Source organism: Mustela nigripes, chromosome 6 (assembly GCF_022355385.1).
Source record: "Mustela nigripes isolate SB6536 chromosome 6, MUSNIG.SB6536, whole genome shotgun sequence".
In the NCBI taxonomy this organism is placed as follows: Eukaryota; Metazoa; Chordata; class Mammalia; order Carnivora; family Mustelidae; genus Mustela; species Mustela nigripes.
The window spans coordinates 12,235,770-12,307,858 of record NC_081562.1 but is presented as its reverse complement, the minus strand read 5'-3'; the positions used below and the strand labels follow the sequence as shown (position 1 = coordinate 12,307,858).

The following is a 72,089-nucleotide window of genomic DNA, read 5'->3' as shown; positions in this document are numbered from 1 at the left end:
GCTAATGATGCATTGCGTGTTAATAAAAAATAAAAAACTTAATAAAAAAGAAGAAGAAAAGAAAAGACAGGTTCTTGTGAGGTGCATGTTCTTAAAATGTGACTTCACTGACTCTCATACATCATGAGGTCAACAAGTTCACAAAACTTCTCCAGTGACTCAAATCCTAAAAGGAATGTCCTATGGAAGTAACAAAATCCTCACCTCTTTGCAGAGGAGGTACTGAGGCACAGAGAAGTCAACGACATTCCCTTGAGTGCACAGCCAGCCCAGCAGTGGAGCAAAGATCCAACCAAGGGCTTTCATGCTTCGAGTGACATAATACCAAAATTCTCCTGCTAGAAAAGGACAGCGGTCACTGAGAGTGGTATTTGTTAAGCACAGAGGTAGAAAAGAAAAAAAGAAATAGTAGTAAGAACTTGCTTATAAAAAGATGAATTTTGTAAAGGATCCAGTTGTTAAAGAAAATCCTTGGTGCTTTGTGTTCACAGGTGCTAGGTAGGAAAAGAGAGGGTTCTTTGGGCCTCCAAGGTCATAAACCATTGTTTATGTCCCATGATTCCTGTTTTGAATGAGTGAACATGCCCTCCATCATTTTGCCAGAAGTGGGAGAGCCCTGTCAGCATCACCCCTTGGAGACATCTTTCCAGAACCCCCCCCCCCCACCAGCCCATACTAGCAGCTCCATCCTAGCAGGTGCCTACCTGTTCTCTCCTTAGTGCACTGTCCGTTGCAGGGACAGGGGCTGTGATGTAGAAGCCAAGGGTAAAGGCTCCAGCATCAGAGGACCCACGTTCAGAAGACCCCGGGCCGTGATTTTGTTTTGTTCATCACTGAATCCTCAGCACCTAGAATAGTTCCTGGCACTGATCAGAGGTCAATTTGTAGAATATCTGTTCAACACAAACCCTGCCCAAAAACATGGTAGATGCCTGAGTAATATTCCATTGTATATATGGACCACAACTTCTTTATCCATTTGTCTGTTGAAGGGCATCTCGGCTCCATCCAGTTTGGCTATTGTGGACATTGCTGCTATGAACACTGGGGTGCACACGCCTCTTCTTTTCACTACATCTGTGTCTTTGGGGTAAATACCCAATAAAGCAATTGCTGGGTGGCAGGGTATCTCTATTCTTAACATCTCCAGGAACTTCCACACTGTCTTCCAGAGCGTCTACCAGCTCGCATTCCCACCAACAGTGTAAGAGGCTTCCCCTTTCTCTCCATCCTCACCGATATTTGTTTATGCTGAGTGAAATAAGTCAAGCAGAAAAAGTCAATTATCATATGGTTTCACTTCTATGTGGAACATAAGGAATAACATGGAAGATATTAGGAGAAGGAAAGGAAAAATGAAGGGGGGAGGGGAAATCAGAGGGGGAGACGAACCACGAGAGACTATGGACTCTGGGAAACACACTAAGGGTTTTAGAGGGGAGGGGTGTGGGGGGTGGTTATTAAGGAGGGCACGGATTGCATGGACCACAAGTTGTTACACGCAAACAATGAATCATGGATCCCTACATCAAAAACCAATGATGTACCTATATGACTTATATGTTGACTACCATAACATTATAATTTTTTTTAATTGAAAAAGAAAAAAACCATGGTAGAGGTAGAAGGATTCAGGAGTTGGCGGAGTTGAGTTCCCTATGAGGAAGGAACAGATTGTCAAACTGTGAAATGCAGAGATCCCTGACCCAAAACGCCTAGGCTCTGGGTCAGACGAAACTGCATCTGAACCCTTGCGGGGCTCTGGTCTGGTAGTGGGCCACCATGCTGGCCTTCACCCCTGGGAACCTGCTTGCTCACCTGAGAAGTGAGAGTTCTCAGCCCACAGGTAGTGGAATAATGAGGAAAGAAGTCACCTGCTAGGCTCGGCAGCCCAGCAGGTGCTCAGGAAAGGCATCTGTCCCCCAGCTCTCTGCTGAGCCCTCTCCTGCCAGTGTCTACCCCATGCGCCTGACCCGGCAATGCCTGCCTGCACCAGCAGAGCCCCACATCCATCTGCAGACCTCGCCTCCGCTCTGCCACAGGAGAGTCGCGCTGTTTCCATTACACTCTTAGCAGGAGGAGGGAGGGGGTTAAGCTCCTGTTTTTGTTTCTACAATGCAAAATTTGTCAACTTGGCGCAGTTGACAGACTGCCTCTGTGTCACTGCGCTGGTTCTTTTAATTGCCTTCCCTGCGTGCGAGCAACTGTATACGTGTGTGCACGTGTTCCCTGCGAAGGGCTTGTTTGCTTGCTTGCTTGCTTGCTTGCACAGAAAAGGAGCTGACTCCAGAACATGGGCCTATCCCCTGAGCATCTGACCATGACTCCAACCTCCAAGAGACAATGGTGGGTGGAGGATCCCCTCCCTAGGAGTCAGGAAACTGGGATTCGGGTCCACACTCTGCCCCTTACATTATAGCAGTATCAACAATATCAATAATAATAACATGAGAATATAATAATAAATAATAGGGGTCTCTCTGGTTCAAGTTCAATTTCAGCCCCAAGATATTCCACATTTCAAGGTAGGTGCTGGACCTCCTGTCCAGGATGTATGAAGGAGGTCACCTGTTCCACAGTGTTTCACCGTCTGCCACCTCTGTTGTAGTAAACATTGGAGCAGCCTTGGAAGGGTTTGGATATTGAGGGGTTTTTATTTGGACAGTTGTCCGAGAATGGAAGTGAGGGCACCAGGATGGCTTCAAAGAGGGCAGTGGGAGAGCCTTTGCTGGGTCTGGATGGTCTGTATACCATAGTCTGCTGTGTTACACGTGCCTGAAGAATCTAGGGGCAGAGGCTGTAGCTCTTCATGTGAGGCAGAGAGGCAAGAAGAGGGAGATGTGTTATGTCAGGATCTAGAGACACAGCCACAAAGTGAGGGCAAAGCAGGGCCAGATGTGGGCCATGGGGAGAGAGCCTGCCCGGAGCCTGCTCAAGGTGACCCCAAGAGCAAAATGGACCACCAGATTCCCAGGTACAGAATAAGGAAATCTAAGTGAGCAGTGGGTCCTCTTGTGACCATGGTGCGGCTGAGACCATCTAAACCAGGAGAGTGACAAAACAGATAAGACCTGAGTCTCCCATGAGCACACCAAGCCACGGAATGAGCCGGCCTTGGCCCCTCCCACCTCGGGACCTCTTATAGTGGAATGTACCACATTTGCCTTATTGCTTGAGCCCTTTGAGTCTTCTGTTTTCTGAATCCAAGCCAATATGAGTAATTTTCCCTAAGGTATGCAAATAGCCAGTGGAAGACTTAAAATCTGATGACAGATCTATCTGTGGGTTCTGTGCTGTCACTGGTCCCTGTGCCAAGATGTTATGAACAGTGAGCTGAAGTTGCAGACAAGCCAGCGCAGGTCACACCAGAGACATGGCTGCGTGGGAAACTGAGGAAACAAGACACAACGAGGCTTTAGGATAGCAGAAGCAGGAGCTCTGAGAACACATCAGGCTATAATAAGGACTCAGTAAAAGTATATTCTAAGAAGCTGCCGTGGGCCAGGTAGGACTGGGGATACAGGAAATTGAAAAGCAATGTGGTAACCTGGGTTGTCTCCAGGGACAGAAAGAGGACGTTGATGGAAAATGGGTGAACTCCCAATGGTCTGGATTTCGGCTAATAGTAACGTTACTAAGGTCAGTAATGTACATTTGACAAATATCCCGTGGCAATGTCAGGGGTGAGTGATGGGAGGAATTGAGTGATGGGTGCACAGGAACTCTCTGTACTACCTTTACAACTTTTCTGTAAATGTAAAATTATCCTAAAATTAAAAGGGTATTTTTTAGAAGTTTAGTGAATAAATGATGAACATATAAGAAATCTAGGTCGATGGTCAAGTGTTCTACCTAGCTCTTATTAGAGTCATGTAAGTAACCCTGTACCTACAACTGACCCTTCATACATTTTTCTCATCCCCTCAATAAGCCTCTGAGGTGTGCATCACACAGTGCTTGGCACATAGATTTTCAATAAATATCTGTTGACTGAATGAATTAATCCTCTTTGTACATAAGGAATCCAAAGCTCCCAGAGACCAAGTCCCTGCACCTGAATTTATTTGATTCCAAGGCCCAAGCCCCTTGGACTCTACCACCTACCTGGCTTTGGGGTTAGAGCCGTGTCAGAGCTGGGGTGGGGGGAGGGATTCCTGGGCTCCTCTCTGCCCCTGCTCCAGGCTCCCGATATTCAACATCCTGGTTGGTGCTTGGAAAACGTAAAAGCAAGGCGGTACAGGCTCTCCATGCCCCTGAAATCAGCACCATAAATCTCAATTCTAAAATTTAATAATATTTGCTTTCGCATTTATGGCATCATTATTATAGAGTCGTGTGCTTGGGCTGGAGGTGGCTGCAGGAAATGATTTCACTTGATGGACTTACTTAGGTCACCCACCAGGCTGTGATCTGGCCTCCCCAATGGAGGGACGACAAAAGCTAGAGGAGGGGGACAAGCTGGCCAAAATGATTCAGAATGACATGGGGGAGGCTCCCAATTAATAGTGTACAGGGGGATGGAGGCACTTTTTTAATACATCATAGATGCTTCCTAAAGTTTTCTATTGCCCCAGTGTTTAGGTGCCCACCTGCCTGGGTGGTGATAATTCTAATAGAAGAAACGAAAAGAAATGGGGGAGATGGGGGAGAAAAGTGAAATTGTCTAGTCCCTTCCCCACCACCCACTCCTCCTCCAGGCCTGCCAGTTTCAAACATGAAAATCCCATCTGTCCTTCAGAGTCCAAGTCAGATTCCAACCCATCTCTCCCTCCTTCCCTCTCTTTCTCTCTCTCTCTCACACACACACATTCCCAGTGACAGTTCATTTCTCACTACTCTAATCTCTGGTCAAACCCTGCACCTGTACCTCAATCACAATGCTTGCCAGAGTCCATTTGGATTGGGGACCCAACTCATTCATTCATTTGGGCAACAAATATTTATTGAGCACATACTACGTGTTATGTTCTGAAGGTGTCCTATTGACCAAAACAGCCATGAACCCTGCCCTCATAGAAACAACTCTCTAGTTGCTCCTTTATGAGTCTGTTCACACTCCCCTCCAATGAATTAGAGGTTTCTGAAAGTAGGAACCTATGCCTTTCTTATCTCTGATCCCCAGGGTTTCCTCCAACCCCTGGCACATGTTGGTAGCATAATACGTGCTTGCTGAATAGATGATCAAATCAATCCATCAATCAATAATAAGTACCAGACTGTTAGTCTCTGACTTAAAACCTTCAAGTCACATCCCCTCCCAATTGTCTGCATCAGGACTGGCAAACTATATGCCATGGGCCCAATCTGGCCCCACCACCTGTTTTTGTAAATAAAGTTTTCTTGGAACCCAGCCATACCCACTTTTCTAATATATTGTCGATGACTGCTCTCATACTACAATAGCAACAATGAGTCACTGAGACAGACACGATGTGACTCATACAGTCAAAAATACTTACTATCTGGTCCTTTACAAAGAAGATTTGCTGACCCCTATATACAGGATAAAACCCAATTCTTAAGAGTGGCCTCAGGGCTTTGTCTGGCACACATCTGTCCATGCCTTCAGTGTTCTGGCCACACAAAACTGTCCATAGTTCCTTGACAGGCCCAGCCCACTAGGGCCTCAGGGACTCTCCACCGGCTCTTTGCTCTGCTCAGAACAGTCTTATCTCCAAACCTTTCCACCCAGCTCACTCCAAGACTTCACAGAAAATCTGCTCAAGCATCTCTTCTGGGTTGTCTGCCTCATCTTCCTCCCCCTCTTCCATCCCAATTCAGGGGTTCTCCGATGCTCTCAACACACCTCTCTTTCTCCCTATTGTGGCCGCTTTCACTCTGTACGGGAATTCTGTCTCTTCTAGCTTTCCTCCCCAACTAGTTCTAGTTTCTTGCAGGCAAGGACGCGGTTGTTCTGGTGATGTCTTCTTCATTGCTGTCTTCCAGTGGCTACCTCGGGACCCACACAGGCTAAATTCTCAATGAATGAATTGAATAGAACCGGGCAGTCCTCCATCACTTCTCTCATGCCCACGTGCTCCCCTCCCCGAGTGCCCAGACTCCTGCTGACTAACAGAGAACAGAAGGACAAGAGTTCAAAGAGAAAATTCCAGTTATAGAAACGGGATGAGCCAAGTCTGGTACCCGTGCATGGGAGCAGAGAGCGGTGGGGAGTCTATGTGTGGTTGTAACACAGTAGAGCCTAGGAATAGGCAAGAGCAGAAACCCTGAAATCATGTTCCAATTGGCTGCCTCAACCAGCCGGGGGTGCTCGCGATGGCAGCTCAGAGACAGAGGACCCTCCAGATGCTGGCTAAAGGCCGGGAGGGCACCGAGGCTGGCACAGGGGGCCACTGAGGTTGCATAATTGCTCTCTGCCTCCAGTGTGGCTTCATTTGGAAAGCAAGGTGGTGTGATGTGGCAGCAGAAATGGAAGGGCGCCCAGTGGGCGTGGATGTGGAACACTATGGAGGGAAAGGTGAGGTGGGGAAAAGACCAACAACTCTTCCGGGAGCACCAGCTCAGCCCGTGTTCCCTATTACCATGACACCACAGTATCAGCTACCTCTTACAGGCGTAAGCCACCACCTTATCCCTCACCAGCTGCCCACTTCCTCCACCCTTCCACCCCGTCCCTGCTCACCACACCACAGTCCTGACCTTCATGGCTTAAGCAAGAGTGAGATGAACGCCAGGCAAATGGGAGGGAAAAACTTCAGAAGGCTGCAAGAAATGGAGGCCACTTAGACTGACCTGCAGAAATGGGGGCCTCTTCGACGAACCTGCAGTTAGCTGAGATTGGAGTGAGCACAGTCACACTCTGTCTTAAATCCTCAAGAGCTAGGAGCCCAGGAGGTATTTGTCTGATAAACTCTCTGGTGCTGACTCCCCTTGGATTCCTTCCTTCCTACAGTTCAAGTTTTGTTCCTGCCCAAAGAGTTAGGGGGCTTTCAATTTGGATTTTGAATTCTGTTTTGGATTCAAATAGGCTTTGGTTGAGAATGACTACATGGTCCAGTACCAGGATGGCCCTCCGGGGAGCACTGGCCTTTGAGGGATCCTGGAATAAATGGGAATGAGAGAGATGTCCTGGGTCTCAGGATCTTGGGAGATTTTCTCTTATGTTAATACCTAGTGGCAGGATGGGAGCAAGGCTACGGATGTTTCTCAGGGAACCAAGATGGACCAAAGATTTATATGTCATTTAAAATAAAACTTGTTAGGGGCTCCTGGGTGGCTCAGCCAGTAAGCACCTGACTCTTGATTTGGGCTCAGGTCATGGTCTCGTAGTTATGAGATCAAGCCCAACGTTGGAGCTGTGCTGTGTGAAACCTGCTTAAGATTCTCTCTCTCTCTCTCTTTCTGCCCTTCCCCAAAACTCACACACATGCAGATTCTCTCTCTAAAAAAATAAAAATAAAAAATAAAGTAAAACTTTTTTAAAGTCTCCTTTCATTGCAGACATTTCACAGATTTCATGCAGTTCCAGCCCCTTCCCCTACCTCCATTCCCGGAACCAAGCTTCATCCCATAAATGATGAGGGGTTAATCAGGTAGGAATGACCTGATGACCTCCTTTAGGGTTCTTATTGTTTGGGGGGATTCTCACTCTATTATGTGGTCAGTGTGAGCTCTGAAGACTTTCCCTGTGATGGAACAATCATTCAACTTCTTGACGTAGAAGAGACTGCTTGGGTCCAACCCCAAGAGATCAGAGGGTCCCTGCATTTTGTAATTTCTGCATATGCTATAGGACTATGGTTCTCATTGTATGGTCTCCACGTCGGCTGTAACAGGACCTCCTGGGGTGCTTACGAAAGATGTTTGAAATGCCTTCAAAACGAACGGAATAGGGATCAGGGATGGTGTGGACCCTCTGTTTTTTCACATGTTCCCAGATGAGTCTGAGAACCACAAAAAATAACACGCAAAGATAAATGGAAATGCATATTCACCCTGGAGAATATTGGATGGAAATTCCAAAGTCAACGTAGCCCTGATTACCCATCCCTTCAACAGGGGCACTGAGTCTCCTCACTCCCTTTTGATTCTCTAGCACCCCAAAGGAAACCACCCTGAGCCCTCACCTACAAGGAGCTGCAGTAGCCTTCTGACCGATCTCCCTGCTTTGTTCCTCACCCCTGAGGTCTGCTCTTCACAGAGAGGAGAGCCTGTTTTGCAAAATAAGTGACATCACATCACTTCCCTGCTGTCTACCTTCCAACAGCTTCCTGGCACACTTAACATCAAACCCCACATCCTTACTGTAAGACGTACGATGTGACCTGCCTCCACCTTCTCTCCAGAAGTTTCCCTCTATACTCCTGCTGTGCCCCAAGCACAATAACCCCTGCTGTTTCTTGAACACATAGGCCACAGACTGACCTCAGGCTCTTCACATCTACTGGCCTCTCTCCTGGAAAGGTCTTCCCTCTAATATAGACTTGGCTCACTCCCAACTTCCTTCAGGCCAGATATCACCTCCTCCACAAGGCCTCCTCAGTCCCCCCCTAGAGTAACAGCACCCCATCACTTTGTATCCCTCTGCCTTCCTCAATATTTCCACATAGTGCCTGATATTTATGTTACATGGTTATTTGTTTATCATTTATTGTCTCTCTTCTCCACAGTTAAAGAATCTCCATAAGGATGGTATGTCAGTCAGTATAAGCTAGGTTCTGCCACATTAACAAACAACCCCCAAAGCTCAATGCCTCAGAAGCACAAGTTCCTTACACCCTGCCCAACCATGGGTCAGCTGTGGGCTCTACTCCTATGACACCACCCTCCCTCTAAGACCTAGGCTGAAGGAGAGCCACTATCTGGAATATTACAGGCAACTTGCCGGAGGGAAAAGAGAAAGGGGCAATTATGGTACACATAATTCCATTCAGATTCCATTGGCCATTCCTGAATTCCATGAGATGGGAAAGTATAATCCTTCTCTAGAAAGGAAAGTGGAATTTGGTGAACAGGAAACAGTCTGCCAGAGACTAGGAACTTTGTTTTATTAGTTTCCCTATCACTAGTGCCTAAAACAGTGCCCCCACTTGATTAGGTGCTTGATTACTATTTGTTGAATGGGAAATGGGGTGGAACCCAAGGTTGGATGGCAGCTTGACTTAAATCTAAGACCATGTGTGCCGAAACTGGCCATGTGTACCCAGCTCAGATAGGCTTGGTGGTATATGACACATCCATAGACCCAGCCACAGGAGCTAGAAAGATGGTGGCAGAGCTGGCCATAGCCTCGGGTGACCTGAGCCAGAGGCAGCATAGAGACCCCTACTCCAGGTGCCCTCCCAATGAAGGAGTACTCCTGTCCGCCCCACAGTATCCCTCAGGGAAGTGGGAATAGGACTCTGGACTTTGGTGTGGAAGACGCCAGGGTGCAGATCATCAGTGTGTACATTCAAGGACCAGGGGCTCAGAGCTTAGATGCCCAGGCCAGGTTGGGTCTCTCTGGAGACCTGGTCAGGAGAAACCGGTAGGCCGAGACATCAGAACTTAGAAGACAGAAAAGCAGCCACAAAAGTGCTTCTTCTAGGAAGAAAGGATTTTTCTGAAGCCCAGAGAGGAGCAATGACTTGCCCCAGGTCGCACAGCTAATAAATGGCTGTCAGAATTTGAACTCAGGATCTTCCTTTCTCAGCTCCCTGCAAATAGCACCCTGGGAACAGCTATGATGGTCATAACAGTAACAATAAGTAACCCTTCCTGTACCCTTTCTATGTGCCAGGCATGATCATTAGTACTTTTTATGAATTTCCCACATAATTTCCATAACAATTTCATGAGCTAAGTATTATTCATACCTATTTTCTAAATGAAGAAACTGGGGGGATCCTGGGTGGCTCAGTTGGTTAAGCATCTGCCTTTGGCTCAGGTTGTGATCTCAGGGTCGTGGGATCAAGCCCCACATCGGGCTCCCTGCTCAGCAGAAAGTCTGCTTCTCCTTCTCTCTCTGGCCCTCCTCTCCACTTGTTTGTTCTCTCTCTCTCTCTCATTCTCTCAATAAATAAATAAATAAATAAACAAATAAGGAAACTGAGACCCAGATATTGATCCCAAATCACAAGCTGCTAAGTGGCAGAGCTAGGATCTGAGCCCAGGTCTCTCTGACCCCATATTCCATGCTCTTACTTATTATATACAAACATGACATGATACTGACCACCAGCTGTGCCCACTAGAGATCTAGGGGGAGAAACGAAAGGAAGCCAAAATGAGCGTTGAAGACCCAGGCCTGGAAAACTAAAAATATCTGGAGGCAAGGGACAAGCCCTAGAAACTTAAACCAAGGACTAGAGCAAGGCCAGTGACAGGGCCAAGGGACTGAGGGCTAGAAGGAGAGGATTTGGATAACTGAGTAACCACTGTGGTATTTATGTAGTGCTTTCTGTGTGCGTGGCAATCCAGACTCCCACTGTGTCCTAACTCATTTAATCCTCACAACACCCTGTGAGGTGGGAACGCTATTACTCCATTTCAGTAATGACACTGAGACACAGAGAAGTTAACCAACTTGACCAAGGTCACACAGCAAGTCAGTGACAGTTGGGATTTGAACTCTGGTCTGGCCCCACTTCTCACACTGCACTGCAGGGATCAGGGACATAGTGGGCATAAAGCTGCATGGACAGAGTCAGCTGCTCACCAGGGCCCGTGTCCAGCAGGTCAGGGCACAGCAGTGTGCTGCTTCATTAGCTAGTTCAGTCCTCCAAGAAGTGTGCTAGTGTGCTAGCTTACCTTGAGCTGGGGCCCACTTTTCCTTGTAAGGTCCTCTCATTGGTCCCCGCTCTGACCTTCATGAGTCAGGGGTCAAGTCCACCCGCCCATGAAGATTGCTGTCCTCTTCATTTCCAGTACTCCTCACTGACCTCAGCATGCACTCGAGTCCCACCCCTTCTCCTCCCCATGCCCCCATGAAAACTGGAATGCCAGCTTCCCTTAAAATCCAACTGGTCCTGCTTCCTCAGATACCACTTCCCAGCATGCACACCCTCCAAAGAGACACCCAGGCTGGTCAGCATCTTCTAAACACACAGCCTGATTTTTCACAGAACTACTGCCTGATTTCCACAAGTCTAGAGCTTATTTTCCCAGCTCCTCCAAAGAATGCCCCTGGGCATATGCTGTCGGGTTCTTTCCAGCCCTCATAAAATGTAATATTTGCATAGGTACAAAGGAAGTGCTGTCCAGCTGAGTCTCCCCTCCCAGCTGGCAGGTGGCCAGCCTCCAGAGCCAGTGGCAGCTCTTCCCACAACCTTGTTCGGGGCTCCCCAACCTTTCTTTTCAGAATCCTTGCCCTCCACCATCCCCAGGAAGGGGTCTGGCACAGAGCATCGCCTGTCAGAGTGAGTTCTGCAGGATGGCATATTTGATGGGGGATGAAGTGAGAAAGGGTCCATGGTCAAGTGAGATGGAGAAACCGTGTAAGACAAAGCAATACCAATTTCTTTGCTGTCGGGTTCCTCAGGACTTTGTATGCACTCCAGTGCATCAGAAATCTACTTATAGGCATCATTGGATTCAATAAATATTTATTGAGCGTCTATTATGTGCCAAGGATTATTTAGATGCTAGGAACACACCAGTCAATAAGATAAACCAAAAAATAAATTCTTTGTTGGAGACAGACCACAAATAAGAAACACAGGAAGTAAGCAACATACATACAGAGGATGTGAGAAATTAAGTAGTAAATGCCATAGATTTGGATTTTTTTTTTAAGCAAAATAAGAGGGAGGAGTGTTGCAGGGTTGAGATTTTAAATAAGGTGGTCAGAATATGTCTCACCGAGGAAGTGGTATTTGAGCAAAAACAAGAGAGATGTGGAATGAGTTAGCCAAACAGATATCTGCAGGACAAACCAGCCAAGGGGTATACCTGGAATGTTGGAGAATAAAAGAGGAATAGGTACCAGCATTCTCAGCACTACTGGCATCTGGGACCAGATCCTTCTCTGCTGCGGGAGGCTGAACTGTGCATGTCAAGATGTTTAGTGCCGCCCCTGGCCTCCATTCACCAGACACCAGGAGCACTCCTTCCCCCAGCTGGGACTACTAAAAATGTCTCCAGACATTGCCAAAGGTTTCCTGGGGGACAAACCCGCCCCCTGCCGCGTCCCCTGTTAGAACTGAGTCACTGAGGGTTGAAATCACTGCCTTTGCTTCATACTGGTCTCATCCCATGCAAACCTGCAAGTGGGCAGCTGGTTCTGAGGTTCCATGCACTGGACCAGAGCAAGCCCGGACACAGAGCATCCTCCTGCCGTCCCTGATCCCTCCAGGCATGCTCCTCCCCACAGTACCCTGAGCATCCATCCCTTGCCCACCCAGCAGACTTCTCTGTCCTTGGTCTCACTGTTCTCAGGGTAAGATCCCAGGAAGCTCCAGGGCTGTGGAGCACTGAGGCAGGTAACTGCTGGCTGGCCAGTACAGACTCGGTTCTGCCATTTCCCAGCTGCGTGACCCTGCAGAACAAGGATGCTGGTATTGACCTGGCTCTTCGGACCACGGCGAGGCTTGAGGGAGAAAACATCTGTGAACACATCCAGCAAGGTGCCTGACACAGAGTAGGCTCTGGCACGCTGGTTTCTGTCTCAACACCTGGCATTCATTTTCTGTGGCTGCCCTAACAAAGGACCACAAATGTGGTTGGCTTAAAACGGCAGGAATGCTCCCTCCGCAGGTGCTGGGAGAATCCACTCTTGCCTTCTCGGGTTTCCGATGATGCCTGAGCTCCTTGGCTGGTGGCTGCATCACTCCCGTCTCTGCCCAGCTCACCGCATGGCCCTCTTCCCCATATCCTTGGAGTCTCAGTATCCTCGCTTCTTAGAAGGAGTCCTGGGATTTAGGGCCTACCCGAAATTCAGGATAATTACAACCTGAAATCTTTAACTGACTGCATATGCAACTACCCTATTCCCAGACAAGACCCTATTCAGAGGTTTCGAGGGAACATGAATTCGGGGGAAGTGAGGGGAACGCTATTCAACTCAGTATATATCTCTTGGTGGAGAAACGGAGGCCAGAATCTCTGCCCTATACCCTGCAGGTCTCTGGCTGACAGTCTGAGCTTCTGTTGCCTCTCCTGCTGGCAAGACCTTCCTGGTACCTAGGCCCAAAGGGTCCGGGGAATACTCAAGGGCCTATCTGCGGCGGGAAAAAGGAGCTCCCTCCCTGACATTGCCTATCCTGGGTTAGCCCAAAGGATCTCTCGGGACTGTGAGGGGCACGGTAGAAGCCCACATGGAAGAAGGCAAAGTGGGTGAAGGGGAAGTGTGCCCGTTTTAACCCTTTCCTTGCCGGGGGCATCGGTCCTAAACCATGACCTCCCGTCCTCATCAAACCTGAGGCCACAGCGCCCCCTGGCGGTCGGAGCCAGTAAGCGCCGGGCTCCTCTGTGCTCGCGCAGCCGTGCGCGGCGGAGGTGGCTGTAAATGAATTTAGCATCAGCACAGTTATTTAAATTGTTTTAATTAATCACAGATTGAGCAGTAAATGAACCACTAAGTGGAGAGAGAGAGCGGAACGAGCGAGAAAGAGGTGAGGGGAGGAAGGCAGCCCTCCGTGCTGGCCTAGAGAACCTCACAGACCTTGGGCGGGGGCGGGGGCGGGGCCGGGAGCTGGAGGCGAAGATCTCAGAGCCCCTCTTCCCCCGCTGCCCACCTGCCTTCTTGCCCTCCTGCCCTCCTGCACTCTGGTCTCTTCGCCCGCCCCAACCCCCAGTTCCTAGTCCCCAGCCCCCAGCCCCAGCGCCCAGCGCCCAGCCCCCAGCCCCAGGCGGGACGGGAGGGGAGGGGTGGGCGCGCTGCTCCCCTTCGAAAAGGATGGGAGCTGGGCTAGAGGGGCGAGCCCAGGGAAGGGGGGAGTAACACTTAGCAAGAATTTAAGCGCTTGCGCTGTGCTCAGCACTTTTACACCCAGTATTGTGTCTGAAACAGGCGAGGTGTAACACCAGGCACCCTGCCCCCGCCGTGCCAGCCTGCGTAGCGCCTGGCTCTGGCTTCTCCATCTGCCAGGCGGAATTGAGGAAGACAATGCCTGAGAGCTCCCAGATCGGCGAGTCTTTTCTCCTGAGCAAGACGTTTCCGGGGTGCTCCTGGCTTCCCCATCTGTACACCAGGTTCAGCACCTTTCGCTGAATTCCATACGGAGTCAGCTCGCGGCAGCCTGCAAGCCTGTTTTCCTACAGTCCGTGAGCCGCGAGTGTGTGCCCGTGTGTGTTGTGTTTTCATATGGTTGGAAAAAAATCAAAAGAATAATATTTCATGACACGTGAAAATTATATGAAATCTCAATTCCATAAATAAAGTGCTCTTGGAACCCAGCCACGCTCATTTTAAGGACTGTCTGTGGCTGCTGGCAGGACCAGCAGTAGCTAAGTAGTTACAACAGAGACGGTATAGCCCTGGAAGCCTGGGATATTGACTATCTGACTATTTACATAAAGAGTTTGCCAACGCAAGGTTTAACACATCATCATTTGTAAGATGCACAATTTTTATGTGCCGCCAACAAGGGAAAATTCTATCAAACCAAACTGCATCACAATACCTTTATAGCACCTGGATTTTTTTAATGTTATATTTATTTAACATTATTTTAGACTAGACACAGATTTTTGTATCACACTTGTGAATACATTAAAAGAAACATGTGCCCAAAATAAGTTAGTTGAGGTCCTCCTAAACGTCTTCACATCCAGAGACCCACCCTTCAGAGTCACTTTATGACTCAGAATCACTTTTGTTCTGGGTTTGCACACACGCTTGTCCTCAGTGTCTAGGTGTAATGCAGCATTTCTTGAAAGAAGGCTTCACTGTGGTCTGGGAACTTTCTTCCCAGCTGCCGACACTTGATCGCGAAGTTTTCATTCCCATGCACAGGCTGTGACATCGATGTTCAATGCTGACATTGATTGCTGCCTGGTTGGAGGCAATTTCAAGAAACATCCCGATTTCAGAAATGTTGGACTGTTGAGGGAGGATAGCAGAGAGTGAATCACAAACTTTTTCTAAGGAAAAGATTTTATTCATTTATTTGAGAGAAAGGGAGCATAAGCAGGGTGAGAGGCAGAGGGAGAAGCAGACTCCCCCCGGAGCAGGGAGCCCGATGCTACCTGGGCTGGATCCTAGGATCTTGGGATGGTGACCTGAGCCCAAGGCAGATGCTAAGCCAACTGAGCCAGCCAGGGGTCCTGAATCATAAACTTTTTCAAAACTGTAACCATTGTTGACTGGCTGGAATACAAAAGGAAACAAAACAGATCCAAGTTCTGTCTTCAAGGAGCTGCAGTCTAATGGGTTCAGAAGACAATAGACAAAAAAATACAGTTTATATCAGTGGTGGTGAGTGCTCTAAAGTAAAATAGTGGAATGGGAGGAGAAGGAGGAGGAAGAAGAGGTAGAAGCGGGAGGAAAAGACTAAGGTTGTATCAAGGAAGGCCTCCTGGAGGAGGTGATAATTGAGCAGAGACCTCATAGAGAGAAGAACTAAGCCACAGAGGCATGGGGAAGAAACTTCCAGGGGGAGGGACAGGAATTTGGGGAAGGGGGGTAGAAAATGAGGTCAGAGAGGTGGTCTGGAGCCAGATAAAGCATGAAAAGAATTCTGGATTTTGTTTCAAATTTGCTAGAAAACAACTTGGGGGGGGGGCGGGGTTTGAGCAGAGGAGTGCCATGATCTGACATGTATTTTTAAAGGGTGGCTCTGGCTTCTCTCTGGTGTAGACTGGAGGGACTGGGCAAGAGCAGAAGCAGGGAGACCAGTTCTGAGTTAAGAAGCCAAGCGTGGGTGTGGCAGAAACAGTGGGAAGTGGTCAGAATTTGAATCGGTTATGAAAGTAGAGCCGACATGCGACATAATCGCTGATGACCAGGAGGAGGGATAACAGGATGACCCCAAACCCAAGGGTTTGGTGAGAGGGACTGGAGGGGCAAAGTCACCATCTTCGAAGACGGAGATGCCTTCTCTCAGGAATCCCTCTGGGACTCGCTCAGTTTGAAATGTCCATGAGTGAGCATGAGAAGACCCAAGGAGGCAGGCTCTGCATGGACAGCTCTGCATTCCAAAGGAAACAACGAGACTGGAGACAGCGACCCTGAGCCTGGACGGGGTTAACCCAGGAGCAGGTAGCAGCAGAGTGGAGCAGAGGCTCTTCCAGAGTCCGAGCTCTGGGACCTCCAACATAAAGAGGTCAGAAGGAAGAGAAGAGACCTGCCAAGACTAAAGGAGCCACCAGTGGATAAGCTGGCCACCATCACTCACAAGTCCTGGGGAGAATGAAAATGTAGGACCCTTGCTCGAAATTATTAAGGCTATCAAGTTGGCAGCAGCAGGTGAATGAAGCTTGGGGCTCCATGAGCATCAGTGGCTCTGCAGACATGCAGGTCCCCCATCCACGAAGCTGACCCTGCAGGTGACGATGGACACCAGGGGACTGTGGAGTCCCAGAAGCCAGGAGATAAAAAGTATTTCAAGGAGGGGCGCCTGGGTGGCTCAGTGGGTTAAAGCCTCTGCTTTCAGCTCAGGTTCACGTTCCCAGGGTCTTAGGATCGAGCCCACGTCAGGCTCTGTGCTTAGCATGGAGACTGCTTCCCCCTCTCTCTCTGCCTGCTTCTCTGCCTACTTGTGATCTCTGTCTGTCAAATAAATGAATAAAATATTTTTTTAAAAAAAAGTTATTTCAAGGAGACAAGAAGGGGGTTAAGGAAGTGAGGACTGAGGACCAACTGGCGGGGGGAGGGCGGGGGTGGAGGTAAGGTGCAGGCTTCTGGCGGGCTTGGATGAGAGCAACTCCTAGGGGCTGGGGTTGGGACAGAAGCCTGACCAGGTGGGTCTGGGCAGAAAGAGAGCGAGGAAGCAGAGTTGGTAGGTAGGGACACCGTTAGGGGAGTTTTGCTATGAAGAGGAGCAGAAATGTGGAGCAATATCCAGAAGCCACTATGGAAGGAAGGCAGGTATGTTTTTATTATAATGATCACCTGTTTGCAGGGCAATGAATGAGTCTGTAGAGAACATGAAATCGATGAGGCAGGAGAGGGAGGAGGGGTGTCTGTGGCTCGGTGTCCTTGAGCAGCAAAGGGTGGGAAGCATTGACCTTGGGGGGGAAGAGGACAACTCCTTGCAGGTGGGAGGAAGGAGGCCGGCCTGGAGCGGGCGGAGCCACGTGGAAGCTCTTGCCGTCACACTCACTGTCTCCGTGAAGTGGGAAGCAAGGGCGCCCCTGAGATGGGGAACAAAAGGAGCTTTTCTGAGGTTGACCAGAGAGAAGCGAGTATGGAACAGGAAAGTGTGAGGGACTGAGCCCCGTTTTGTACTCCAGCCTTCTTTCAACCACTCTCTGCAGTAAAAAATACATTTTGCATCAAGACCTAGAATACACACATCCCACAAGATGCCCTTTAACCATGTTACATTCAGCAGGCTCTGACCTTTTCTGTTCTCTCTCCTCTCCTCTCTTTAATGCTGGTTGGACCCACTAAATTGGTTTCTTGACCCACAAATGAATCTTGACCTGTCTCAGGGCAGACTCTGGTCTGGGAAGCTCAGTTGCCTTGGACACACACACACACACACACACACACACACACACACACACACACCTTTGGGCTGCCTTGAGTTAGTGGCGCGGATGGAAAGAAGTACCTGGGCACAGGTGGGGAGCGGAGAGGAAGCTGGATTTCCCCAAGAGCAGGGTTTTCTGGAGCACTTTCTTGCCTACCACTCCGCGTGAGGAAGGCAAGCAGAACGGGGGTGGACGCCGGAGAGGGACCTTACTTTGGGTGGCAGGATCTAAGGAGGGAGTTAGAGACGAGAGGCGAGAGGCGGGAATAGGATAGCAGTGGGGAGGGAAGAGAGGTCTGGGTGTGGTTACTAGAATCATGGAGACAGGCAGCCACAGGGAGTGACAGGGAAAACAGGGGGTGTTGGTTAAAGCATGGAATTGGGGAGGGACAGTTGCCAGGTATTGGTGAAAACAGGGTGCAGGTGTAATTGTGGGGGTGACTGGCTGAAGAGAGAAGTCTAAGGAACCAAGAGGCTGGGTGATTTGGGGGGGACCCTCTCTGCAGACCAAATCCCCCCAGATTAGGCCCCCAGAAGTCCATGTTGGAGACATGGCAGACAGCTAGGGGCTAAAATTAAAGCTTCAGTCCCTGGGGCACACACTCGGGGTCTAGAAATGGCCGAAAGGAGGAAGGGGTGTCAGGAGGCTTTAAACGCCTAACCCGTGGCTTAGCCTAGATAACAAGGATGCGCACAGAGTCCCTGCGGTACACAGAGTGTGGGAGAAGGGGAAAGCTGACTTGGAAAGCTGCCAGGAACCTGGGGGCACTGGGGTGTGGGGAGATCCAGTGCTGGGAATGCTCAGGGCGGAGGCTGTTTCCGGGGAATCTTGCTGACAGTGCCGCTGACTTCTAGAGGGCACAACCGAGGGGTCTGGGCAGTGAGGTCCTTGAGGCATGAGGAGGGAGGACGATCCCCCTCGGAAGAGAGGAATATTTTCTCTCACATTATTTCGACTATGTGGTGATAATAAGAAGCAGGATGACTTTTATTGGTTTTCTTCTTATTTTTAAATTCCCTTTAGTCTTTCTTGCCTGAGCCAGGCCAACAGCTCCCTCTAACTCCCTTGGGTGTGCCGCTTGGGTTTGGAGAGTCCGAAGCTGTGTGAAATTGAGACAGATCCGGGATGCTGAGAGACAGATCCGGGATGCTGAGAGACAGATCCGGGATGCTGACAGCGTTAAGGGATGAGACTGTGCGGTGGGGGGCGGGGGGGGAGTTGGAGAGGCTGGCTCCCCCGTGAAGCCTCCTCTGCCAAGGGGCTTACAAACAGCCACTCCCTGAACCCTCACAACCACCCTGGGAGACGGGCTCCTAATTCACCCCCTATTGCACAAAAGGAAACTGAGGCACTGGGAGGTATGTGACAGGCCTAAGCGTCCACAGCTTCCAAATGGGAGAACTGAGGCTCCCGCAGAGGATGCTGGCTCCAGAGTCTGTCCTCCAACCCCCTGTGGGACTCTGCCTCCCACTGGGATCCACCATGATAATCAGGGGGTTCTTGCTTCTTGTTGTGGCCACTGTATGTGGGACCGTGGCCCCCTCCTTCATTGGTCCAGTGGCTACGTCCTCAAGCTCAGAGCCAGTACCTTCAGCTCTAGGACCTCGGTGTGCAGCCTCAGGAGTTTCCCTCCCTGTCTAATGAGGATGGAGAGGGACAGGTTCCCCAGACACAAGAGGTGACCGCTGGAGGTGGAATGGACACAGACGTGACCCCTGTTACTAGAGATGCTGAAATTCCTTGTTTAAATTTGAGGGAGCTTCCCTTGCATCAAAAAGTATCCCAGCTGAATTTCAAGGAGGGTCTGCTGGACCCAGGGTCTGGGGCAGAATAACCCAGAATATGGGGAAAGACAAGACTTGGAAGGTCGTGCCTCGAAGAAGTCTGGCAGCTAGGGCATAACTCCCAGGAAGACTTTCATAATCCCTGAATGGGGCGGAGGGATCATAAAGTAGGGCAGGTCCCCATATGGGATGGCTGGATGTAGAGCAAGGACCGGGGATGTGCCATCAGATCCCTTGCTGTAGGGCTGCCTGACGGAGGAGGTAAGCCCAGCCGCCCAAGGCTGGGACAGCCCAGACTGGAGCTTGATCCTCTAGAGGTGTTCTCTCAGACAGTGAACTTCTCTGTCAATTCCCTTCTCGCCCACATGGGGATGGTAAAGCTCCTGCCTCAAAGGGTGTCACCTAGACACATGAGGTCATTCTCGCGGGGTACTTAGCACACTTGATGTTAAGTAAGCAGCAACTCTGAATATTTTTCAGGCTCCCCTGCTCCCCTAGGCTTGGCCTGGCAACCACACTCTCCCACACGCCATTCCCCTTCATTCCTGCCCATCCAGCTTGTGCACATCCTTGGCACAAGCTAAGGCGTCATCGCCTCCAGGAAGCCCTCCCTGCTTTTCTCCCACTCCAGGCCTCAGGACATGTCTTCTCTGCTCTTCCCCCAATCAAGCTTTTGTAATCTGCCTCTTCAGCACCTGTTGTAGCATGTGGCACATTGTAGGTGCTCGAGAATTTTTCAAGGAATGAGAGGAGTGAAAAAAACAAGCTGAGGAATTAGGAGTTGGGTTTCAGAATCAAGGCAGAGGTGGGGTGCCTGGGTGGCACAGTCAGGTGGGCATCCAACTCTTGCTTTTGGCTTAGGTCATGATCTTGGGGTCTTGAGATCGAGGCCCCCCCCCCACATCCCACACTCAGTGAGGGATTCTCACTCTCCCTCTGCTCCGGTCTCATGTGCTAATTCTCTCACTCTACAATAAAATAAATAAATCTTTAGAAAGAGAGAGAGAGAAAGAAAGAAACAAGCCAGAGGTATACTTATGAAAACAGGAGACCAAGGAAATGGTGGGAAAGGCTCATCCTGAATGCTCTGGCTCCGTCTCCCACACATACCGTCTCCCTGTCACATACCATATCCTGTTCTTGACACTAAGGATACAAAAGTAAACCAGGTAGTGATAACTCCCAATCTCTTTGCTCCTGTTGCTCAGGCAGCAGAAACAGGCACACAAGGAAATACAAAAAATACAACATAATTTCAGATCAAGGTTAGTATGAGGAAGAAAATGAAAGCATGCAGAGAGGGCCCGGGGCAGGGAGCCCCTCTAATTGGGGCAATCAGGAGACACATTTGAGCAGAGACAGGAATGAGCGATGAACGGGAGGAAGCCAAGCCAAGACTTTCCACGCAGAGGAAACAGGTGGCAAGTGCAAGGGGCCTGGGGCAGGGCCAGGCTTGTGTTGGTGTATTGGAGAAACTGAAAGAAACAGGAAGGTACACTTGGGAGAGCAAGGGAAATGCTGGTGGGGAAGCCGATCCGAAAGAGCACGTAGGCCAAGATAACCCAAGGGCAGTGAAAAGACTTTAGAAGTTGTAGGCGGGTTGTAGGCATGATCTGCCTTATGTTTTTAAAAGGAGCAGTGTGGCTGCTGTGTTTAACAAATCACTCTGGGGTGATGGAGGGCAAAGGGAGAAGCAGGGGGGCTGGTCAGGAGGCTGGTCATGGTTGTCCAGGCAAGAAGAAATGGTGGCTTGAACAGGAGAATGATAGAGGCAGGAGAAGTGTGGATTGGGATGTATTTTGCTGGTAGAGACAAGACTTTGTTGGGTGGACTGGAACGACTGTGGGGGTGGGCGTGGGGGGTTGCTGGGAGGACAGGGAGGACTTCTAGGAGGGCTCTAGTCCAAGAGGAGGTGGGTATCTTCTTCCCAGTATTGCCCTCTGTTGATCCTGCCTGAGCTGCCCACACTCTGAACCCTGGTCCGGGTATGTCTGCCGTTCGTCCCACAGCCAGCCAGCAGTGTGGACGGGCGACTGCCGGCCTGGTACGCTCCCTCTCCCCACCCTGCTTTCTGCAGCTAACACCTGCGTGCGGTGCTATTTATTAGCCCTATTCCCCTCTTCCCTGAGAATGCTCATAGCTTCTGCCTCCGTCTAAAGGCACCTCCCATTTATATAAATAAGTAAAATACCAAGAGCCAGCCATAGCTCTGCCTGGTGTTTTGCCATTTGCAAAGGGACTTGACATACTTTATCTCCTTTGAGTCTCAGAAGCCGCGATCATGGCTGATATGTATTGAATACTTACAAGGCAACAGCACCAAGCTAAGTGCTTTCCTTATTGTTGTGGGTTGAATCATGTCCTCCCCAGAAATGATGTTGAAGTCCTAACCCCCAGGGCCTGTGAATATGGCCTTATTTGGAAATAGGGTCTTTGCAGACGTCATCACATTAGAACGAAATTGTTAAGGCAGGTCCTAATCCAATATGACTGGTGATCTTCTAAGAAGAGAAGAGACCCAAGACAGATGAGCAGGGGGAAAGGCCGCATGCCAATGGAGGCAGAGATCGAAGTGATGTGTCTACAGACCAAGAATGCCAAGATGGTAAAAGCCTTGGGGACTAGATCCTACCATGACCAGAAGGCAGAGCCAGGGGTGGGTCCCTCCCAGACCTTTGGATTCCTAAGTCCCTTGATGATTAAAGCTCACTTTTTTCACTCTAACATTGCTTCTCACTTCTGAGCAGTAATCATACTTCTTAAATAGTCTTCAGGGATGCCTGGGTGGCTGAGTTGGACACTTCCTGGGTTCCTGATGAGATGAAGCACTTTTCTGTACATCAATAATCCTTTCCGTTTCTTCCAGAGTGTGTCAGAATCCTAAAACCACTTCCCAAAGCCCCAGTGGGGTCATCTTAAGATGGGGTGGACATATGGGAGGAGGTGAGAAGGAAACAGGAGGGGGATGCCTGGGTGGCTGAGTCATTTGAACATCCAACTCTAGGTTTCAGCTCAGATCATGATCTCAGGGTCCTGGGATCAAGCCCCATGTCGGGCTTGGCACTGAGCCTGGAGTCAGCTTGGGATTCTCTCTCTCCCTCTCCCTTTGTCCCCACCCCCGCTCATGCACACTCTCTCTCTCTAAAATAAATAAATCTTCAAAAGAAGGAGGAGGAGGAATAGGAAGTCATCCTAGGGAGTTGAAGAAAGAGGAAGGGGGAGGCAGTTGGAGTCCCAAACCCAGTGCCAGCCTCTGGAGCCCACCTTCCAGGCAGGTGGATTCCCTCTGTCTGCACTGGTACCTGCGGCAGCTGGTGATTAGACAGCTTGTGCTCCATCAAGAGGGCCAGGGAAACCCAGTTCTGTTGTTTACCAAGCTCTGTGCCCTCTTGCACTTGCCCCAAAGAGAGCCTTTTCCTGACTGGCCGCAGGCTCTGCATGGATGGTCGCAGCTCTGGCTACAGAGGAGAGAGGGTGCAGGAGACCCATCTTTCACTTCTTCATCCAAAGATGCTACTCAAAGGACCTGGACCAAAAGGATGCTATTGACCTTCCCGATCATGGAGGGAAACTAAGAATCGGAGAGAAGATATCCCAGCCTATGAAGAGTGACTATGACATGTGTGTGACCCCATCTCCAGTGATTCCTGGATGTGCTAAAAATGTCCACTTGGTCAGCCTCCAGGGGCCAGGCCAGAAGGTGGTCAGTCAGGGCCGAGCAATTTCGAGGCCTGCGTGGGCCTGGGCATGGACAGATGCTCCTCTGGTTTATTCCCTATTAGCCCTGGAATGTAATACACTGTGCGTAATTGGTACATGAATCAAGTGACACACTCCCTTTCTGTACCATGGGGTCCTCTGGAAACCTCCCTATGTCCCTCTGCCTTGCTCTGGCACCTCTCCAGCTGGACAACCTGACATTCCTGAGGCCGCTGGAAGAGATACTTTGTTGCAGCCCCTAAAACAGGGAGTGACGTGTTCTCTGGCTTCTGTAAGTGGCAGCGATCATCAGATCATCAGATCATCTGTCAGATCATGGGAGGGGGCAGCCTCCCTGTTCGTTCCTGGAAAGCAAGTTTGTTTCCAGTAACACAAGGAATGGCAGAGGCAGCCTGGGAACAGGTGCTAGCAAGCTGGCCCCACTATGTTTATCCAGAGCAATCTCGCATCCTGCTACACTGCCACCCTGGCTGCTTTCCAGCCCCTTTCTGCCAGGGGTCCCCAGGGTCCCTCTAGGCTAATGCTTCTGTTCTAGCAAGGAGGCAGTGCAATGGAAAAAGTCTGGGTTTGGGAGGTCCATAAGCCCAAATTTAAATCTGGTTATGAGTACCTAAACCTGGTGACTTTACCTCTCCATACCACAGTTTCTTCCTCTGTAAAATAGGCATGTCATACCTCTCTCCCTGGCTTGTGGTCAAGATTCATGAAATCTCCCAGAAGGTCTGGCACAGAGTTGGTGTCCAACAAATGTTAGTCTGATGACCCATCATGACATGTGCCCCATCCAGCCCTGGCCCCATCCCCATCAAGGAGTCGTAACTGGTTTTCCATTAGGTCAAAAAAGGAGTCCAGGATATAGTCCTGGGATGGCCTGGGCTCTTCACACTTAACGCACAGCTGTGAATTCAGTTATCCCCAGAGCAGTTCTGACACAGTGCCTCCCAGGGGCAAACACAAGAATCACCCATGAACTGGCCACTTACAAAGACATCCTGGCTCAGATGTCCCACCCCATTTAACACCAGTGTCCATCATGGCCCCGCGCACCATTGGGCCACCCAGTGATTGATCCCATGGACCGTGGGGCATTCACCTCCCATGATGCTGTGCACACGACGTGCACGACGTGAAAATGCAAATCTCACCGATGAGGCAGGATTTCGTGAGATCAACGAGCGTGATTAGCGCATGGCTGAAATCACACACAATGTCTTTGACAAATGAGTCATGAGGAAGCAGCCCTCAGAGCTCATGTCACCCCTTCACCATTTACTAGTTGCCCAACGCTGAGCGGCTTCCTTTACCTCCCCATGCCTCAATTTCCTTAATGCACCCATATAATAATGTGTCCTACCATGTAGAGTTGCTGCAAAAATAAAACCATTAATACCAATGGCACATGGTAAGCACTCAAAAATGCTAGTTATTAATACACTGTAGAAGGGTGAGGCCTGATAATAATGAACAAAGAAGAACTCAAAGAGGATAATGAATAAGTACCTCAAAAGAGAATAATTTCAATATCAAAGTACAGAGAGAGGCCCTTAGGAAAACTTAGGAGGCCTTCAAGCATTTTTACAAAAATGACCCTCTTTATAGTTGTGCCATGAAAATCTAATAAGAAGTTAAGGTTGTCCTAACAGACTATTATACTATCTTGTCAGGGAAAATCCCACCAGAAAGAGAAAATGTGATTCATTCTTTGTTCATTCTTAAAATTAGTGCACTATTTTAATTATAGTAAATTCGTGTTAAACATGAGATAGCGTTTAGTTGCTTTCATCGCAGTTAGCTTCATGTTCCAGGGACAGGTTGGTCCCATCCAAGAGAGTGACACACGGGCTGGCATTGAGCAGAAATGGAGCTGAGGTCCAGATCGGGGGTTGGAAATGGGCCCCTTGTGTGATGTAAATGCCCATGTGGCTGGAAACGGGGCCCAGGCCAGGGGAAATGAAGCGGGAGGGGCAGAGGAAGAGGGAGAAAGAGAATCTCAAGTAGACTCCATGCTGAGCACAGAGCTCCGTCCCAGGACCCCGAGATCACGATCTGAACTGAAATCAAGACCTGATGGCTTCCCCGGCTGAGCCACCCAGGTGCTCCTCCTTCTTTCTTTTGATCAATAAATATTGTGTCTGATACTGGTCTAGATGCTTACAGTCATGAACAAATAGCTCAAAAATATCAACCTGTGTGGGCTTACAATCTAATTGGTGAGGGGTTAAAGGATAAGGTCTAGGCCTCAGGTATACCAGATAAGTAAATGACATAGCATGGAGGAAGGAGCTAAGAGCTCTAGAAAAAGGAAAGGAGGGTCGGGGATGCCCTAGAAGAGGTATGCAGGACAGGACTGGCTGAAAACGTGGCGTTTAAGCAGACTAGAAGGAATGAAAGTGCAAGTCTTGAGACTGTGTGGGGGACAGCATTCTAGGCAGAAAGAACAATTCTTGTGTGTGTCTTGTGTGTCCAGAGGAACTGCCAGGAGGTTTGTGCAGCTGCAGAAAGGGGACCACGGGGGCCAGACTTCACAGGGACTCTGGAGCTACTAGTTCTTCTCTGCGGGGTGGTGGTGGGGGAGCAGGACAGGGACTGGAGTAGGGACACCAGCCATGGTGTCTGTCTGGAGTATACAGACTAGAGAGGAAAGGAGAGAAGCAGGGAACCTGATGCGGAGCTGTCCATGGTGGGGGTACAGTTGGCTCCACCCAGAGGGCAGCCAAGGAGACGGTGCGAAGTGTTGGGTTTCCAGACATATCTGAAAGATCTAACCAGTAGGATTTGTTGATGGATTAGATGTGGGACGTGAGGGGAAGGAGTTGGATAATCCCTAGGTTTGGGGGTTTGGGCCAGCTTGGGCTCAACTCTGGAGCCTAGATCAGTTCCCCAAACTGAAATGCTGCCCCACAAGGGGGCAAGCGAGCAATGCCATGAGGGGGGTCAGTGTCTACCACAATAGGGCCACCCACCAAGTGCAGCCTTGAAACACAGGATTTTCTGTGTACTGTTTGTATGGTCTCATTAACACTTGCAACAAGTCCATGATATAGGTATTGTCGGTCCTACTTAAGAAAGGAGGGACACTGAGCCCAGAGACGTCACTAGACAAGGTTCACATAGCTGGTAAATGCAGAATTAAGACATAAGCATGCCATTGCCTGACTGGATAGTCCGTGTGTCCTAAGCCACTGGGTGACAGCTCATTTCTCCTCTCTGGCCTGCTGTCATATGTGAGAGATAACCTCTAAGGGTCCCCAGCTCTAACATTTTCTATGCTATGAGATCAGGAGTCAAGAGACTCAGGTGTTGGCAGTCTTGGCTTTTCCCCTAACTGACCCTGGGACCTTGGAAAACTTGCTTCCTTCATAGGCTAAACTTTCCCTTCTGAGCTTGATGGTCCCTTCAGGCCTTTTCTGCTCAAAATCTTCTGTCTGTGTGAATACCGCCATTTCCAGAAAGTTCCAGAGGGCACTATGGATCCTTTCAGAATAAGTAATGGATCACACTGCCCTTGACACAGAAAACCTCCCAGAGCAGCCCTGTGAGGCCACACACCTCAGGGCTCCTCTCAAACCACCTCACGTGTGCCTGCTGAGCCCAGACGTCCACTCCCTTCCTCTCTTCTGTTTTCCCTTAATCAGACAATCAGGAAAAGAACAGCTCAAAGTCAGGGCTTCATTCCAACCACAATGAGGTCCACAAATGCAAGTCTCCAGTGCTTCTACAACAGTCACACAACACGTCTTGGCTGGCCCTCGCAACTACCAGGGAGGGAGAGTATTTTCATCGCCACTGGTGCTAGAGAGGTGAGGACCTGACACGGGAGTGTAGCCAGCCCAGAGCCCAGGGTCCTTAGCAGACACGTTCCACCTCCCTCCACCCAATACCCAGCTCCAGGCAAACTTTCTTCAGCCAAGCCCCACCCTCTGGGTTACTGTCCCCATCTCTACGACACCTCCTCCTCCCCATCCTCTCAGACACTGCTCAAGTGCTACCTCCTCCATGAAGTCCTCCCTGATTTCCAGGGCTGGGGGGGGGGGGGATGGGAGGAGAGAATCTAATCTACTTGAAACCACAGAGGTAATGTCATCTTCTTTTTCTTGAAATAAAAATTGTATATATTGAAGGTGTACAACATGATATGCATATACATAGCGAAATGTTTATTAGCATCTAGAAAATGAATCTGTGTCCTCACATTGTGTGTGTTTGTGTGTGTGTGTGTGTGTGCGTGTTGAGAGCACCTGAAATCCACTTGGCTAGCATATTTCCGGTATTCGTGAGGGTGTATTAACTGTGGTCCTTGTGAGATACATCAGACCCCTCGACTCATCCATCCTATATCATGGCAGCCCGGTACCCTTTGACCTACATCGCCCCACATCATCTGCCTCCCCGAGCCGGGAACCACCACTCTACTGTCTGCTTCTGCGTTCTGTGTGTCCTCAGGATCCATGTGTAAGCGAGATGGTGCAGTTTCTTCTCTCCGCATCTGCTGATAACCACTTTCAGCTTTGGTGTTTAGGATGACAGCTGGAGGTGAGGCGGACTCTGAAAGGAGGTGGGGCTGAGTTCACATCCCACCCCGCTGTTTCTTTGCCGGCAGCCTGGAACAGGATGCTCTCTGGACGTCCTTTTCTTTTGAGGCCTTTGGGGCACTTCAAGTAACTGATCAGTTTAGGTACAGTGCTGGCTGCAGCAGCTACTATGACCAAGGACTTTCCGCAGGCCGGACACTGCCCCTTTATGTTCAGTTCTGGCGGCAGCCTGTTGACCCAAGATCTACCAATAAACCCATTTTACAGAAGAGACTGTCTGGAGCACAGTGTTGAAGTTACTTGCCCAAAGTTTCCTACCTCCTCTCCTTTGCTGTGTGGCTTTGGGCAAGTCACTGAACCTCTCTGATCTTGGACAAGTTATTTGATTGCTTTTGTGTCCTGGTTTCCTTCTGAAAAACCTCACCTGTGTTAATATTTAAAAATAGGGGATTTTCAAAATCGTTATCACCTTCATCATCACTACTCATCACAATTGTACACTTAACCCAAAGAGATAAGAGGGTCTTGATAAACATTAACAAAGGAGGGAGGGAAGGAAGGAATAAGTGAATGAAGAACGAATGCAGGAATGAATGATTCAGCATCACCCACCCAGGGAAAGCTCTGGAATGCAGAAGGCGGACAAGAGGGTGTGAAGTGTATGTAAGTGATACACCCGACTGTAGATGGAGCCTGAGGGTGCAGAAAAGACAAGGACCCACGCAGCCGTAGCTACTATGTAACCCTCCAGCCCCCGGCTGATACCTCCCTCCAACCCGCCGAGCACGAGTCCTAGAGTTGTTTGTGCCCTGATGGATGGGGGTGCAGATGAACTGTCAATTGATCATAATTGGTCCATGAATGGACCCCATAACACAAGCTATCACTTTCAGACCCCAGGGATGTGTTATTAATATTTCTAATTTATGGGCTCATTTGAGAAGTCATCGGGGATGACAAACCTAATAAATCGTGGGTTAAAAGGACTCCAGACAGCAGCGCACGGGGCCTGCCGCGGAATCGGTGGTAGCCGATGAACTTTTGAGACAATCATAGCAACTGTCACCAGGGAGACCGGCTGCAAAAGGGAGTCTGGAGTTGGCGGCAGTGACAGCTGGAAGCCGATTATCAGGAAAGGACAGCATTTCCTGGTCCAGACGGGGTGGGAGGGAGAAAAAATCGCTAACAGGAAAGGACAGCATTTCCTGGTCCAGACGGGGTGGGAGGGAGAAAAAATCGCTAACAGTTGTGGACCTACTCCGTGCAGGCACTGTATTGCCTTGCCTCATTAAGCCACCCCAAAACACACACGTGCAGCGGCCACCCTTGTCCCCATTTTATAGACAAGACAGGCGAGGCTCAGAAGAATTGTTTTTAATTTCTTTATTTTTTAAGATTTTATTCATATATTTGAGAGAGAGAGAACATAATCAGGAGGAGCTGCAGAGGAAGAGGGAGAAGCAGGCTCTCCACTGAGCAGGGAGCCCGATGCCGGACTCGATCCCAGAACCCTGGGGTCATGACCTGAGTCGAAGGCAGATGCTTACCCGACTGAGCCCCCCAGGTGCCCCGAGACTCAGAAGAACTACGTCGCCTGCTTAGTTAACAGTCTGGGATCCAGAGGTAGGCAGCACCCACTCAAAGGTCTGTGCTCTTCCTCATTGCGCTCCTCTGGCCACCGGGTCCAATGGCCCCATTCCACGGAGAGGGAGACTGATCCCCCGTGACGCAGCCGCCCGCAAGCATGTCCACGACAGAGCTGGAATGAAAACTCTGGCACCTCAGTCTCTTTCTGGTGGGTTTTCCTGATTCTCACACGCTTTCCTCCTTTCTTGTCTCTGGTTTTTGTTTTTTTTTTTTTTCCCTTCAATGCATTTATCGCCTGCCATGCCTACGTTTATTTGATTCCCAGCATGCTCACTTTCATGAGCCGAGGGTGTAAGTTGTTCAATTTTACAGCAGCTTGTACCCCAGGATGAAGATGTGGGCTTGGTAAGCCCCTGGTTATACTCATATCTCAATGGTATGGTCTTCCCAGTGGTACCAAAATAACCAAATCCTCCCTAAAATTCTCCCCTTGGCCACACTCCCTAATTCCATGGGTCAGGAATTGGTGGCACCACCTCTATTTGTACTTGTATGGGCTTCCTCTGCCCTGGGGGCTGACCAGCCACTTTCACACCGATGTGTTCCTGACAGGTCACAGGCTTTGCGTCTTCCCTTGCCTCTTTGCACATATTTGCTTCAGTGATTCTGTGTTCATAGTTAAATTTGTCACCAAAAGTCCATCTCACTTTCTTTCTCCGGGTTTTTAGGGGACTGGCTCATCGTAGCTCCCAACCACGAGCTGTAGTGCAAGCTACAGGTTATGTGCTCCATATTCATGCTTCCCTTCTTATTACCAATAGAATCCTGATTTTACTCGGGGTGGCGATATTCCCAGGTTTTTAAAGACTGCATTTCCTAGCCCTGCTTGCAACCAAGAGGGAAGATCTAATGAGATAAAAGAGAAAGTCACTACGTGAGGTTTCTCCCAGAAAAGCTCCGAAGGGGGCTGACTCAGATTAAAGACTTCTCCTTTTTCCTTTCTGCCTGGAATTTGAACCTGATGCCTGGAGCCCCAGCAACTGGTTTGGACTGTGAGGCAACCCTGACAATGGAAGATGATACTAAGGTCGTAGACCCTGATGACAGGAGTCTGCCAAACATGGCGCTGGCCTGAAAACCCAGAGGCTCTATTCACCTAACAGAAAAAATACATTTGTATTCTTTAAGACATGCGTTTCTGTATTCTGTGACATACAGCCAAACATAATAAGATAATGTTAATGCACTAACACATGCATTTTCATTCAGTAGATCCACCCTGAGCACCTGCTATGTGCAAACCACTGTGTTAGGTGTGTGGTATGAAACATGAGGCAGTTCTAGTCCTTGCCCTACAAGGGTCTCACAGTGCAAGGGATTCCACAAGGAAACTAAGATACGATAATGGTGCCAAAAGAAAAACTGAGAGAGCTTTACTTGGTACGAATATTTTATTGGGTAAGAAACAAGCTGTTTGTGAGCAGGGATACATCAGACCCAAACCTGGTATGAAGCTCAAAGGCAGGATGTTGCAGGACAGCTTACAAAGCAGAAGCGAGGAAGTCGTTCAGCCTGTGCGGCAACTGGTTTTCACAACAGGCTTTCCAGAAGGCGGGTGTGTTTAAAAATGATTATCTCCTACCATTTTAGGAAGATGCCCTACATCTCTTTTATGATTATCAGAGACATTTACAAGTAATCACCAAAGTTAATTTTGCTCATGTTCATGAAGTAGACTACATTTCGTTTTGCCCACGTGGCATAAGTGGTTTTGTCTGCATGAGGGTTTTAAAGGCGTTTTGTTCTAATGGTTTGGAGAGCCGAGGGACACAGAGGGCTAACAGTGTACAAAGGAGGGGACGTGACCTAGCCAAGGAGAGCAGAGAAAGGCATCCAAAAACGTTCTGCCTGCTCAAGAGCAAGAAGTCGTCCAGGCAGGTTTGAGGCAGAGAGACAGAGGCAGATAATGGAAAGGTCGCTTGCTGGACTGAAGGGTTTGTGTCTCCCTCTCCCACACCCAAGCCTGCAGGGTTTGTGTCTCCCTCTCCCACACCCAAGCCTGCACTTACACGTGCACACCTCACACACACATACACACACACACACACGCATGCATGCACAGACAGACCGCAGCTATGCTGAACCTCTTTGTGGTTCTCCCTATGACCCAGGCTCCCTCCTGCCCCCTGGCCTTTGCATAGGCTGTTCCCCCCCTGCTGGAATAGTCGCCAGTCCCTTCCCTCGGTGAGCCCCCAGGCCAGTGTGACTGCAGGTAACGGTCCTCCCTGGGCTGGGCTGCTGCCATCCCTCCCAATGTACTTCCTCACGTAGTTTGGTTCTTCACTAAAGTTTCACACCTTCTGCTGACTTTGGTGCTGCCTTTGCTGAGGTCCCTCAGGCTTCAACACCTTGAGTTTGAAGTTCACCAGTGTGTCAGAAAACCCATGGTTACATTTTGTCCAGGATTTCTATGTGTTGGAGCAGGAATGTGTTGCCTCCATGACAGCTAACCTCTTCGTATTAAACTCTTGTGCCTAGCTCGCGGTCACCTCGGAAAACATCCGCGATGCCGTCCGGAGGCCCAGGCCCCAGTCCTTCACTATACTCACCACTTGTTTGAGGATGACAAATGGATGATCTTGTTCCCCACACTAGTGTGTATTTACATCCCAACCTCAGCTTGGAAAAGATTCCAAGGGACTCATCCAAATACAGAAGACCCAGCACGTACTTTAGAGGAAGGAACGGCTGGAGAAGCCAGGGTGAAGGGAAGCAAGCCCGGCACACTCTAACGTCCAAGAAGCCAAATGAGTTTCTTAAACACCTTCTTAGGAGCCACAGAGAAAACAGAACCACAGCCATGTACAGGTGGTTGGGGTGACAGTGATTCTAGAAGTTAGAGAACTACACAGCTGCTCAAGAGAAGTGGACTTTTTCTGGCTTGGCAGTCAGAGAATAATTCTACTGTGGGCTCTCATAAGGAAACACCAGGTCAGTCTCAGCAAGAGCCCCTTCCTCAGGGGAATTCTGGTAAAATTATTGCTCTCTGTCTCTTTAAATATGTGACGTGGACAGCAGACAGTTTGAAGTCACGGACTGTAGTAGGAACCAATGTGTGACAGAGACATTTGTTACCAGCTGAAGGAAGGTCTATGTGAGTTCATAATCAAGTGAACCAACCTGCATAAAGAGAAGCTGAAGGAACACCTGAGGGTACACCTGTGGCAACACCTGAGGAAACACCTGTGGGAATAATGCCATAGTTCATCAAGCTAATCCATAGTTATTTTAGTTTAAAATTGTTTTCAAAGTACATTTTACAAATCTCCCAGGAAGGCCTTGGAAAAACCCTAATTCTGCACCTCAGATACCTAATGTTAAACAAAATACCACCTCCTGGTGAGTCCCCCAAATGGCTCAGTACAAAACCGTAACCCTACATAACTAAATGAGTGAACGCAATTCACAGGTTGTTGAATAAAAGCCAACTCAATGTTGGAGGACATCTGCCAAAAATGACAATTGGAGGATTGGAGCAGTTCATTCTGAGCCATTTTTTTCTGACAGTAATGAGGCCATTCCTGATTCGTGACCATAAAACCATGTCATCTGCATAGAAAAGACTTTTAACTTTCTGCTCCTCACCACAAAGGGCAATTCATTCAGCTCATCCAAAAATTCTTCCAAGCCTTAAACTACCTGTTAAAGGGTAAGAGCGTAGCCTATCTCACCCTAAAGATAAGGAGCCAAAGCACATGGCTCTGGCGTTGTGCTGGAAATTATGGTCTGGCTCCTCAGGACACAGCTTCTCCCCGGGCTGGCCTTCACTCTGCACTAAGGTGCAGATTCCGTAGAAGGGCCTGTGGCGGGACGGGGGTTAGGACCGAGTGCCCGTAATCTAGCCCATAATGGGTTTCTCTCCACATAATTAGCTTCCCTCCACCCAGTCAAAGGCCAAAATCAGTTATTGCTCTTGCAATTTTTATATTGTTCCTGACAAATTTTTGCACAAGTAACATAAAAAGGTCAAGAGTGTGGAATAAATGTGCTGAAAACCCAAGGGCTTCCTCCTACAAAATATCAGCCCAAGAAACCCAGACTTGTAATTTATAAAAGAGGAAATTGACAGATGGCTTAGATGGAATGTCAAGGAAACCAATTGGTCAATCATTTGAGGGGGAACAGAGGGTGGGCCTTTACAAAGTAAGATAATCCACCCTTTGGATCTTTCCAGGCAAGACCATATAGGTAGACTTAAGGAGAGTGGCAACTTAGCTATTGAGTACTTGAAATGTGGTGAATCTCGAGCTAAGATGAACTATGAGTGTAAACTACACATCAGATTTCAAACTCAGCACAAAAAAAAAAAAAGAATGCAAGATATCTCATAAATAATTTTATATGATTACATAGTGGATGTATTGGGTAAGTAAAATATACTATGAAAATTAATGCCATTAACTGTGACTACTAGAGAATTTTAATTAACTTGTATGCACACTGTGGTAGACATCTCCAGGATGGCCCCCCAATATCCCCTTCTCCTGATGTTCACCCCCTTGGGTAGTCTCCTCCTCTGTGTAGTGGAGGAGGTTGTGTCTGTGTGAGGGTTGGTCTGTGTGACCAACAGACCAGTATAGGAGGATCTGGAGGTCAGGAGTAATGACATTTCATTCCAAAAGACCCTGCAATTTCTGGTTTGTTCTCTTCCTTGATACCAACCTCATTCATTCTCTCTCTCTCCTTCCTTCCCTCCCTCCCTCACTCTTGTCACTTATTCCAGAGAATTTAGGTTCTGTGTTGTGAGCAGTCCTATAGAAAGGTCTAGTGAGGAACTAAAGCCTCCAGCCAACACCCATGTAGGTGAACCACCTTGGAAGCAAGTCCTCCGACTTCAGCAGTCCAGCCTTCATATGGACTGTGGCCCAACCGCCATCTTGACAGCAGCCCCCTGAGAGACACTGAGCCAGAATTACCCAGCTACATTATTCCTGGATTCCTGATACTTAGAAGTCATGTGACTTAACCAATACTAGGTCTCACATAATTTATTATACCACAACAGATAACCAATACATGCATTATATTTCTATTGAATAGCACCAATCTCAAACTAAAAACTGGAAAAACAAAAAACAAAATAGTAAGCCTGTAGAGCAGAGGTCCCTAACCCCGGTTGCACATTCAGATCACCTTGAGAAGTTAACATTCCTGATGCCCAGACTCACCCCTACAACAACTGAATTGGAGTAAAGTTGTAGGGGTAGATCCCTGGCACTCATGTCTTCTAAGAGTGTTAGAAGTGTTGAGACCACTGCTCTGAGGAAATGCTTCTCCAGTATCATGGTGCTTAATGCCACCTATCACCCAGGTCCCAGCCACTCCTGGTATGCATCCAAGTTCCTGGGGGTTGTTAGAAATGGCAAGTCTCAGGCCCCATCCCAGGAGCACTGAATCAGAATCTGCATTTCAATAAGCTCCCCAGAGAACTGGATAAACACGGAGGTTTGAGAAGCTCTGATGTTGGGATTCAGTTCAGAACTGATCATCAGAAACCACACACTCCAGATTCCTGCTAAGGGAACCATATTGCAGAATCTGACCCCCCCCCCCATAAGCTTTTACTAGGCACAGGGTTGTCCCTGCACTCCTACACTAAGGGATTCAGACATAACTGGTGCGGGTAGGGCCCAGCAGGGAGAGTTCAGTGAAAGATCCCCTCTCGGGATTCTAAGTTACAGCCAAGGTTGAGAAGCACTGCCCAAGGCTTGGGACATGGGAGATGCCCTCAGCTGCCTCTCCATGGGTCTTCCCAGAGTCTTCCTATCCTCTTTTCATGTCACCATGCCAGGGGGACTTGGGAGTTTACATATATTTTTCCATTCAACATGAGGCACATGTAAACCAACTGCCCCTTCTAGAACCAACCTGCAGAAACAGCAAATTTCTTCCAACCCTAGAGAGAAAACATGCCATGTGGGTCTTACCAAGAGCCAGTTTGTACATCTCAGAAAGGTGCTTTCCCAAGGGAGTTTCAAGAGTATGGCAAAAGATCTGCCAGGCTCACCTGTATCACATCCTTGAGATCTACCCCCCCTGTGTGATGTCCCACCACTATACAGCAAGATTTAAACTTTATAGTAGCTATTGTGGTTTCCCCCAAGTCCCCTCTTCACACATCAGCTTGCTTTCCTGGCCACGGTTTAAGACTTGTATTATTTCTAAGATCATTTGGATTTTTGTTGTTCTTGTTGCTTTCTGACAGTCTTTATCAAGCCAAGAACCACAGTGACAAAATCTACATTTACCCAAGTCAAAATGAAACAACAAAACCAATTTTAACTTGCCAGCAACCTGTTGATAATGGATGAGAAGGTAAATCCAAGGCATCTCTTGACATTTCAAGAGATTCTCAAACAAGCAATTTTCACCAATATGTAAGTCCCACTCCCCTCTTGGCAATGGCCCCAACCTTTGAAGTACAATCATGAGTCCTAAATGCCTCAGGCGTGGCAATAACCACAGTTAAGGTGGGAGGAATATTATCACTTGGTCCCTGCCTGAAAATCACCTTCCTAAACATAGTACTAAATAAGGCAGGCTAACCATAATACAATTTACAGCAACTATTTTATCTATTTATCTGCATTCTAATCGTCTCTTCTCTCTGATCTATAAGTCTATCAGGCAGGAGTTGGCCTTCATATATTTCTCCTACCTAACCTCGTATCAACACACAGTCGGCACCTAATGAAAGTTTGCTGAATGAAGGATCAAAGGGAAAACTCCCCAGATCCATGCCACACACTAACACCCCGAAATACTAGACTCCAAATCCATTGGTAAGGAGTTGTCCTCTCGCTGGATACAGCTATCTGTAAGGAGATGTGCTTTCAATACATGGAACGGTTACATATATATGAAACCATTTATCAACTCCAGAGTGGTTCAAGCAAGACCCTATAAGACTTATGTCAGTCCTGGTATTCTGGTCTTCAGAGATTATGATGACTGGCTTTAAATATGTGATGTAGGGGCGCCTGGGTGGCTCAGTGGGTTAAAGCCTCTGCCTTCGGCTCAGGTCATGGTCCCAGGGTCCTGGGATTGAGCCCCACATCAGGATCTCTGCTCAGCAGGGAGCCTGCTTCCTCCTCTCTCTGCCTGCTTCTCTGTGATCTCTGTCTGTCAAATAAATAAATAAAATCTTTTTTAAAAAAAATATGTGATGTAACCATCACATATTTAACCATCACACACAACCCAAGGTCCAAGCAGACTGCACATATCCGACCAGGGAGATGTAACTCGACTTGACCCCAGGTCTAACCTCACTGGTTACCAAATCCTCAAGGGAAAGGGCTCTGTGGTTTGTCCTGCGTTCTAAGTGTTGCCTTCCCAATGCAGGGTGCCTCTAGGATCTGCCAGCCTGCTCAGAAAGACAAGTTCTCATCCCCAAGTAAGGAGGCCTAAGAACCTGATGGACTATGAAAGGGCTTTGAGTGCCCTTACCAGAATCCAGAATGAAAAGAAATCAAATGTGAGCTCAGAATGGCAGATCTAGGCATCTCCATCCCCCACAGGAGGTCATGGCAGAAGCAAGTCTCAAGAGCAAACAGTGCAAGGATGAAGGTGGGAGGGGTCCACTAAGAACCCCTGATCTTCTCACCACCAGACCTTCCCCGTGGCAGACCACCATGTTATTGTCCCTGAACAGGCCCTCTTCAGCTCAGGAAGCCAGCACCACAGAGGGAAAGACCCAGAAAAATTGCTCTGGAAGGAAGTAATAGAGTAGGGAGTCCCTCAGACCTCAAATCTCTCAACTGCCAACCCACTGAGGTGTCTGTAGAGGTGCTTCTTTGGGAATTCCTTCTAAAAACTCAGACTGTTTCAATAACTCTAGCAAGCTGTGTGGAGTGCTAGGAAGAGATTGCATTCGGGTGACAGCAAGTTTACCCCCACACCATGACTCTGCCACTTGCTAGCAACTAACAGAGAGAATTTACATGAGTCACCTCCCTCATCGTGCTTTAATCCCTTCAACTGCACAACAGAAATGACCCCCTGGTCCATGGAGGCTGGAAGCGGCAGATGGCAGAAAGTGGTAATGGCTTTGGGAAGGGTCTCACTGTGAAAATGTCCAAGCTGCTCAAAGGGAGGGGGGGGCGGTCCTTCCTTCCTAGCTTCCTCTCTTCCTTTTCTCCCTGCACCTCAGGAGGGGCCTAGCCAATGTGCCAGCTGCTCAGGAAATGCTGTGCTTGCACACCTGGGTGCACGCCCCCTCTTGCACAACCTCCCAAAGTAAAACTTGACTGGCCACCCACTCCCCGAAGCAGACACGGCTGGCCTCTCTGTGACAGCAGTTATTCGTCCTGTGAGCATTCAGTTCACAGACCCCAGTTTTGTCCAGGAATTGAGCAGTAGAATGACCAGGAAAGGCAGCTCCAGCACCATCGCAAGGAGTGAACCCTGAATAATTTATCTGTCATGGCCACTTCCTTCTTTCTGGAAGGGAGTGGTTTAAAGTTGGGGACTCAGACTTGGCCAAGGGGAAATAAAAGGAATCTGCTTGGGGACTTCTGGGAAAGGCTTTTCTCCATGAGAAGAAGAGTGGGGGATGGCAAGCCCATTTGTGTGTGTCTGAGGCCAGAAGCCTGGAGCTGCTGGAACCATCTACCAGCCACGGGGGACAGGTAGAGACAAAACCAATGCACTGGGGACGGCAGAAGAGACAGGCAAGCGCCTGGCCCTTGACATTGTTACTACACCTGAATTAACCAGCCCTGGGTCCTCCCACTGCACACATCACCAAGCCAACAAACAAACGCCTAGTGTTTACGCCGCTCATGTTAGGTTTTGGTCACTTGCAGCTGAACACATCCTGATACACGCTCCCTCCCAGACATCAACACATGCAGCCTGTAACTTCTCTCCCCTTTGTCCCTGAGGTTTGCCTTCACTCTCTAGCTCGGTTCATGAACCACGGCTCAGAGAAACACCCCTGGTTCTGTATTGGCCCAGGGGGATGCGGTTCACATCTGAAGAAACTAAAGCACCCTCCTCCTCCTGGCCACTCTCCCTGGTTCATCATCCTGTTTTATTTATAGCATCACCACGCATGGAAATTAGATTGGGCATTTATTCGTCCTCTCTAGTCTCAAGGTGAGCTCCAGGAGAAGAGGGAGCATGTCTATTTGGATCACGACTGCTGTTCCAGCCACTGTAGTCACCACCGGGCCCCTCGGAGTGTGGGCTTCAAAAATATCTGACGGGTGCATAAGAGAACGTACTTTTCCAGCATGTTCTTCCTAAACGCCTCTCCAGAAAGTGAGATCCCACTCCCATCAATGAAAGTAGGAAGAGTGCACTATGCAGGTGCCTTTATGTGCTTGTGTGTTTTCAGTAGAATAAATGACGGAGCTCCCGTGACATGACTCGCCTGCCTCTCTCCTTCTTCCACGTCATACATAGCTGCCTTGGACCCAGGCGGCCACCTAAGTTGTCTCCTCTGCAGTCCCACCAGAGCCCCTCCCGACTCCTAAGCACTTTCCACTTTGTCTCATTGGCCTGCCTGCCCGCAGCCCATCTCCCCTCCCCCGCCCCAGACAGTGAGTCCCCCCCAGGGCAGGTTCTGTGTCTCGTTCATGCACGCGTACCTAGTGGTTGGCACACAGTGGCTGCTCGAGGCACATGTGTGGAAGGAACACAGCGTGAATGCCAGGGCTGTGGCCAGCTGCAGGCGACGGACTAAAAGGAGGGCAAGTGTCCGGGTCCACGTGACAAGGGGTGTTTCCTTAATCTGCCTGGAGGCTCACCCCAAGAGAGGCAAAATATAAGGAAATCAAAGGATGTGCTGAAAATGACAGGTGTAGTGTCTCCGGCAACTTCTCTCTCTGGGACTCTGGCCATCTGTACAATGACAGGGCTGGACCAGATGGTTTCTGGAGATTATGGCAAAGGGAGCAGGGTTTGAGAGCAGGACCAACTGGGTCTCAACAGTGCTTCTTTCTGGTTAGCTGTGTAGCCCTATCCCCACCACTCCACGTCTCCGGGCACATCTCAGCGATAAACCGGCGTGGATGACAGCCGCTTAATAGGGCTGTCGGGCGGATTAGATGCAGCAGTGGGTGCACAGCCCCGACTCCACAGCCTTGCCTCCTGTCCTTACTGCCTCTGCTGCTTCAGCCCCTGAGGTCCCTGTCCTCACTCTTGACTCGCCTCCTCAAGCACCCTCACACCTTTCTCTGCCCCCAGGGGTGGGAAACAGGTCCTCACAATCAACGACTCCTTTAGTCAACCAACAGTGGCCTGACCACGGTGGGACTCTAGCCTCCTGATCAGCATGGTATACAGCAGGCATTTCACTGTGCATTCACCAAACTGGTTCATTTTCCTCCGGGCGCAGGAAGAACTCCATTTCCCAGCCCCCTTGCCTGGAGGCAGGGTCATGTGACTCATTCTGGCCACAGTATACGAGCAGAAGTTACATTAAGTCACACTTCCCACTTCTGACTCATTAAAATTCCTTCCTCTTCCGGGGAAAACTTGGAGGGCGGTAGCATCCCCGTTCGGAAGGACCCAGATGTCCAACTACATCAGGCTTTGGCATGGAGCACAAGAGCACAAGAACGCTCCGAAGATTGTAGAGTTGGCTGGTTACTGCCTCGGAGCCCAGGCCTCCGAGCTCCATAGAATAACCTGACGCTCCCAAGGGGCACCACTTCTAAAGCAGGGCATGTGCTCTCTACTTGCTCCCCATCTCGAGGCAAGTCCCTTGCTCTCTGCATTCATCCTCCACAGGGAGTAGGGGTCAGTCTTCGTCGCCCCCTCACCCTCTATGAGAAGGTCTGGCTTCCAGTGTCCCAACGCAAGTTCACCGTCTCTCCTGGGGCGTCTGTCACTCTCATGCCAACTGCGTCTTGTGCCCAGCACGGCATCCTGGAGCTCCCTGGTGGACTACTCACATCAGACTGCCATGACATCCACGCCAACTCCTTGATCTGGGCCTCGGTTTCCCCACATACACCGTGAGAACTCAGAAGCGTCTCCTGCTCTGATATTTGCAAGCCCAGGGAAGCATGTCTGACAGGGACCGCCCACAGGCTGACACCCAACAGAGAGCACCCTGGCCCAGCCTCCAACCTCCACGTGACCCATAAACTCTCCTAGCTGAGCAGACACGTTTTATTGGGCCCGGGGACACTTCCTGGCCAGCCTGTTCCCATCCCTCATCCTGCTCGCACCTAGCCAGTTCCCCAGCATGGCACCTCCCCAGGCCTCCCCCCCGCCCACCCTTCAGCTCCGCTCTGCTCCCTGCCCCTTCCCCCCAACACCTGCGTCCCCGGCCTTAAGGAGGGTGGAGAGTTTCTTCTCTTATCAGCTCCTCCTCCCTGATTACACAGTAATTAGGAGCAGAATTCCCCGTAAGGACAGGTGGATGCCTTGTCAGCAGCCAGCCAACAGTTTACAGGACAGACTGAAAGGGTTCCCTCGGTGCTATCTCGGGGGACACGTAAGGGGCATACCAGCTGGGAAGAAGCAGGACACCAAAAAGAAGGGAGAGTCACGCTGGGCCTGGACGCTCTGGAGAGGCTTGTGAAGTGAGGCCAGGGAAACCGGAAGGAAGGCCAGAGAAACCGGCACTCGGTCCAGCCCTGACACGGACAGCCAGCCTGCAGTGCTTGGACACCCTTACCTAAGCCTGCACCTGCCAGACGGCAGAAGCCCAGGCGCTCTGGAAAGCCTATTTTGGAGTCCAGAAGCAGCAGAAATTGAAGTCCAAGAGGGTTTCTGGAAACACCTTTCAAGGCTGCAGGTGGCCCAGATCGGAGTTGGCCTCCTCGGGCCCAAAGGTGGCACTCCAGCCTTCCAGAAGCTGGCCAGAACCATCAGGTCAGGGCCACAAGCCAGAGAAAAGACAAACGTGGACATTCCTCTTCCTTCCAGCTCTTTAGCTTAGACGGCAGTGACATCAGGGATCCCGACCTAGCCCAGGGATTTTGAAAGCAACCATCCGGAGAAGACCTTTGGCAGTACAACCAAACCCAGCGTGGCCATGGCGGCTCCCGTGACATCAAGTCTGCAAGAGCTCTGAGCCCACGGGCCTGGGATACAGCCCACTCCAGCTCTCCCAATGTGACCTGCCTCCTGGGGGGGGGGGGGGCAGTTAGAATAGCCCATGGGAGTCCGTGCAAAGACAGAATCGTGCTTGGATAATCTGACATGAGGCTCCCTGTGCTCCACCTCCGCTTGCCCTTTTGATTCCAGAAGTTCCAGGGGAGGAAGAACGCTACCCTCCACCAGCTTGGCCCTGGGCGCACACAAGGTCCCCTTCTGCCCCTCCTCACAGCCACCCACTGAGTGCCCCAAGGCAAGCCCTGCCCTCTGCAGGGTATGGAGAGCAAAAGCTCGGGGTGCTGTGAGGCCCCCAGGAAGCTGAGACTGTCCTTCTCCATTGAGGAGATCTTAAAGAGGCCCACCGAGAGGAGCCATGTGGTCAGGTCGGAAAGGGCAGGTGAACAGGACACTGGGCCAGCAGCAGCTGTGAGCTCCGGACCAGAGAGGCCCCCGCAGGCCCAGCCGCAGGGTAAGTGTCTTCTGGTCATTTCTTTTCCATTCCCAGGGCCCCAAGAGCCAGCTGGGCAGGGAAAAGGTGCTCCATTTCCGTAGAAGAAAGAGCCCCCAAAATTCAAAGAGAGGTCAGGTGCCAGGCCAGTCCCTTTCTGTCTAGCCAGGACTTGGGTTTTTCAGAGGCAGACCCCAAGGTTCCATCAGCGGCAGAGGCAGGAACACGGGCTTGCTCCCATCAGCAGGCCACAGCTAAGAATGCTGGCGTCCATTTATTCTCATGGCATCCCCGTGGCGGTAGGGGCTGTCCTGGAGTCTCCTCTTTCCTGACCGGAGAGAAGCATGATTATCATAATTGAAAGACGAGGAGACTTGGCTGTGAGAGAGACGAGGTGCAGGATGTCCGCACATCACACAGCTGGAGAGCGGGTCCTGGCTCTGCCTGCCCCCAACCACCTACCTGCTCAGTCCGACCCAGTCTTCTTCGGAAGGAGAGTCCAGCCCATACGTCTTCCCACAGCTGAAGCTGGGCCTGGGATCGGCCCACCCCGATCCCCTTCCCAGGCCAGTGGCCCAGCCTGGGGCCTGTCCCCACACAACAATGATGAGGCAGACCTCACAGCTGTCCTTGAAACCAGTTTGAGGAAGGGCAACAAGGTGGACACATGCACGTGCTGCGAGGCAGGAATCCTCCTCCGTGGCACTGTCCGGCCTGCCCCGGACTGCGGCCTGCCCTTGGGAAGGTCCCTTTCTCTCTGGTCTCAGATTCACCCTCAGGGAATTGGTTGAGTGAGGGAAGAAGAAGGCAGCTAGGGTGGTCACGAGGGTCTGCTGGGGCCTGGTTGTCGGTGAGACTGGAGTATCTCACTCGTGGGGTCCCCAGTTCTCTCTGCTTTCAACCCCTTGAATCCAAGGACAGGCTGGAAAGGCAGCTCAAGGGAGCCCAGGATGCCTCCTCCTACCATCACCAAGCTCTGCTCCCTCCCCCAAGTTCAGTCTCCCAAGACAGGCTTGTGTTCAGTGCAGGCAAGGGGGAAACCCTGGAGGGCTGCCTGTCCCCTGGAGCGGAGTCTATCATGGGAAAAAGTTCAGCTTCATTTCTGGAAGCTCACTGATATCTTCCAGTGAGAAGAATGAGCAATAGAGTCCAACCTGACTCTCTCCTGCTGCAGCTACATGAAGTCTGCGAGTGCCCTCTCTGTCCTAGAGAGAGAGAGAGGTGGGCAGGGCAAGAGGCAGAGAGGGAGAGAGAAGAAAGGAGAGGGGAGGTCCGATCCCCCCACCAGGGAAGCTTTCCTTCCTCTAGTCTGAAAATGGTGATGGCAAAAAGGGAGCCAGTCATTCTAAACCTCCCCCTGAAGATGCTGGCACTCTCCACGTCCGCTATCCTGTTGGACGAAGAACAGACCATCTTGTAAGGGTTTGTCGAAATAGCACACATCAGGATGGGTAGTGCCTTGTGGCTCGTGCAGCACTCCCCTGGCTGTTTCCCACGGAACTGCCACAGTTGTGAGCCCCAACTTATAGATGAGGGACCCAAGAAGAGCAGTCACCCGCAGAAACCACGTGAGTGTTAGCGCTGGAACTGAACCCCGGGGGCCTGCGACGGTCCACGCAGACTATTCCTGAATGCAGCTTAAATCTGTACATCTCCTGCCGCGAGCATTTCCAAAAGGCCAGTGAAGATCCTGCTGGTGGTTTCCAAAATGCGTTTGAGGACTACGCAGACAGCTTATTTATGTCAACAGTTCTGTAATGATTCCTACCCTAACCTTCCATTTCTGACATGTGACACCGGTTATCCGTTTATGGTCATGATGGGAGGTTTTCTTTTAGAATGTATTTATTTATTTAGGTAAAACAAAAAACCTACTTGGGAAAACGCTGAGCAGATAATATGGATGGGAGGTCACCGTGTCAGAAACCACAAAAGCAACTTGCAGACGTTGCCCATGAGCCAGAGACGTTGAGACGCTGGGCGTGGAGGATGGGGAGCCAGACTCCAGAAATCCGGCCTCTGAGAACCCTTCTGGTACTGCTAATTCACAGGAGGACCTCGGGCAAGCTGCTCCCCTCCCCAGGCCCCTGTTTCCCCATCTGGAGCGTGAAAGAGCAGGACCAGAATATTCTTAAGGTCCCTCCCAGCTCAAACATGCCATGACTGATTCCATGGCAAACTGGTGGCTGGAAAGCCTCGGTGGTGTCACTTGTGGTCCTTTTCTGGCAGAGCCTTCCTCCCCGCAGAGAGGGGTAGAGGCTGTCCGTGCCAGGCAGGAGCAGGGTAGCCAGGAGCTGTGGGCAAGAGGACAAATGGCCTCCGCAGGATCTGTCCCCTCTTCCCCGTCCCAGCCCACCGCCGCCTTCCCAGGAATCTGCATTCTGGCAAACTCTCCCAAATGACCCTGATATAGGTGGTCCGAGGACCACTCTTGGGGGAAGCTGAGGCCCAGGGAGGCGAATAGCTTGTTTTGAGCTATGTGCATGTGTGGGGCCAGCTCGGTCACCCAGGCCAGGACCAGTGCCAGGCCTCTCTCACTTCTCATGGAGGTGACCCTCATAAGGGGTTGGACCCCTCCCACACCTTTGTCCTTCAAAACTTCTGCTCCTCCTCCCCTTCTCCTAGCTCTTTCCCCGTTTCTTTCTGCTCCTCTCCCACGCCCACCCCTTCCTTTCCTGGTCCTGTTGTGGCAAATCACCACCATAGACAGAGTGGCTTAAAACAACAGAAATTGACTCTTATCGGTCTGGAGGGCAGAAGTCTGAATGAGCCCCTGGTTTTCCTCTTTTTCTTCTCTCTTTCCCATCCTCCCTCCCCAATCACCCCAGGAACCCAAGGAAGCTGCGTTGCTCTGCTCCTGGTCCCGGGAATTGGGAATCCAGGCTCAGGCTTTGGCCAGACCCATGGGTATCTCATTGCCTTGTGATGAACAGCTCTGATACTCAGAGAGGTAGACCCAGGGGCTCCCATCAGAGCAGACAGGAGTGGTGCAGAAGGAGGAAAGCTAAAACCTAGAGTGCCCCAGGATAAGTATGGTTTTGGTCACCCCTCAGCCTCTCTCAGTCCCTGCCACCAGAGCCTCACCCTAAGGACACCATGGAGACACTCCTCTAGGGCATCGGGAGGCTGATTCTAGAATCGAGAACCTGGCTGAATGTTAAGCCCTGTAGCAGTATAGGGAAGACCAAGGCTTGGTCCCAGCTTGCAAAAAAGCATTGTCTTCCTGGGAGCTCCCGCAAAAAAACAGACCAGAAGGAAAAATTGGAGCACAAGGGATTTATGTGGGACATGTAAGGACACAGCACAGAGGTAGTGAAATCACACAAAGAAGGCATACGTAATTAAGCCAGTGACCACGGTGGGAAACTGAAGCTTAAATCCTTTGGGAAATGGAGCAACCATACTCCTCAGAATTATCTGAGCTTTTGAGTGCAGAAATACACATCCTGGCAGTCGGAAGTTGATCTGGAGCACCGAAAGCTCTGAGGGTTACAAGCAGGGCACTGACAACACTACTCTAATGATAGGACACAGAACATCAGAACCAGGAGAAATCAGAGCAGACAGAGGACACACAAAGCCCTGGCTGTCATTTAAATTTGATTTATCCATTGTAGTCCTCATCCAGGCAAGCGTCAAAGAGTGACTAAAATCCACCGAGTGGCTGACATATCTACTGCTGCACAAGGAATTATCCCCTCACTCAGTAGCTTAAAATAACAATACACATTAATTGTCTCACTCAGAGTCTGTGGACCAGGAATTTGGGAGTGACTCCACTGAGGAGCTCTGGCTCAGGGTCCCTCATGGGATTGCAGGAAGTCCTATGGGCCTGCAGCCTCCTGAAGGCTGAGCCAGAATAAAGGATCGGCTTCCAAGGTAGGCACTCCACGGCTGGTGAGTTGGTGGCAGCTCAGTCGGCTGACCAGGAGACCTCAGTTTCTTCCTATGCAGGGCTCTCTCCCTCCCACTACAGTGTCCTTCCAACTGGAGGGGTCGTAAAAGGGTGTCTTTACGTCCTTTTTACGTCCTTTTGTGTACTTTTACGACCCAGCCTGAGAAACTTGCAAGCAGCGTTCCCGTTGCATTCCCTTTGCTCTGTGAGCGACTGAGTAGGGCCATGTTAAAGATGAAAAGAATTCCTGGGTTGAGAGCCATCCAAGAATTTGCAAACATATCTTAAAGCCACCAGAGGTGCTTAGTTGGGAATGGGACGATGTAGAGAACAAAACACAAGCCCAGCCTCTGCCCGCACACAGCTTCTAGTCTAGTAGGGACGACAAAGAGCCATCTGATTATCGTAAGTGAAAGCAGAATGACAGCTGTGCTAAGTGCCAGGGAGAAGGTGACATGGTTCTGAGGGCCTATGCCTCGAGACATTTAGTCTGCCAGCAAAGGCTTCCAGACAAGCCCATGGTTGAGGGCAGTCTGAACACTGAGTGGGGGGAAGGTGGATCCCATTCCATGCAGAGGGAGTCCCCAAGGCAAGGACTTGGTGTTAAACAAGATGTTCAAGGGAGCAAGGTGAGGGCTGAGAGCTGGAAAGGAGCCCAGCCATGCCGGACCATCAAGGACATTTCTGCTTTGTATCCCAAAAGGAATGAAGAGCCACCATAGGGTTTTATGAGCAAAAGGTGCAATGATCATATGAATGAGAACTCTCAGTTCCAAATGACAAAAACCATCGGGTTCGCTGAAATAGAGAAGGAAATGTGTTGCTTTGAGGAACCAAGGGACTGAGCCAAGGGACGGGCAGGATCATAAGCGGGCTTCAGCCATGATGAGAGCCAGGATCAACACCACCATATCCATCCAACGGCTTCTCTGCACCTGCTCAACTTTTCTCCTTCCCAGTGACACCCAATCACTCTGAGAGTTTTATCAGCCTCCAGCGACTTCCCACAAGTTCTCTAAAGTTCCACGTCCAGGAGTCCCAGAGGAAGGACCCATTGGCCGGGCCTGAGTGAGATACTCACCTCCAGACCAGTCAGCCGAGGCCGGAGTGGGTAGCCGAGAGAAGGGGGTGTGTTTGGGCCGTGTCTGGAGGCTTCTTCTTGCTGATCCTCGTCTTCCCTCACACTGTTCTATGCTGGGATGATGGTTTCTCACTTCAGGGCCCTTATAAGCCTTCATAGGTCATCTTCAGTCTCCAGACCTAGAACTCTCTTAAGTGTTTCTGTTTGTCTCTGCTCTTTAATCAATGGGGTGTTCCCAAAGAGCTTTGCCTCCCCAGATGCCCCTCAGAAGGTAGCAGTTGTTAACCCATTTTCGGCTAGAAACCGCTTTCCCTGCCATTTACAGGGCCCATGGCTTTGCACACCTCTCATCTGAGCACCCTGCAGCCCTGCACTTGGGTTGGCCATGAAGAGAACAGTGAACTTCCTCACCCATGCTTGGCGGGAAGGGTAACTAAATATGATCTCCCTAGCCTAGGAGCTAGTTCTGTGACACTTCCTGTGTCCCAGCATGAAACACGCTCCGGCTGCACAGCCTGTGAGGTCCAACTACGCCCCGGCATTGCCACTAGTACAGATCGGAAAGAAATGGCCACAGGAGGGGAGGACGCATACGCACGCTCTGAAAGCCCGTGAAAATAGCCCCTTGCCGCCCCAGATCTCAGTACTCACACCATCCCCCTCCATGTGTGAGTCTCGCCCACCAGACCTACACACGCTGTCACGAGAGTCACACCATGACACAGAGAGACCCTGTGAACCTGACCGTGTGTTCCGAGAACAAGGACAAGGGAATAATGAACCGTCTGAGGCCTTCCAGGAAGGCTTCAGAGAGGAGGTGACCTCTGAGATGGGGTCAGGCAGAGAAGGCAGGCAGAGGGAAGCACTTGCGGCAAACCCGAGGGAGAAAAAGGAGTTGAGAAACAGGGAAATCCAGCGTGGCTGGCGTCTAAAAATCCTGGAGCAATGGCAGAGAGGGGATGGGAGATCAGGAGACCGAAGGTCAGGTGCGCCAAGCCGGGAACTTTGACCCTTATTTGCATACATCAGCATCTTTAAAACCTGTGTTTGGAGGAGTGGTGGGCTTCCAGAGATGCAGGGCCACAGCTGCCTCGGACAAAGGGGAGCCAAGCAAGCTGCACTCTGGGGGCCCCCACATGCATCAACAAAGGAGCTCTGCCGCTATCTGTTGTGTGGGGCTCCCCACACAATTCCCTTTAAACAAAGGGCACACCTGCTTTAAAAAAAAAAAAAAAAAGATATACAAATGGAAAGTGCAGGGGTGTGTGTGTGTGTGTGTGTGTGCACATTGGCTGAGATCTATACACAAAAAGCATGAGAGTAAGTCTGTGCACAAGAAAACTAACAACCCTGCTCTGCTGAGAGAGCCCTCCCAGGCCCTCCCTGGCTGTCGGCAAATCTCCACCAAGAGGCTTCCCAGTGGTCTTCAGGCCAGTTGTCGCCCTTAGTGATTTCTTTATTTTCGTGTCTTCCCTCCCTGGCTGAATTCTCTTTGATGTTTTTTATTCATGGAAATAATCCATGTATATTATCGAAAAATAGAAAACACAGTTAAACAAAAAGAAGGTGAAAAATGTAGCTGTAACTCTACCATCTCATCGTCTAGCATTAACCACCATTAACATTTGGATAGAAAGATACGTAAGCACAAAGAGAAAAGCTAAGAGAGATTTTTGTTTTTACAAATGCAGAGGCTGATGGTGCAAGCCAAAAGTGCTCTTTACTTAAATTTATTTAAAAAAAAAAGGGGGGGGGGGGCTGTTTCTACAGAGATTCACAACAGACCTTGCAGAGAAGGAAGGATTGGATTGATTTGAGCTTGAATAGATGAGTATCTGGTGATGTGTCATTTGGTGATGAGTATTCACCAGACAAAGAAAGAAGACAAGTATTCTAGGCAGGGGGAGCTGTGAGACCAGGCACCTAGAGAATAAAAGGGCATGACCAATTTGTGGAATCTAGAAATGATCAGGTGGAAAGAAGATGATTCGGGAAAGGGTGGACTTGAGGAGCCTTGAATGCCATGCCAAGGAGTTTTCCTTGTATGCTATGAGCACCAGGGGAACTGTAGGAAGTTCATGACCAGGCTAGCAAGAAAAGCCCAGCCCAGGTCTACCCTGGCAGGCTTCTGCCTTGTACCCTGCCCATCATGTCCAGGCAGTGTCCCCAGCCTGCAGAAAGGCTCCAAAGTGTGCCCTGGATCCCCTCCATGCTGCATCCACTGAACGAAGTCCATTTCCAGAACCTTCCTCCAGTGGCAAAGCCCCCCAGGGCCTTTAGCTGAGCAGCCAGGACCAATTAGCAGACCGAGGAGAAAGAGCAATCAGGGGAGGGAGCCGAGCGCAGAGAAACATCGGTTTATAATTAGGTGGCCTAATCACCTGTGTAAATTGTGTATTTCTTATGATCGATGTGCTAAACGGCTCAGGTTTAATTAAGTTCTGCTGACTCGTTCTCTTTGAAGACCCACTGAAGTGTGATTCACAGCTCACACAATTAATAACAGGGAGAGGAGAAACTTGAAAGGGGCAGCAGTTTTTGCCACCTTCTTCCACCCTCTCCCCGCCCATCCTCTGCCCTGCCCTGGTGCCCTTGGCCCACCGCAGTGGGTGGGCTGCACTGTGGCCACCGGCTCCTCAGCTTCCATGCCAAGAACATGGTCAGGAGATGCTGGGCCTGGACAGGAGCTTAAAGATTTTATCACTCCCAATCCAGTGCTCCTTCCAGAGCTGGGAAAAGGGGACCCAGTGACCCCATCAACCTCCCCTCTGGAGCGTTTGGGACATCCCAGTCCTTCCTGATGATCAAGAACCTCATCCAGTGCCTAGGACACTCTCACAGTGAGCTCCTATTTCCAGCGTCTCATTGAATGAGGTTCCTTCTGGTTCCAAAATTCCATAGACCAAGTTCTGTGTTCTACATTCTTCTCTGCTCCATATCAGTCCATGCTGTTCTGACTTTTCTCACCTGCCTCCTCTCCCTTATCATCCACTGTGGTCTGTAACCCATGCCTGCCTCGCTGGTGCCTCCCACCCCTTTCCTGGAGCAGCTTCCACCTGCATCTGGAGGGAAAACTAAAGAGTGGCCTTTCATCTCTCCTTAGTCAGCCTCTCAGATACTTCTCAGAGATGTAGGCCTGGCAAGTCCACCCTTCTTTTTGTTTACCCTAAACTTCCCATTTCCCCAATGCCATCAGAATTGGTGCCCCAAGAAGCTGAATTTTTATTTATTTTATTTTATTTTATTTTATTTTATTTTATTTTATTTTATTTAAATAACCACATGGAGATGGTAGCTACCATCCTAAACATTGCAAACCTAAGGAGCTAAACTTTTTTTTTTAATTTTTTATTTTTTATAAACATATAATATATTTTTTAAGGAGCTAAACTTTTAACAAAGTCTTGCCTCTGGTCCAAACCTGTTTTCCTGAAGCCAGGTCCAAGTCTATCTGACTTCTCCCATACTGCTCTTCTGGTTCAGTCTCATGAATTAAATTTCAGGGGGCCCCAGTCACTGGGAGTGATCTCAGCCCCAGGACCCCTCCATCCCTACCACTCCTTTTTATAGTCCTCCAATTTGAGGCCATTCAGTCTAGACTAACATCACAAAAAGGGCTGGGGGACAATCAGTGTTGACTATGGGCACTCCAAGAACCCACAGTCAGACTTGAGAAAGAAGCTTTGGCATCCTGAGTCCTGCAAGGTGGTGGGTTTGAGGCTCAGCCTCCATCTCTTCTGTGGTGTGGATTTGGGATGTGTCTGTTTATTCCCTGGAGATGTCTCTAGAGCCATTGGACACACACACATGCACACACACACACACACACACATACATTCATTACCATCATCATCACTATCATCAACATCATCATCATCACCATCATCACCACAATCATCACCATCACCATTACCATCATCACCAGCATCATCATCACCACCACCAACATCCTCATTGTCACCATCATCACCATCATCAACACCATCATGACCACCACCATCACCATCATCACCATCATCACCATCACTACCATCATCACCACCATCATCATCATCACCACCATCATCATCATCATCATCACCATCATTATCACCATCACCATCATTTCTCAAAGACAAACATCTGAGAATGTGTAGCTCAGAACTAATATGAAAACATATTTTTCTTTTTTTTAAATATTTTATTTATTTATTTGACAGAAAGAGATCACAGGTAGGCAGAGAAGCAGGCAGGGCAGGGGGGTGGGGAGCAGGCTCCCTGCTGAGCAGAGAGCCCGATGCAGGGCTCAATCCCAGGACCCCGAGATCATGACCCGAGCTGAAGGCAGAGCCTTTAACCTACTGAGCCACCCAGGCGCCGCTGAAAATATATTTTTCTAACTGACCAGCAATTTGCCAGACGACCCACTCTCCACAAAGTCAGAGGTCACTTATGCAGAAAAGAAGTAGATCCTTTCTTTCTCCAAATTATGCCCTCCAGTCCTGCCAGAAATAGGGAAAAGCCACATGTATCTTAAAAGTTTCTCCTTTAGTTACACAAATGGAAGCATTGAAAAAATTATTCTATTAAGGAGTCTATTTTTAGTCATAAACCCTTGTTTGCCTAAATTTCCTTCTGGAGAGAATGGAGAAGGTGGCTTCTTTTTCTCATCATCTACATTGTTTCTAATCCTCTATTCTCCATGATGCTTGCTTTCCCATATTCTGGTTCTGCACCCTACATTCTCTGTCCAGGATCCCCCATTCCATAGCTCTGTACTCCCAGAAGAATCCTAACTCCAAACTGTCCCAGACACCACAGTTTGCCCAGGAAACCTGGAATCTTCCATCCTGTGAATTTTTTTTTTTTTTTTTTTGCAATGTCCTATAGAACTGCACAGTATTACTATCACCTAAAATGCTGGCCTTGTGATTGAATGAGCGTGAAATTGTCAACATGGCTTGTTCGTTTTTGTACTCCTGCAGATAGGCCCCCAGTGCCTACAAGATGATGGGCACAAAGGACATGTTCCTTAAGACTCAGCAACGGGTTGACATTGCCATCTCTCTCTGTATCAATTGTTACTGGCTTCAGTTCTACCCTTAAACACACTGCTAGCTCTAAACATAGAATAAATATCTCTTCTTAAAAATTTTTAAAAAGAAGATAGACCTGGGAGGGCAAAAGAGATAGGGAAGGAGCTCTCTCAAGTCCAATCAGGTGGTTCACAGTCCAAGAGCTTATTCTAGCAAATGATAATGTTTGAAACCTCACTGTCTGTGACTCCCAAGAAGCTCCCAAGAGTTATCGAAATGAGTCAAAGTCCTCTGAGGGAAGAGAAAATAATTAACAACAAGCTTGAGGGGTAACAGAGAGGGATGAGACCAAAGGCAGACTATGAGATGCCATTTCTACCACTGAGGTCAATGGGCCTGGTTAATCCCAGAGATTGAGGAGTAGCTTCAGCTGTAGGAGTAGCTTCTCCTCTCTGGCCCTCGCCTTCCACCAAACAAATGGTTCCCTGGGCAGGCCCAAGGCAAGGTGTTTTAAGTCATCCAACCTCCACCTGAAGAGAAAGAGAATTATAGGATGTCAGGATGTATTTGGCCTGCTCTCTTCACCCATTGCACAGATGGGGAGACTGAGGCCCAGAATGTAAATGAAATGTGGCCCAAGTTGTAGAATTCAGGAAGAGAGCTCAGGTCTCCTGATGTCCAGTTCAGTGGGTTTCCTTCTAACAAATATTAGGATAAATAACAAGTGTGCACGCACACCACACACACACACAAAGCACACATACCACACATACACATACACATATACACACACCACACATGCATGCACACACACACACTCTTCGGTTGTTAAACAATCATAACTAAGATCCACTCTTCACCCAATGTCTACTCCAATTCATAGCCTGTAGTGCTTTTACCTCGTCTCTTGCGGGGATGAGGAGGAAGGTGAGCTGCGTGCGAGAAAGGAGACCTCAGGAAGATGTCAGATCCCCACCCTCCTTTTTAGTCATCCCATCTGGCCTGTGACATCTGACATTGATCCCCAAACGTGAAGGGGGTTTGGGGAGGGGGGTTCTACCTTTCCCACAGTTCCTAGAATTACATCATGTAGACTTTGTTTGAAGTAAAACTAAGTTGCAGCCCTGTCCTCGGAAGTGCATGGTCAGGAAAACAAACCCACTACCACCTGATTCCATCCTTCCTCCACCATCTGTGACCCTTGTCCCCTTCACGACGTACAGGGAAGGCTGCACATGGGAGATCTTCCTTACGCTTCATGCTTCCCTGGTCCTTCTCCAGAGCAGCTGTCCCAAAGCCCTTCTTCATCCCTCCTGCTCTGACCCCTTCACCTCACTCACTCTCTGCTGGAGACCCGACTTCTGGTTCACCTGCCCCGAAACTCACCTGGTACCCTCACCTGTATAGCGAGTGTCTCTGCCAAGTCTCTCCCACAGCTGTCCCTTCCAGCGCCTCTCCAGAGCCCTCTCTCTCCCCTCAGTCTCCTGACGTGCTCCACGCTACTGTCTGAAACTTCTCCCCAGCCTCCCCCGCCACCTTCTAACACCTTCTCAATATATGAATTCTTCTCCTACTTACTGCTGTCACTTCTCCCCAACCACTCACGCCTTCATCCACTTTCATTCAACCTATATTTGTCAAAGTCTCTAGGAAGTGTCAGACGCCACACTGGGTATGTTTGGGCTACTGCAAACATAGGTCCTCATTCCTTGGCTTCTGCCATCATATTTCTACCCAAGTAGTTTTGCTCTGACCTTCAGTGTCCTCCTAAATGCCAAATTCAGGACCCCATGCCTCACATCCATCTTAGAACAAAACAAGCTAAATAAACATGCACGCATGAATGCAGGCCAAGGTCAAGGTCAAGGTCCAACACCACACCAGGCACATAATAGGTGTTTGATGAACACACTGATATTTTCTGACTTTTCTTCCTCTTCTCCCTCACTTGTTTTTAATTCTACGGACACTCCTTTCTTTCCAAAGCTCTCTTTCCCCCTGTTTCCTTGGGCACTGTTTGGGTCTGAGCTTCCTCTGGCTCAGATCAGCTTCCCCAGAAAACAGACTGATATAGAGATTTGCTGGAGAACATTTACTGGGGGCTTTTCATGATGCTATCCTGTCCTTTCTGTTTTGGTCCTGGGAACATACACTCTCTCTCCAGTTAGCAACTGCCATTCTTCCTCCACGTGCCCAGCACACCTTTGTGGACGTGTCTGCAGTGGCTGCCTCCCCTCCGCCCCTTTCACTGCCCACTGAGCCCTCACTGCCTGTTCCACGGGACTGCTATGACCCTTCTCTGTCTCTGTTATAACTAATCTATCCCCAGCATTGGCACAGCTGAGCCTCTTACTTGAGTTTCATCACTGGATGTCCTCCTTTTCCTCCTGTCTCTGGGACCTGCCCATTGTGGTGTCCTTCACTGATTTCTCTCGGCTCCCTTACGGGCTGCTGAGCCTCTGCTCAGTGGATGGTCCAGGCTTACCCTCCACTTTTCTCTACATCCCTTCCTGCCTGAGTAACCTCAGCCAAATATACACTGACCCTTCCCAGATTTGAACCACAGTCCTGAGACCCACTTTGAGCTCCAAACATATATTCATCTGCCTACTCGAGAGTTGTTTTCAATACCCAATAGGCATTTCAAAATTTATCGTGTCCCAGCAGAATAGCTGATTCCCCATCACACACACACACATGCACAGACCTGGCTTCCCGGGCCTGTGTTAGGACCAGTGTAGCTGCCTACAGTACTGCACAGAGGCCTAACACTTGGGGATTTAATGCTCATGGTCATCTTGAAACTCTTAATAATTTTACGTGTGAAACTGTGCTTTGTCAGTGAAGTTCAGTGGGACCAGAAAGCAAGCACTAGGGCCCTGAAGCCTTGACTCAATGCTCAGTGCCCCTCCTCCCACCACTCTTCCTTCCCAGCATGGGCTCTATCTAGGCCACTTGTTTCCCCATCCCTACCCAGTGATGGATACTTCCTCCATCCTGTGTGATTCCAGTGATGGGAGGGATTTCAGGGTATGGATGGGAGGAGGCTCAAGTTCAAGTACATGTACTCTGGTGCCAAGTGAATGGGTGGGTTCTGGTCGCTGTAAGGTTTCACCCTATTAGTAACCCTGTGCCCAACGGAGCATGACCTTACATGGCAAATTTAAAAACCTAAGCAAACAACAACAACAAAAAACCACACTGACAGGTCAAGAGAGACTGCAGAAGAAAATGAAAAGCTTTTTTTCCTGCTTTTTGAACAAGAGCACCACGTTTTCCTTTACATTAGGCCCCAGAGATTACGTAGTCAACTCCACATGGACACAAGGCTGGACAGTTAGATTGGAAACAGGTTGTAAGGGACTGACTGCTGTGGAGTTCAGTTTTTACTTTGTAGACCAAGGCTGGCAAGTTTTTCCTGTGAAGGACCAGATGGTAATTATTTTAGGCTTTGCAGGCCATATGGGTACTGTTGCAACTACTCAGAGCTGCTTGCGAAAGCAGCCATAGACAATACATAAACCAATGGGAGGGCTGTGTTCCAATAAAACTTTATTTACAAAAACAAACAGCGGGCCAGATTTGACCCTCAGGCTACAGTTTGCCATGGCCTGTTGTAGACAAAGGCAAGTCATTGAAGGCATCTGGACACCAAAAAGGACAATCATGGGAGTTTCTAGAAAGTTATCTTGACCCCACTGTTTAGGATAGATCAGAGAGCTGGACCTAGGGACAGGATTTCTATTGAAAAATATTGCAAAATTCTGAGCAGAGGAGCCAGTGCCCAAGACTCTGTAGTGCAGCAGGAGTTGAAAGAGTGAAATCAAGTAACACAAAAGCCTCATCAGGGTGCCAACAGCAAGATCACTAACCCAACTTGAGCCCTCTTCCATCCAGAGGAAAGAAAGAGCAAGCGAAGGGTCCGAACCACCTTCACCTCTGAGCAGCTGCATGAACTGGAGAAGATCTTCCACTTCACCCACTACCCGGACGTCCACATCCGCAACCAGCTGGCAGCCCGGATCAACCTCCCAGAAGCTCGGGTGCAGGTACAGCTGTCAGCCCCCACTCTCAGCCCCCAACCTCAATGCTTTGGGGTCCATGGGTGAGACCCTGTGGATCATGAACCCTCCAGGGCTGCAGCATCTGAAATTTCCCATTGCCTTTGTCCCTTGAATATAGTCACATTTGCCAAATATTATTTCCAGGAAATAAGGTCACCGTAGTTACAAGGTGGTGCCTGTCTTTGGGAGGTGGAAATGGAGCAGGGTGACTTCAGTGATGGCCATCGGTATCTGCTTCCTGCCTTCCCTCTCCCCCTGGCTGTAGTTCCAGAACATCATTCACCATGTAGCCCCATTCACAAAATAGTTATTGACAATCTAGACCAGTGGTCAGCAAAGACCAGTGACCTTTATCTGTAGAAGGCCAGATGGTAATTATGCTGGGTTTTGTGAAGCCATACGGTCACTGTCTAAAACATTATTGATGAGCTCTACAATTTGAATTTTGTGTAATTTGCACGTGTCGCAAATATTCTTCTTTCTATCTTTTCTCCCAACCATTTAAAAACGTGAAAGCCATGCTTAGCTCACGGGCCATACAAAAACTGGTAGGAAGGCCAGGTTTATCCTGCTGGCCTTAGTTTGCCAACCCCTGATCCAGACCCCATAGGTGTCACTTTGAAGGCAACATAGAGAAGTGGAAAGGGCCATCCATGGTCCGAGATCTACCTAATCGAGAATCTGTCATTTGTTCCCCTTGGAGTGTCTGTGGTTAGAGATATAGTTGCCCCTTGTCATTTACCAGGGGCATGTCCTGCCTCTTTGCACACTCCCAATTTTGCAAGTACCCCCCTAGCAAATCCAAAGCCAATTGTGACACTGCTGGCTGGCTCTAAAACACTTCTCTACATCACTTTTTTTCCTTTTTCAATCAAATATGATGGACTCATTCCAAATTCAAAAATCTGAGCCAGGGCCCAGGTCAACATTTTACTCTTGATTTTATCTCATCCCACTTTGCTTCTGGCTACGGACCACGGCTGCTTCAGACTTCTCCCTTTCCCTTCCCACTTAGAATCAGTCATTAGCTGCATGGACAGCGCCTGCAGGCGCTGTGAAGCTCCCTCAGCAGAATGGCCAAGGACAAATGCCCACATGTCAGGGACAGCCAGGGCACCCGTGAAGACAGGGAGCTGCCAATATTCAACCTATAGACGCCAAGGGGCCCACCGGGGTTGCGAGCCCATGGCCTACCAGCAGGAAGCAGCCCACGGAGGAGTTTTATTTGATCTGCACAGCATTTTCAATCTCTAAAAATTGAGATTTCCGCCTTAGATACTGGGAGAGCCTGCAAGGCCAGGCTTGCATTTCTACAGGATCCCTGCTGGCTGAAGCTGAGACACTGCGCCCTCCAGGCTCTGTTCCCCCACAGACCCCACCGCCCCTCTTTATATGGCATCCAGCTGCTCCACTCGGGCTCAAGCCCCCAGCCCCACAGGCACTGAAGGTTCTGATCTCTGGTCCCCTCTCAGAGGGCAAACCTCCTGAACCAAGGAAATCCTGATGCTGTGGAGCTTTCTAAACTGTAAAGAGCCAGTCCCTGGGAAAGCATCAGGATCATGCTTTTGTGGGGAAGGTAACTGGGTGGAGAAAAACCCTGCGGCTGATCTCCAACCTGGTTTTCGCCCACCCCAGATCTGGTTCCAGAACCAGCGTGCCAAGTGGCGGAAGCAGAAGACCGGCAGCCCTGGGGCTCCACAGACGCTGAGTGAGGCCAGCTTGGCCCCGGCCATGAACCCGGACAAGGCCGTGAGTGGCTGAGGCACCCTGGGTGGCGGTGGGGGGCCCTGTCTGCAGGAACGTCCCACCCAGACACAGAAGCGAAGAACCCCAGGGGCTCTGTGTACAGTAGAGGGTACAAGGGAGGCTCTTCCAGAAAGAGCACAGCCTAGACTGCTCTGGATGTCTGTGGGACGTGGGACAAGCCGCTGCCCCTCTCAGTCCCCACGTCCTCATCTCTTGGGTGACAATCACTGCACCTCTCCTTCCAGCGTGGACAGGCTTGTATTACTAGGCAGAACTTCAGAGTTTCAGAACCAAGCAGGCAGGGAGTAAGGGGCAGTGCCCAGAGGTTGAGCAAGTAGCCTCTGGAGTCAGACTGCCCAGGTTCGAATCTCAGCTCTGCACTTAACAGCAGTGTGGCCCAGAAGAGTCACTTCGCCCCTCCAAGGAGAGTAGTTATTCGATGAGGGTGAAATTGCTGAGAAATGAAAGGCCTTGGCACCTAGGACGTGCACTCTGAGCATGGGCTGTCCGTGCAGGAACGTCCCACCCAGACACAGAAGCGAGGAACCCCAGGGGCTTGGTGTGTCAGACACAAAACAGCGGGCAACCAGCAGTACACAACATAGACAGTCCTGTGGTCCGAGGTTTGTGTATGCCCTCCGTGATGCTATGAGGTAGGATGTCTTTACTTCTCCATGTTTTGCTAATGCAGAAACTGGGCACCGAGAAGTAAAGTGACTTTCTCACCTCAAGCAAGTCCTATAAATGCCAAGATTAGGACTGGGTTTCCTGGCCCCCGGGGCACACATTTGTCCCCGACATTGTCCCCTACCCACCCTGAGTTACCCAAGTCCTGGGGGAAAGTTGGCGAAGCCGCGGGACAGCTCCAGGTGAAGCCTAGGACTCACTTCTCACCTTACCTTCCCCTTGTGACAGGGTCCCAGGCTGCCGCCCTCCACTCAGCCCCTGCTGGCTCTCCCCACCGGGTGCTATCCACCAGCTCCCGGTCAGCGGGTCTCTGCCTGGTGCCCCGGCCAGATCACCCTCCTGCCATGCCACCTGTGGGAGACGCAGCCTCTCCTAGGCCCTCTCATCCAGCAGACCTGCGTCCCTGCTCTGTGCTGCCTTCCACCTGCGAACCCCAAATGGAACAGCCTCTGTGCCACCTCCACATAGAGATTGAATCCCATCTCGCCAATGGAGCCACTCTCCCTCTCCAGGTCAAGACAGGAGGCAGGAGGGTGCCCAGGCCTCTGGAGGAATCCACCTCACCATCCAAAGAAGGCCCATGGCCCAGAAAGCCTCTCTGAGCACATCCGGAGGAAGGTTGCTTCGGACTCAGCAGTAAAACGAGCAATACAGGAACTCTTGTGGCTCCTCCCAAGGTTGCCCTCTTGGCTCAGGAGACAGAGGCTGGGTGAGAACCCCAGATGAGTTCTGGACCAAGGAGGGCATTATCTTGCATTCCTTTCTCCTCTAACTCGCTGTGTGACCTCCAGCTGGTTACTTACCACCTCTGGACCTCATCTCTAACACAGGCATTTGAACAGGTGACTCCCAAGGGCCCCTTCTGGCTCTTCCTCTGGTGAGGTGAACCACGGCAAGAAGAGAGGCAGAGAGGAGGCCAAGGAGGGGTCTCCAAGGAATGTCTCTTCATTCATTCATGACACATGTATTGAGCACCTACTGAGTACTCTATAAATAGAACTGGATCCAGACACAAACAACGGAGGCTCGGCCCCCAGGAGTTCAGTCCACTTGGCCCAAGGGGCTGTGCTAAGCTTCCCCTGCAAGCAGAATGTGTACTCGGTGACCTTGCTGTTGGCCCAGTGACCTTGCCATTGGCCCATGCCTAACAAATTCTGTAGGGCTTTGATGTGAATGCACTAAGTGGGAGAGAAATAAAGGGAAAGTTTTTTTTTTTTAAATTAAAACAAAATGTAGTGTCTTTTGGTTATCCTGCTGGACTGGGGAGGGATGTTGCATTTCTGGTCTGAATAAAGAATACGACCGTGAACTCTTTCCAGAGTTTATTTCCCAGGACTAATGCAAGGGCCCAGCTAGCAGGCCAGCCTCCCTCCGTTGTAAGGAGCCTAAGGATTCTGTGGATTCCTTGCAGCAAGACCTTGGGCAAATCACATGCCCAGTCTGAACCTCAGTTTCCACATCTGTAAAACAGAGGTAGTAAGCCCCACCCTACTTTTCTCGAAGAGCAGTTGGGAGGCTCTGAAAGGAGAGAAAGTGCTTCACCAAGTGTGAGGCTGGGCCCGCTGTTGTCCCCAGATCCCACCCAGAAGGGAGATGCTTTGGGTCCCAGCCGTGGAATACGCCACTCCTACTCCCACGGAGGCCACCCCAACTTTCCCTGAGGCCTGAGCCCTGCCGAGAAGTCCCCTATGGCAGAGGAGAGGGTTTCCTCCTAACTGGGCAGTTAGGCTCCTCCTAACTGGGCAGGCTGGACTGCCACCTCCTCCTTCTCATCTGTAAACTGGAAGGCCTCCACACCAGCTCTGCCCTCAAGCACGCAATATACCTAAATCCAACTACAGCCCGCAAACAGGACTGTGCTTTGTAAACTGAGAAGTGCGGAATCACTCAGAGCCCGTGAAGGTCATCACTGACAGACACCTAGTCTCCAGCAAGCTCAGGAGGAAAGGAGGCGACCAAGGGCTGGGGGAGCACAAGAGCCGATTAACAGGGGGTGAGCCTGATGTTCATGCAGACACCACCACAGTGACTGGGGGCAGGGGACATCTGCTTCCCAGCCAACTCTCTCTGTCCCCTGAGGGCATCCTCTGGGTGCACCCTAGCCTGGCTGTGACCTCTCTGCTCTGGTGCTACATTCCATCCCTTGCTGGGGTTTACCCCACCTCCTCTGCCGAGGGACCCCCTCAAATTATGAATGCCTCCAGGCCCGCTCTCAGAAGCAGTGGGAAAAATGGACAGTCCCCCTGCCCCTCTGGGGTCATGGAAACCCTAGGCCAGGCAGGGGACTCTCCTTCTAGACATCCTGCAGTCATTTCTGAGGCCCTGGCTACATGAGGGTCACAGACAAGATAGCAGATGGCCCACCTTCCAGATGGAATGGAAAAGTACGGCTGGCTCGGCTCTGGGCTCCGTGTGTAAGTCTGGGTGCTCCAAAGAGACAGAGCTGCATGTCTGTCTTTTTTTCCTTAGAAGGAGGAGTTGGCCTCATGGTTATGGAGAATGAGAAGCCCCTTGATATGCAGTCCCCAAGCCAAAGACCCAGGAAAGAGCAGACGGCACAAGCCCCAGTCGGAGTCCAAAGGCAGGAGGAGACCAAAGTCTCAGCTCCGAGGCAGGCGGAGAGCTGGTTCTCCCTTCCACCACCTTTTCGTTCCATTCGGGCCTCACGTTCCCCCACCCTGGGTAGAGCGATCCTGGGTAGAGCTTTACTCAGTCTCCCGTTCAAATGTCAATCAGACCCAGAGCTACCTCTCAGGCGCGTTCCATAATGACACTGAGCCAAACACCCCGGCACCCCGTGGCCCCAGTCAAGTTGACATAAAATTAACCATCATGATCCCCCACCCCTTTCCCACTCACATACCCTCCTCCCCCTGGAATCCTCCAGAAACAGGGTTTCACCAACCATGAGAAGTTCAGGTGACCAGAACATCTCAGGTTCCGTACTGATTTAAAGTCGATTTGGGGGGAGCAAGCCTTCCTCCCCGGGGATCTATGTTCTCCCCATAAGAACTATTGTATTCCCTTACCTTATATCTGTGGTGCAAAGGAATCACTTTAGAACCCACACCCGCTCTGTGACCTTGGGCAAGGGACATGTCCCCTCTTCGAACAGTTTCTGGTCTTTCAGGGTTTCTGTGACAATTAAATGAGTTAGTACAGTTTGGCACATGACAAGTATAGAAGAGAGGAAAAAGCCATTTTCCCAACTCTCCCTTCTACCTCTTTCTACTTGATCTTGAGCAACTACCCCAGACTCTATCCTAGGAGTTTTGTGTCGGGTTTTATTTCTTTTTTGTTGTTTGTTTTGTTTTGTTTTTTGAGAGAGAGGAAGAGAGAGAATCTTAAGCCGACTCCACTCCCAACGTGTGGCTCAACACGGGGCTCGATCTCATGACCCTGAGATCATGACCTGAGCCGAAATCAAGAGTAGGACGCTCAACTGACTGAGCCACGCAGGCGGCATCCCCATCTTAAGAGTTCTTAAACCAGTGTCCCAGAGGCCAAGGAACTCTCAAAAGAGCATGCAAAATGGTGTGTAACTATTTCTTTTTCCCAGGGAAAGGGTCCATTGCTTTCATCAGCTAAAAATAATCCTAACAAAGAATCCCCTGATGTCAGACATCCCTGAGTCAGATCCTGACAGGTTGTGTGGACTAGAAACTTGAGAAAAGTTAAAGGATCACTTTTTTAAGGTAAAATTGTACATACGAATATAAAATGAGCAGGTGCCAACGCTTTATTTAACTCGCGGACGAGGGAGCCAGTAAGACGTCATAGAGGCTCCAAGGAGAGCAGAAAGAACAGAGACACACGTACAGGCAGGCAGGAAGTCTGTAAGGAATGACAAATCGAGACAGAGCGCCCATCGCCATCAGGACAGAATCAATGGCACCTCCGCCAGACAATTCATTTGCGTGTCTATGGACAAGAAGCATTTGCATTAATATCAGTTTCCTGCCATTTCAAGAGTTGAAAGGGAGCTCAAAGACAGGGGAAGGTGCTGATATCCCGGAGACTGTGCGAGACAGAACACCTTGTAACCTTTTCATGCCTGTTTCAAGTGAAGTAAGTCAGAGTATTTCGTGATTCCTCCCCACCGAAAGGCACTGAATCTCGGCTTCTCACCTTCCTCAACCATTAAATCGGTGGGATAACAAACTTGCCTCGAAGTCAGTTGTGGGATTAGAATAGATGTCCTTAAAGCATCTCATACTTGTGAAAGAGTTTATGAATGCACAAAATTATTTTCCATTGCTTGGCAAACAACTCTGGAACTCAAATTTAAAAGTCTATATCTAGACGTTGTTTAGAAAGATGGTAACGTTTCTTTAATGTCCATTGACCTTGGGCACCTGGGTGGCTCAGTGGCTTGGGCCTCTCTGCCTTCAGGTCAGGTCATGATCTCGGGGTCCTAGGATCGAGCCCCACATCGGGCTCTCTGCCCAGCAGGGAGCCTGCTTCCTCCTCTCTCTCTGCCTGCCTCTCTGCCTACTTGTGATCTCAAATAAATAAATAATATCTTTTAAAAAAATCCATTGACCTTTTACAGCCCAATTCTTAAGAAGATTTAGCAAACCATGGAAAATGAGCAAAGAGTGGAAATAAGAGATTCATAGGGAAAAAAACACACAAATACATACTAGACACATAAAAATACGATCAACCTCATTCATAATTTAAAAATGCAAATAAAACCATAAGGAAATGTGTTTTTTTTTCCTTTCAGATTGGCAAATATTTAGTGTTGGTAAGGGGTTGGTATATACACTCGCTCTCACACATAAGGAAATACAAATTAGGAAATCCTTTTGGAAGATGACTTGACAAATATTAATATTCTAAATGCAAAGCTGTTTGACCCATATTCATATTTGCAAGAACTTATCTGATAAATACATACAGGTATAAATACTGGATATAAGAATATTCACTAAGGCTTTGTGATCACAAAAACCGGAAACCACTGACACAGGGTGCTGGCTGGGCTGATGGCAGCATGTTCATCCAGCTATTAAAAATAATGAGAGAGATTGAAATGCACCTCGTGGGAAATTGCCATTAGACATGTCATTAAGTGGAAGAAGCAAGCTGGAGAAGGGCATTATGATCTCATTTGAGTAGAAAAAGGGTAACGATGTCCTGATACATAAAAACATCACCTCTATGTTGAGAATTTCTGCATACTTTGGCTTCTAATCCGTAAGAAATCACTCCAAAACTCGGTTGCTTGAAATAACAATTTCTTTGGCTCGTGGCTCTGGCTAGACCAGTTCTTCTTCATGTCTGGGCTGACTGGGCCCATGTCAGCCTGGACTTGCATACATGGCTGGGGTCAGCTGGCCAGTGGACGACCACTGGCTGATCTGAGATGGTCTTGCTCACAGACAAGTCTCGAGGTCTGGCACGCTGTCTCCTGGGCAACAAGGTGACCCAGCTTTGTGTCTGTCACTGGGCTTCCAAGTATAGCGGTCACACGATCCAAGGCTCTTGAGGTTTGGGCTCAGAACTCACAGGTCCCTTCTGCTGCATTTTACCAGTGAAAGCAAGTCACAGGACTAGCCCAGATTCAAGGGGTGGAAAATGGACTCTTCTTGACAGGAAGAGCCTCAAAGTGTGTGGCCACGTCTACCATCCACCATAATCCCCGAATGGCGACCTCATCAGACCTTTTCCCTGCATTCTCTCTGCACCGCCTCCTGAACGTGTAATAGGTACCCCAAGCTTACTGTGTCTAAACCCAAGCTCTATTTCTACCCACCCCAAACCTGCTTTTTTCTTAGCCTTCCTCCTCTCAGCAATGGTGACCGCTTCCTGCTAGTTACTCAGGCTAGGGTCTTGAGAGCGCTCTTGACTTCTCTCTTTTCCAATGGAGCAGCGAATCCAGCGTCCGGCTCCCCCTCCTTGAGCCGGGCTCTATTCTTCACTCGGCACCCAGTGACCCTGGGAGGATATGAGTCGGATCATGACTTTCAAAAGCCTCAAGTTCTTTTCTGTCTCACTTGGAAAAAACTCCAGGTCCTTCCTGTGGCCAACGTGAAAGGTCCTGCCTCCTGCCTCTGTCCCCAATGCTCTCTGTACTAGCCACCCTACCCTCCCACCAGCTGCTGTTCCAAGGAGCCGAGTACAACCTGCCCCCGGGCTTTTGCACTTACTGTCACTCTGCCTGAGCCACCGCTCTCCAGCTATTGGCTTTGCTCCCTCCCTTCCTTCCTCCCAGTCTCCACTCACAAAGCACCCACCAATCCACCCCCACTTGACCATCCTATCAACAACAGCACGCACGTTCACAGCCTGTCACCATGTAGCCCCTTGCCACCATTTTACTAGTTTTATAACACTTATCAACACCAGATATATTATACATTTGCTTATTGTCTATCTCCTGACACTAGAATGAAAGCGCCATCAGGTCAGGGACCTTAACTGATTCGTACACTGCTCTGTTCTCAGTAATCGAAAGAGGACTTGGTACACAGTAGGCACTGAATATTTGCTATACATGCATGAGCATACACACACACACACACACACACACACACACACACACACTATATATATATATATGCAGAGATAGTTTCTAGACAGATACACAAAAAGTGACAGCAATTTCTTCCAGAAGGTGGCTGGTGGTATCTATCACGTGATGGAGAGAGAAATGTTTCTTTTCCCTCACTGCCCCGCGGTGTGTTCTAATGTTTGAACTATTTGTCCTAAGTATGTAACTTTGCAAATTAAAATGTTAATAAAAAACAGAACAATAAATGCTTTTTCTCACTTTTCCTGTGCTTTATGATTTCCATTCTGTTATCCAAAAAAAAAAAAAAATGGGGTTTTTTGCCTCCTCTGGGGTTGGAAGGATCCCATATGGGGACAGGGGGTCACCCAATGAGTCAATGCTGAAAATCAGAGGAGGGAGAAGAAAGGGCTGGAACTCAGACTCTGGTGTGAGGAGGGCAGACACAGGGGATAACAAGAAAAAGTGGACAAAGGGATCTGGGAGTTGATAAAAGCAAGGAATATCAAGTCCATTCACAGAAAATAGCACCCAGAGAGGTGGGACCAGAATCTGAGAAAAGAAAGTACCTGGAGAAGACCCTTACGTGTAGCATGGATTTTTTTTTTTTAAAGATTTTTATTTATCTGAGAGAGAGAGAGAGCAGAGCATGGGAGAACATGAGCAGGGGGAGGGGCAGAGAGCGAGGGATAAGTAGACTCCCCGCTGAGCAGAGAGTCCCACGGGTGGCTCCATCCCAGGACCCTGGGATCATGGTCTGAGCTGAAGGCAGCAGCTTAACCAACTCAGCCACCCAAGTGCCCCCGTAGGATGCATGTTTAGTATCACCTCAGGTAGATAGATTCAGAAGACAGTCAAGTAGGAAAATACCTTATGATCAGTAGGCCAAGAAGCTCATTCCCTGCCTCTCAATCTGGTGAGAGAGCAGATCCATATAGGAACAGAAACAAACACCTTGAGCTAAATGGGTGGGTAAAAATCTGAACAACACATTATCAGAGATCCGAGAATAAAGTGCCCAAGGACTGGTTCCTGGGGTCCTGCCATAAACGAAGCATCTACAGAATTCAGCCAAATGTGGGACTCACCTTTGACAAGATGTTGAGTCCCTGCCCTGTGCTCAGAACCTTGATTCAGGGCTAACTGGCCCCACCCAATCACCCAGTCTGGACTCCTGAAATGAATGCAAGTCATCAGAAGTAACTGAAAATTCTGAGTGGGGCTGAATCTAAAACTCAGTCGTGTCTCTGGGCCACAAGCACATCTCTCCACGCTGCTCCCCTCTGCACCAGCCAGACTCTCCGGTTCACATCTCCCCAATGTTCTGACCAGCCCTAGCAGGGAGACAGAAGTAAAGCTAGCTGCACCAAAACCACATGGATGGAAGGTAGAGAAACAGGAGCTCCCCCTGGGAAAGTTGGGATGCTGGTACCAGAAGAAAGGAAAATGGATTCTGGGTTGACAAACAATCAGCATTTGCTATAAAACTAAACATGTTATCTAATTTAAACACATAGGAATGCTTTCAGTTGTGCAAAAAATAGAAACCCAGATTGGTAGTGGCTTACACAAATATGGACTTAAATTTCTCACAGAATAAGAAACCTGAGATAGGACCAGCATGTCAATAACTTTCTTGATCTTTCTCTCATGGCCACTGAGTAGCTGCCTTAGCTCCAGCCATCACATCTGCATTCAAGTTAGGAGAAGCAGAGAAAGCAGTGTCAGTGGCATCTGATTTTTCTATTAGGAGAAACAAAGCTCTCCCAGAAACCCCTTAGCAGATTTCCACTCTTTAAAGCTCTTAATCCAAGACTGTCACAAAGCCACATGTAGGTGCAAGCAACACAAAAAGCAAGTATTTAGATTTTCCCAAGCATCTATAGTGGAGGCTAGCAATGGGGTAGGAGGTTGGAAATGGGTGTCCACCAATCAAAAATGACTCCATCAGCCCCACAGGCATTGTGGTGGTGACTTGCTGGGGTGAAAAGGTCAGAAAGCGTAGAGCCAGATCTTAAAACCTTTGAATCCAGAATCACAGCTCTCTCTCCTTTGCTATGATTTCTCTAAAACCCAGTCTGGGAGCCAAGAGCAGCCAAGTAAACAGATTATGTTTCTTTTACACAAAGGAGGATAATTACTTCATTAAAAGATAACAAGCCTAAAGAAGGTGGAGAAGTTGAGTGGCTGTCATCTGCTTTTCTCTTCTTCTCCCCTACTGGGAATCTGTTAAGACCTAACCTCGTCCACAATGGGTCCCTAGGTGTTCTTTATTCAGACTTTCATGGTAGAAAATAAACCTCTGCCTGGGAATCCAGGAAGCTTGAGTTGGGTCCCATCCCTATCCTGTGTGGCTGTGGGTCAGTTTGCTCCCATTTTCTGCAACTCAGTGTCCTCATCTGTAAAACAATACTGGCCAGGACGGCCCCTGAGATCACTTCTGGTTCTGATACTCTTTGTTCCTCAGAAAGGCAGGGTCTGAGCCCAGACATGTTGCCTGAGTTCCCAGGAGACATTGACAGATTTCCTTTATGATCCCCAGGGTCCTAGTCAGAAACTGGCTCAAATAAGCACTGACCCCTTTTCTCCAGAAAGGCAGAGATCAAGATTAATAACTGTGGTTTGCCACAAGCCACAGGCTCTGCCGAGAAAGGTTCCAAATGGAAGCTATTGCTAATGTTTCTCTGGGGTCACCGCTAACAAAATGGTCCCCCTCGGGTCTGAGTCACTCCAGCCAATTGTTTGGTTCCCTGATCTAGAGTGAAAAGCAGTGACAAAGCAGAAGGAGCTCATGCCATCACACAATAGGGTTTTTCCACTCCTTACAATAAAGCCCTACCCACTGGTATCATCTTGGGAAGCTGTGAGTCTCTGAGTGTGTGTGTGTGTGTGTGTGTATGTGTAGTAGAGAAAGGTCTCTGACCACACTATTTATCTTTACTGTTTCTCCTCCCTATCAGGCATGTTCCAGTTTCAAAGAGCCTGGTTTGACCTTGACTCTGACAATGGAATGTATAATCTCCAGATTCAAACAAGGATTCCATGCATCCCAGAAACAAAGTCCTCTCCTGTCTTCTTTGTCTCAGAGAAACAAAGACCAGAGTTGCTGGTCTCACAAGTAGATAGTCTAACAGGAGGGGACAGACCCTGAAGCAGAACATCAGGACCTCGGAGAATAGGAGTCATATGGAACCACATGCAAGCACTGTTCTGAGGTGATTCAATCTACCATGGCAAGCCAGAGAAGACTTCCCAGAGGAAGGAACATTTGACTTGGGCCTTGAAGGTTGGGTAGGAGTTTGAAAGGTAAAGAAGTAGGGGGAAGAGCACTCTGGCTGAAGGAATGATCGTATACATGGAAACAGAGATGGGTTTACAGAAAGCTATAAAATTTAAGCTTCAGGGCCCTTCCTTGCCCAGGTGCCTTCCAAGATCTAATTTTGCATTTTCTTGCTTTAAAAGGGACCCCCAAATTGCTTAAACATCAGGCTCCCAAAACTGTATCTGCTGCTGAATGTAAAAGATGGTACACAATTCCAGAAATAAGGATGTCTGGGTTGCATTTTTCTTCTATGCCAAGCATGATCCCTGTATCTCCCTTGGTGTGATAAGATAAGGACCACCTACCCAATCCAGGTACCTATTCAGACAACACCTGAATGGGTTCAGTAGCCCCAGGCAACAAAAGGATTGGCTGCAGATAGCAGACCCCACACACAACCTTGAAGGAGAACCCAGTGGAAATTTCTCTGCAGACTTTGTCTCAAAACTGTTGAGGGCAGCCAGCATTTCCTAACAACAAGGCCAGGCTATTTGTACTAAACCCTGGTGAGAATCCTCAAAGCAGTGTGACCAAGAAATGGAAATCTGGTTTCAAGTATCCTGTGTGTCCCATATCAGCTCAAACCATGCTATTGCATATTGGGTCACCATTCCTTACTTCCAGGCCCTCCAAAGCACGCCTTGGTCTTTGTTGGTTCATTTGCATCTTTGCTCTGGAGGTCCTTCCCCATCAGACCCAGCACTCCCAGAAGACAAACACTGTATCTAAGTGCCCATGGAGCCCATAGGAACATTGCTTGCGAATGTCCCATTGGCCAAAGAAAGTCACAGGGCCACACCCAGCGCCCACGTGGGCAGGGACTACACAACTGAAGGAAGATCCAGAAATGCAGTTTACCTCGGTCACCTGAGTAACCGTCAGCCCCACACATGATCCTGAGCAGCTGGATTAAAAATGGGAAATTTCTCTGCACTTCACTTCCCTCCGCTATAAAGTGGAGGACCTAAAATCATGCTCTTCGCAGTCCCTCCTCCTATCAGCCTTCCTATAATGACAAAATTACAATGGAAATGAACCTTGAAGATTGGCCTGAAACAAGACAAAACTTCACTCTGAATAATGTAATAGAGATATATGTAAATATGATATATAATATATATAAAATTTTCATATCTATATATATAATATAGAGAGACAATATAAATATGTAATATAAATAGAAGGTTCCCTTGGATCCAGAAAACCAACTGGGAAGAGAGGTGGCTTAGCAATGGTCCCTGAGGAAAAGGTGTAGGTGGTTTATTCAAAGGTGAGTTCAGTGGGAGTTAGCAGGGTGCTGCAGCCCCCAGATGAATTAATGGAGCCTTCAGTTGCATGAGTAGAAGCATTAGGTGCAGACTGAAGGAGGTGATACCCTTCTCTAAATCTAACCCCATGGGCAGTGATGCATTCCCTTCCTGGTGAGAGAGTAGACTCTTAAGAGAGTCTTAAGAGAGTAGACCAGCTGGACTCTGTTCAGCACTGATGACCTTTGGAGAGATGAAGCTGACACCGTCTGAACCCCCAGCAGCCTTGGTCTCACTAAGAATGAATCAACCTGCCATTGTGTGAATCTTGACATAAGGCAGAAGGGACCACACGGCGCCATCTGTGAGTTGTTCTTGCCTTAAAAATTGCACCCAACTCCAGTCATGCTCCAGACTTAACTACCTATTTACAGGGAGTATAGAGGATGGAAGAACAAATTAAATACCACAAGTAAGCCATCAGCCATATTCGGAATATGAGCTATTCAACAGGAAAATGATTCTGTTTCTCCAACAAATCTATGACAGATGGGGAAAAAATGGGGACAGAAGTGTTACAGGATAAAAGAAGCTTAGGAGATTCAACAAGCAAATGCAAGATGGGACTCTTCTTTGCATTCTGTTTTTTAAAAACAGCCATAAAAAAAACTTAGATACCATCAAGAATTCTGAATATAGACTGAGTAATAGAAAACACTGAAACTCTCTATTAATTGTGTTGATTGTCAAAACAATATGGTCTGGTTTTCTAACGCCCCTTTTTGTTAGAGACTAAATCTTGGGATTTGCTTGAAAATGGTTGGGATTTCTTGAAAATACTCGAGCAAACAAACGCACAAGCAAAAGAGGGGAGGAGAGAGTACAGCAAACATGGCTGGAGAAATGTCAATCGTTGTTGAGAACTACTGACATGTGGGACCACGTGGGGGTTCATAAGCTATCTTCTCTACTTTAGTATATGCTAGAAAATCTCCTTAATAAAAATATTTTAATCCAGAAGCCATTCAACTATTTAAAAATCAAAAGGAAGAACAGAACTGAAAAGAAAAGATCTAGAAGGCACAGTTTCTCAAATACAGGTCTCCTGAGGGTGGTTTGAAGAAACCAGGGATCCTTGGGGGCAGATGGGGGATTCTGGGAGACTTAAGAGTGCGCTCAAGTGTTTGAAGAGCTTGTTTGGACTAAGAAGGAAGGCTTGCTCTGTGCAGCCCTGGTGGGCAACAGTGGGACCTATGCGGAAATTATAGGAAGGTAAGTTTAAGGTCAATGCAAAGAACTAACAGACAAGGTTTTCCAAAGGTTCCTTCTCTGCCCCCCTCTCCAACCTCTTCTTCGAGCACAAGCCTTCAGGACCTCTTTGTGTCAGACACATGACATCATGCGAGATTCCCAGTAGGCACCAGGTTCATTCCTATCTCACGCCCTTTGCCCTGAGCATTCCTTGACCAGGAATGCCTCCTCCCAACCCAACTGTTGGAATTCTACTCATACTTCAAGGCCCAACTCAACCCTGCCCTCCCCCATTGCCCTCTATCTACCCCTTTGAAATAATAACATCCTACAAGTACTTAGAATACACTGGTAGCTGTTATATGCATATGACTTAGAAGTTTAGAAAGAACCTGTGTTATCTTTATAGACCAGTAACAAAGATCAGTTATATCTTATCCTTTATAAAGACCAGTAACAAAGATCAGTTATATCTTATCCTTTATAATGGATCTTCCTTTTTACTCCCACAACATGGTGTACCTTATTATGATAACAGTGGCTCCCGTGTGTTCGAGGACCTACTGTGTGCCAGATGCTTTCATTCTCACACCAGTCCCATGGCATAGGCTTCATAAGTGTCAGAAGGGGATGCAGTTTATTCAATGACACATAGCAGACGTCTCATTTAAATTCCAATTTGCCTTTGACCCACTGCGTATGAATATAATATTATTCATCATATGAATGGACCAATGGTATACGCAGGCATGTATCAATCTATAGAAACACACATGTTGTCCAGCATATGGTAAATGCTCAGTAAATATTTGAGAATGGGTGATAGACGAACAAATAAATCCTGCGTTAGGACTAGTTTTGCATATGCTTTCCCCCACGATGCCCCCCACTACGGTAGACTTCTGGATAGTCAGGATAAGTCAACAGGACTGGTCTCCAGGACTCCATATGGAGTGGACCCCATACACAGATAAGTGTGTAGACTCAGAGAGTGGCTCCTGCCACTGGCCACCTGGCAGGATCCCTGGGAAGTCAACGGAGTGACAGAGAGAGGGGAGGAGTCAATGGGGTCCCAATGGGGTCACCGTCACCTCCACCAGCCCCGGCTGCTCCCTGGCACTGTCAGAGAGTGGGTATTGGGGAGAAGAAGGCCTCTCTCCTCTTCCTCAGCTGCCAGGGCCCTGACCGCTGTGTGACCCTGGGGATGGAGACCTGTAATCCTCAGGGGAGGAAGGTTACAGCTCTGTTATCGCCAGGAGGCAGTAAAGTCATTTTGTGGTAATTAGAATCCTAACCAATTTAAGTCATTTTACAACTCTCCAACAATTACCTGGTGGTTCTTATCTCTCCAAGAATCCTGAGATGTTAATTGAAGGGGGTCATAAACGAAGAACCTGGTTGGGGCATGGGGAGAGAGACAAGGGAAGACAAGGAAAATGGTTGCCCTTGGTGGTGGAAAAAGAGTAAGATGTAAATGCCCCATTAGTGGGCCTGCCCCTTCAAAT

At 49.2% G+C, this 72,089-nt stretch overlaps 1 protein-coding gene across 1 annotated transcript; it reads left to right on the top strand.

Moving 5' to 3' along the window:
• Positions 1-41,249: 41,249 nt before the first annotated feature.
• ISX (intestine specific homeobox) lies at positions 41,250-58,715 on the top strand. Its single transcript, XM_059404446.1, is given in 6 exon segments — positions 41,250-41,261; positions 41,544-41,583; positions 41,586-41,780; positions 55,648-55,799; positions 57,450-57,563; positions 58,476-58,715. Coding segments are annotated over 6 exon segments (753 nt in total).
• Positions 58,716-72,089: the final 13,374 nt, after the last annotated feature.